General features: G+C 35.7%; 1 protein-coding gene across 1 annotated transcript; it reads left to right on the top strand.

Annotated features, from left to right (window-relative positions):
• The first annotated feature begins 48,383 nt into the window (after positions 1 to 48,383).
• Positions 48,384 to 70,701, top strand: LOC145692005 (uncharacterized). Its single transcript, XM_081767304.1, has 5 exons — positions 48,384 to 48,469; positions 61,380 to 61,451; positions 63,974 to 64,169; positions 67,872 to 67,979; positions 70,392 to 70,701. Exons 2-5 carry the CDS (start codon positions 61,402 to 61,404, stop codon positions 70,500 to 70,502), a joined length of 465 nt encoding a protein of 154 aa, XP_081623430.1. The 5' UTR covers positions 48,384 to 48,469; positions 61,380 to 61,401; the 3' UTR covers positions 70,503 to 70,701.
• The last annotated feature ends 1,388 nt before the right edge of the window (positions 70,702 to 72,089 follow it).

Here is a 72,089-nt window from a genome sequence, read left to right as displayed (position 1 = left end):
CGCGCCTACCCTACTCATTTAAAATTATAGCAGAATGCAGTTTCGTGGCGACAATGTGTGACAATAATCCATTTTGGTCTCGTGTTATAAAACACAAAAGAGGACACAGGAACAGCAGTAAGCTCGTTTATATAAGGATTTAAGAAAATAAACATTTCCAACTTAGAGTCAGTGCGTTATTTACCAACCAATTGTAGCGTTAACACTGTGGAAATTATGCGACGACAGTAAGTTAGCAGACGATCTTGCTGATCACGTCTCTCGCTGCCGAAGCACGTGTGAGCCGCGGAGTAATACATTTCGCTTTGTTTACGTCTACTTTGTTCTAAGGCTGGAAAGAGTTTTTTTTTTTTTTTTTTTTTTTTTTTTAAAGTGGCATAAGTCACTACTTTCGAGTCAGTGACGAATAATTGCTCATTGTACAAAATTCTGTTTCAAACATTTAGATCCAAGAGACTAGATATACATATTCACTTATACTGAGATAATGTTACAAATAATATTTTCTATAATAATTATATTTTTTTCTTAACATTTCAGTTGTGTTCTGCAGAATTTTGTGCCTTACAGTGTTTGAAATGAAGACAATGAAATGCTTGGCATTACAAGAATTAACGATTCTATATTTCATTGTCCTGATCACGAGGTCGTGTTTTGCTTCAGAAACTGAACACAAGCTAACTTTGCGAGAGTCAAGTAAAACAGTCAGTATAGAATATCTTTCAACGTCAGTGTTACAGAGATATTTTCAAGATGAACCTCAGGTGAATGTGATCGCCTATTGTAAAGATCGTGATACATTAAATACCATTCTTCAAGACGTCTCTGAAAAAATGTGTCTGCCTGTTACAATTGCTTACAATCAACAGTCTGTTAATGATAGAGGTACAATCATTGCCAGCAAGACCATTAAGATACTACCGAGAGGATCAGCATATCTAATTTTTCTAGAGCAAGTAACTACAATTAATACTATATTCAATGACTTCGTGAACTGGAATACCAGAGGCAAATTCTTAATTGCAATAATTAATGAAACTTCAGGAGGTAAATCTTTGCAGAATCTATTCCAATTACTTTGGGAAAAGCGTATTCTAAATGTAGAGGTAATTATCAAAAACAATTGCTCGGAAAGAGTTGGCACCAGAAAAGGTGCTTGTGTGCATGTGATAACGTATAACCCTTTCAGTAATCCTCAAAATGCATATTTTGCAGGCGACCAGCCGAAAGTGGAAATTATCAACAGGAACAACATAGCACTTCTGAATAATTTATATATTGACAAGACAAAAAATGTACAAAGGTATCCGCTTTTAATAACAACAATGGATGGACGGAATAGATATACAGTAATTATGAACGAAGACGGAACAGTTAATGCAACTTCTGACATGTTAGGAGCAATTGTTCGGAGTATGAATTTCACTCCTGTTGTTGTGAAACATGATTTGGGAAAAATATATCAAAACTTTAAACACCAAAATCAATCAGTATTGACCGATATAACTCAAATTAATGAAATTGCCAACTCATATGCAGACATATTTTCCTTTCCCTGTACATTTATAAATAATCGTGTGAATTTTGTGGACTTTTGCGTGGTATACGTTTTCTATGCATTTTCCTGGCTTTCTCCATCTTTATCTCCTTATCCGCAATGGCAAGTAGATTCGTATACAGTTATCGACATTCATGAATATTCATGAGTGTGTACTTTTCTGACATGGTAGCACTTGGTAATGAACGTTTTAAAAAATGGATACACCCTTTTACCCCGCATACTAATGACACATAATGTATGCAGGTGCGGCCGGAGGTAACATGACACATAATAAATTGGTTTCCGGTCAAAAGAAATGTTAATTGGACAAGCAGAATACAGAAAAGACCTTTTCGGAAATAAAATATGCAGATCAGACACGTAGAACAAGGTAATTCATTAATATGCAGCACATGTAACGCGACAGCTGCTGGAGAATATGCTAGAAATTTTTTGATCGTTGGTATGAGTGAAAGAAAGAACTGGAAACTTCGAGATCTTTTTTCTAAGCTTATTATTGTTGGAATAGGGGAAAGAACACACTCGAAACTTCTGGAAAGATTGAAGGGTATAAAAAATACTGATGCATTTGCATGATGTGTACATTTAGAAAGAATACAGCAGGAACATCAAGTGTTAAGTTTGCGAAGAAGATATTTTACTACTAGGAGAGACTGGAAGATTGGTAAGTAATAACGTTGTAGTTTTCTTGTATTATACTTGTTTACTTTTATATGGGAAAGGGACATATTGTAATTGTTTGGAGTATAAGGGGGACGGAACTGTTTGGTTTTATCGGGAATCGATTTCAGATTTTTCGGCATTGAAAATGATATGACTCGGTGTACTTTTATGGAATTATAACGTGACTAAGATATAGTATATTGTAATATGGAGGGTACAGGGAATCAACATTAGTGATTGCACCGGGACTCGAATTAGTATTCTCCCACGTGGAGAACCGTACGCTAATTTTTATGCTTGAAGTGTGAACTTGTTACTTATACATAGCTATGAATTGTGTATGACATAACAGGTATATATATAAATTATATTGTACAGAAAGTTAGCAGAATGCGCTTCCCGGGAATCGAACCAGAGCTTTTCCACGTGAAAAGCCGTACGACAAACATTTTGTTTAGCAGATGTTGTTAGTTATATGTAGCTACGAATTGTGTAAGACATATAATTGGTAGTTATAAAGTATATGGGAAATTATATTGAGCAGGGAGCCATGATACTGCCGGAACTTGAACCAGGGTTGTCCCACGTGGAGAACCGCACGCTTGCTTGCACTGTAGACTTTTCTGTTATAAATGGTATATTTTACAATCTTATATTGGATAGGTAGTTAACAGAATCTGCACCGGGAATCGAACCATGGCTATCTTACATGCAAAGCCAATATGGTTGAGAACGTTGGTGTTACGTTGAATATCATATTTTTTTGTAACTTGAAAAGTCGTAATACGGTAACTAATTACAGTTTTTTTCTTTTGTTTTAGGTGCTGAAGCATATAAGTGATAGGAGCGAGAAAAAGCAGAGAGCACGAAAGGCGTGGATTTGAATTGGATTATCACTTAAACAGGGATAAACTAATATTCGGTAAGTATTATTATTATTATTATTATTATTATTATTATTATTATTGTAAACTTTTGTGTTTTATTTCATAAACGCTAGTGTAACAATGAGGATATATGGCGACAGAACGTTTAACGTTATCGCAGATTGAACTTAGGGTTTTTCATGTTGAAAGCTAATGCAATAAAAAGAGACCCGAGATTGTTTGAACATATTACCCAGGACGAAATGCAGTAGTGAAGTTGAAAGGGAAACTTTATACGTATATTTTGTAATTGGAAGTCGTAATACATCAAATAACTAATTCTTAATTTCTTTTATTGTTTTAGCTGGTGAAGGAAATAAAAAATCTTAATAGAAACACTGGAGAACAAACCTTATTTTCCTGAATTGTTTGCTGTTGAAATATAGCGGTGTTTTAGTGAAAAGGAGTTATAGATTGGTTTTAAAACATGGATTCAATGAAACCGTTAGATCTTAGTACAAGAGGTGAAAGTGATTTTACAGAATCATCATCTTTGCAGGGGACAGAGGTTTTATCCCAACCGGTGGTGATTTCGCACTTTCCGCCACTGGAAACAGAAGTTATTCCGGCCAACTTGGATGTATTACCGGGAACAGAATTTTCATCCCAACCGGTGGTGAGCCCACAATCTCCGCCACTGGAAACAGAAGTTTTCCCGTTACTTGATGTTTAAAACGAAATAGAATATCCCCCTACACCTTCACCAACAGTGAGTAATTCCCCGGTGGAGAATTGGGAGTTGGAAGAATTTTTGAAGTTACCATGTGACTGTACTGTGGAACATACATCATTGGATTGTATAAAAGAGTGTATAATATATTGGAAACCAGATGATATTTGTATTTGTATTGCATGCGGTTTTTTGGAAGGTGGACAATTAAAGCATGATTGTTTGATGTTGGATACGGAATGTCTTGAACGGAAAGCTATAGAAACCATAACAAAAGTTGAAGTTCGTAAAGAATTATTATCAATTTACAGAAAAAAGCATGGACATTTGTTTTTGATTACATGGAACTTTATTGAACGTTTCCGAGATCTTGTGTGTGACTTTGAATACAGGCCCACTCTATTAAAAATTTTACTAGAAAAAGATTTTGGGAAATATACTGATATGGTGTAAAAAATGTACAAGAAGAATGTACGAAAGTACGTTAAAAGTAACCTTAGTGTGAGTAAAAGATTTTTATATTGAATTAGAGTGTAGAATATATTACCAATAACAATAAGACAAATATATATTTTTGCATTTATGTATTTTATTATAATAGAACATACATCGTGATGTTATATTAACGAATTGTTTCTTGGAAAAGATTTATTTTGTATTGCCTTGAAACATATTATTAAACAGACAATTCGAATCAGACAATTCGAATAAAATATTATTGATTGTAATATACGACGGAGAATGCATAGAACACTTTATTAAATGTAAGGAAAAAAATGTGTTTTACACATGCGCAGAAGCTTTTATTGTAGGTATATAAATAGATGTATCACACTTGAAAAATTATTGTATTTGATTTGTTTTGCTGAAGAGCAGAAAAATGACTACCATGGAGACTGTTTATGTTTCACCTAGAGAAAAAGAAATTCAGCGTGAAAACGAAAAACCTATACTGTTAATTCACCCGTCTGACCCCGATTTGCCAGATGAATTACGTGATAAAGTGAGAATCATATATCCATCACAAGAAATAGAAGAAGTGTATTATTTTAGACGCTATAATAGATATAATGATGAAATACTCCCGGAAAGTGATGATGACAATGTTTCATATATTAACTGTTTTGAAGTGGAAGCTAACGAGTGCGACTGTACTAGTGAAACTATTAGTGATACATGTGTTATACAATTATTTAATGAGTACACACCAAATTCAGCACTATTATGTGAAGCATGTTTTGAACACAATGAAAATGAAAAAGATCACAACTGTTTGCTGCAGTATGATTATGAATTATTACAAAAGGTGTGGACGATCTTAATTAAACGTGAAATGAGAGAGAGAATCTATAAACTTTATTTAAAGAAGCATTTTAAAGGTTGTAACATTAAGAACACCTATACTTTGGAGAAAAAATTTAATTTGGTATATGAATACATTACAGAGTGTGATTGTTATATCAAAGAAATAGTAGAAATGTTTTTAGAGAAAGATAAACAATTATTTAATTTTGTAAATGAACACTGAGACACTGTAGCATATGCATTTGATTGTGTATGAATCATATTTATCCTCATATATATATATATATATATATATATATATATATATATATATATATTAGGGCTAAATACTTTGATGTAAGTTGAGAAATTACAAAGGGTTACAGAGAATTGAACTGTTAACTATATTATTTTATAAATGGATCAATTTGTAGTATTGTAATATTAAGAATTTAATAGATTACAAACATTGGACTGACACATGTAAATAATAGTTAGAGCTAAAATACTGAATTACTGGCAACTGAATTGTCAGTGAGAGTAATGTATTGTTTTCTTTAAAAGATATAAATAAACTGATATTAGAAAAAATAATCTTAGTTGTTTTGTATACAATATGAAGAAACTAGTGTTGAAGAAGCAATGCATTAGAAGAAAAAATAATGGTTTTCGAAGAATATGGTAGGAAACTGAAAGTATTTAATACTTTATTTTAGATTTTTACAGACATTACCAACGTAAGTGAATGATGACCTGTTGTCCATTAAACAGGAGGCACTGACTTTGATACCTTGTGTTTATGAAGACTTCAAAACCTTTCTTTAAGCATTTACTTTAAATGAAAACAACATATAATTTTGTATACAAAACGGATTGAATTAATGGTGTACACACGCGAGGGATTTTTTGGACGCGGACCACATTTAAAACGCTATATAACCCAACAAACATTTCAATACTTTTTAAGAGAAATATGATTGCAGTAGGAGAGAAATCCGTGATATACTGTAGAAAAGTCGATGTTATAGTACCCATGTACTCTTTATGTCTTATAAAAAAAAGTTAGTGTACTCTTTTGCTGAGAATATAGATGACAATATTGTAAAATTACATGTCGTTTTATTGCAACTAGAATAACGTTACTTCAATAATGCTTAAACGCAGTGACTATTAGTGCAGAATTCACCCTTCAACAAATTTCAGGATGTGCAGACCCTTACTTGGTATATGCTTTAAAAAGAATAAACATTATACGGTAACCTCTTGAAACTTGTAGACCCACAGTGAAGTATAGTCGGATATGGGGGGAGGGCACGGTGACTCAGTGGTAGAAGAGATTTTGATGTTTGTGATTTAAAACCGACCAAATGAACTTTGTGGCGGACAACATCTTTTTTTCCTGGTACTTCCATTTCCTATATTTATTTATTGGCTTAATTAGCTTATTCGATCTTTCTCTCTTGCAATAGAATCATTACAAGGCTATGATCATACCTTATAATTAGTATTAAATAATCCTTATTGAAGGTTTAATTTACTTCACGATTTCTTTGGAAACAATAAAAAAAAAATTACTTGAGATGGATTGTTTCTCAGGGAGGAAATGTCAGAATCATGAGAAAACTTGCTTACATGCTGTGTGCCAAACATAATAAACCTTTGGCGGGCTAAGATCGAGCCATGGACCCATCACGCGCCAGAGGTGAACGATTTGAAGGCGATGAAGAATATTTTATAATACCACAGTAGTATCAATAATTGTTTGAGATTCTTACTATACTATGTGATACAGGTTACACGAATTTTATTTTGTTCTTTTGAACTAATGTTTAAGAGGACCAGAAGGATAGATTTCAAGAACTACCTATGGTTCACGGATTATAGTTTTAATTTTACAGCTTTATACACATGCATTCAAAATTTTAGTGCCATTAGATGGTTGTATAAGACTCTTCTTGGAATAAGGGGGCGCGGTGACTCAGTGGTAGAGCGTTTACCTCTGATGCTTGGGAGTCCCGGGTTCGATCCCAGCTTCCGCCAAGTGAACTTTGTTGGGGACAAACACCGTGCTCGTGGGTTTTTCGGGGTTCTCCCGTTTCCTCACACTTTCTTCATTCCACCATTTCACTTATCTCTCATTATCACCGTCTCCTTTACCCTAACCGGCATAATCGTGAGACGCAAAACTTAAAGATTTCATTTCATTTCATTTTCTTCTTGGAATAAATGTTTTCGCTGGAACCTTTTTTAAATTTAATGTGAAACTTTAAACATAATGAAGAAAATAAGAACATGCTGAGGTGAAATAAACTTGAAAACTCACACCGTGCAAAAGAATTAAGGAAAACAGCTTCTATTTTCAAGCTGAAACTATCCGTGGTTGAGATTGACCACCAAATATATCGATTATTTTTGTCAGATGATGAGTTTGTATGCTTATGCCAGTAGCTAAAACTGGAAAAGTGAACCAGGTAATGTTTGTAAAATGGTATTCCATGGTTCAATCTCAGAACATGTGCAATTGTGATGGACAAAAATTCCATGGGTAGTGGTGCTGGTGAACAACAACAACTTCACGAAACATCTGTTGGTATTAAAATTAACTATACATGAACTTTCAAAAGACGAAATGTTTCTTTATCTGGACTCTTAATACGTATTTGAAATTTTATCAGAACATGCATTCAACTTAAACTATAATAAACGAACGAACTATCTAGTTGCATTATAGGAGGACGATACAGGTGTGGATGAAAAGTTTATGTATTGATTTTTGAACATGAGTTGTGTGCGAGTAATTCAATTTTATTCAACTTTTAATATTAGAGATTATTTTATACGACCATTTAATATTTTATTATTTCTTATACATATTCGCTTTCATCATTTGTCCATTGTAATGTTAGTAGAAAAAATGTTTTATTTAACACCATGAGCACGAAAACCCACAAGAAAAATATTAGACAACATTCATAATTATCACTGTACGGAATACTTCTTTAAATGGAAACAGTTTGATCCATTGGTAGAGTGCACCCATCTGGCACGAGGATCCCTAGTTCAATCCCAAGACCGTGACAATTTGTGATGGACAACACCCTGTAGATATTCTCGGGGTTCTCCATTTCCTACCACTTTCTTCATATTCAACATTTTTACAATCATTAACCATTCAACGTTGCCTACTTGTAAAATGTCTCGAGTAGATGAGTATATAAGACTCATGCCAGAACAAGATGTTTTCTCTTTGCTCTCAAGCCAGAAAAAAAGCAGAAACTCATATCTACATGCCAGAATAAGTGTTTTCGCTTTGCTCTCAAGCCAGAAAAGAAGAAACTCGTATCCACGAAGTGAAATTTCTCGAGTTGCTACTCGCCAAATTTCACAAGTTTTCGTGGATACGAGTTTCTTCTTTTCTGGCTTGAGAGCAAAGCGAAAACACTTATTCTGGCATGTAGATATGAGTTTCTGCTTTTTTTCTGGCTTGAGAGCAAAGAGAAAACATCTTGTTCTGGCATGAGTCTTATATACTCATCTACTCGAGACATTTTACAAGTAGGCAACGTTGAATGGTTAATGATTGTAAAAATGTTGAATATGAAGAAAGTGGTAGGAAATGGAGAACCCCGAGAATATCTACAGGGTGTTGTCCATCACAAATTGTCACGGTCTTGGGATTGAACTAGGGATCCTCGTGCCAGATGGGTGCACTCTACCAATGGATCAAACTGTTTCCATTTAAAGAAGTATTCCGTACAGTGATAATTATGAATGTTGTCTAATATTTTTCTTGTGGGTTTTCGTGCTCATGGTGTTAAATAAAACATTTTTTCTACTAACATTACAATGGACAAATGATGAAAGCGAATATGTATAAGAAATAATAAAATATTAAATGGTCGTATAAAATAATCTCTAATATTAAAAGTTGAATAAAATTGAATTACTCGCACACAACTCATGTTCAAAAATCAATACATAAACTTTTCATCCACACCTGTATCGTCCTCCTATAATGCAACTAGATAGTTCGTTCGTTTATTATAGTTTAAGTTGAATGCATGTTCTGATAAAATTTCAAATACGTATTAAGAGTCCAGATAAAGAAACATTTCGTCTTTTGAAAGTTCATGTATAGTTAATTTTAATACCAACAGATGTTTCGTGAAGTTGTTGTTGTTCACCAGCACCACTACCCATGGAATTTTTGTCCATCACAATTGCACATGTTCTGAGATTGAACCATGGAATACCATTTTACAAACATTACCTGGTTCACTTTTCCAGTTTTAGCTACTGGCATAAGCATACAAACTCATCATCTGACAAAAATAATCGATATATTTGGTGGTCAATCTCAACCACGGATAGTTTCAGCTTGAAAATAGAAGCTGTTTTCCTTAATTCTTTTGCACGGTGTGAGTTTTCAAGTTTATTTCACCTCAGCATGTTCTTATTTTCTTCATTATGTTTAAAGTTTCACATTAAATTTAAAAAAGGTTCCAGCGAAAACATTTATTCCAAGAAGAAAATGAAATGAAATGAAATCTTTAAGTTTTGCGTCTCACGATTATGCCGGTTAGGGTAAAGGAGACGGTGATAATGAGAGATAAGTGAAATGGTGGAATGAAGAAAGTGTGAGGAAACGGGAGAACCCCGAAAAACCCACGAGCACGGTGTTTGTCCCCAACAAAGTTCACTTGGCGGAAGCTGGGATCGAACCCGGGACTCCCAAGCATCAGAGGTAAACGCTCTACCACTGAGTCACCGCGCCCCCTTATTCCAAGAAGAGTCTTATACAACCATCTAATGGCACTAAAATTTTGAATGCATGTGTATAAAGCTGTAAAATTAAAACTATAATCCGTGAACCATAGGTAGTTCTTGAAATCTATCCTTCTGGTCCTCTTAAACATTAGTTCAAAAGAACAAAATAAAATTCGTGTAACCTGTATCACATAGTATAGTAAGAATCTCAAACAATTATTGATACTACTGTGGTATTATAAAATATTCTTCATCGCCTTCAAATCGTTCACCTCTGGCGCGTGATGGGTCCATGGCTCGATCTTAGCCCGCCAAAGGTTTATTATGTTTGGCACACAGCATGTAAGCAAGTTTTCTCATGATTCTGACATTTCCTCCCTGAGAAACAATCCATCTCAAGTAATTTTTTTTTTATTGTTTCCAAAGAAATCGTGAAGTAAATTAAACCTTCAATAAGGATTATTTAATACTAATTATAAGGTATGATCATAGCCTTGTAATGATTCTATTGCAAGAGAGAAAGATCGAATAAGCTAATTAAGCCAATAAATAAATATAGGAAATGGAAGTACCAGGAAAAAAAGATGTTGTCCGCCACAAAGTTCATTTGGTCGGTTTTAAATCACAAACATCAAAATCTCTTCTACCACTGAGTCACCGTGCCCTCCCCCCATATCCGACTATACTTCACTGTGGGTCTACAAGTTTCAAGAGGTTACCGTACAATGTTTATTCTTTTTAAAGCATATACCAAGTAAGGGTCTGCACATCCTGAAATTTGTTGAAGGGTGAATTCTGCACTAATAGTCACTGCGTTTAAGCATTATTGAAGTAACGTTATTCTAGTTGCAATAAAACGACATGTAATTTTACAATATTGTCATCTATATTCTCAGCAAAAGAGTACACTAACTTTTTTTTATAAGACATAAAGAGTACATGGGTACTATAACATCGACTTTTCTACAGTATATCACGGATTTCTCTCCTACTGCAATCATATTTCTCTTAAAAAGTATTGAAATGTTTGTTGGGTTATATAGCGTTTTAAATGTGGTCCGCGTCCAAAAAATCCCTCGCGTGTGTACACCATTAATTCAATCCGTTTTGTATACAAAATTATATGTTGTTTTCATTTAAAGTAAATGCTTAAAGAAAGGTTTTGAAGTCTTCATAAACACAAGGTATCAAAGTCAGTGCCTCCTGTTTAATGGACAACAGGTCATCATTCACTTACGTTGGTAATGTCTGTAAAAATCTAAAATAAAGTATTAAATACTTTCAGTTTCCTACCATATTCTTCGAAAACCATTATTTTTTCTTCTAATGCATTGCTTCTTCAACACTAGTTTCTTCATATTGTATACAAAACAACTAAGATTATTTTTTCTAATATCAGTTTATTTATATCTTTTAAAGAAAACAATACATTACTCTCACTGACAATTCAGTTGCCAGTAATTCAGTATTTTAGCTCTAACTATTATTTACATGTGTCAGTCCAATGTTTGTAATCTATTAAATTCTTAATATTACAATACTACAAATTGATCCATTTATAAAATAATATAGTTAACAGTTCAATTCTCTGTAACCCTTTGTAATTTCTCAACTTACATCAAAGTATTTAGCCCTAATATATATATATATATATATATATATATATATATATATATATATATGAGGATAAATATGATTCATACACAATCAAATGCATATGCTACAGTGTCTCAGTGTTCATTTACAAAATTAAATAATTGTTTATCTTTCTCTAAAAACATTTCTACTATTTCTTTGATATAACAATCACACTCTGTAATGTATTCATATACCAAATTAAATTTTTTCTCCAAAGTATAGGTGTTCTTAATGTTACAACCTTTAAAATGCTTCTTTAAATAAAGTTTATAGATTCTCTCTCTCATTTCACGTTTAATTAAGATCGTCCACACCTTTTGTAATAATTCATAATCATACTGCAGCAAACAGTTGTGATCTTTTTCATTTTCATTGTGTTCAAAACATGCTTCACATAATAGTGCTGAATTTGGTGTGTACTCATTAAATAATTGTATAACACATGTATCACTAATAGTTTCACTAGTACAGTCGCACTCGTTAGCTTCCACTTCAAAACAGTTAATATATGAAACATTGTCATCATCACTTTCCGGGAGTATTTCATCATTATATCTATTATAGCGTCTAAAATAATACACTTCTTCTATTTCTTGTGATGGATATATGATTCTCACTTTATCACGTAATTCATCTGGCAAATCGGGGTCAGACGGGTGAATTAACAGTATAGGTTTTTCGTTTTCACGCTGAATTTCTTTTTCTCTAGGTGAAACATAAACAGTCTCCATGGTAGTCATTTTTCTGCTCTTCAGCAAAACAAATCAAATACAATAATTTTTCAAGTGTGATACATCTATTTATATACCTACAATAAAAGCTTCTGCGCATGTGTAAAACACATTTTTTTCCTTACATTTAATAAAGTGTTCTATGCATTCTCCGTCGTATATTACAATCAATAATATTTTATTCGAATTGTCTGATTCGAATTGTCTGTTTAATAATATGTTTCAAGGCAATACAAAATAAATCTTTTCCAAGAAACAATTCGTTAATATAACATCACGATGTATGTTCTATTATAATAAAATACATAAATGCAAAAATATATATTTGTCTTATTGTTATTGGTAATATATTCTACACTCTAATTCAATATAAAAATCTTTTACTCACACTAAGGTTACTTTTAACGTACTTTCGTACATTCTTCTTGTACATTTTTTACACCATATCAGTATATTTCCCAAAATCTTTTTCTAGTAAAATTTTTAATAGAGTGGGCCTGTATTCAAAGTCACACACAAGATCTCGGAAACGTTCAATAAAGTTCCATGTAATCAAAAACAAATGTCCATGCTTTTTTCTGTAAATTGATAATAATTCTTTACGAACTTCAACTTTTGTTATGGTTTCTATAGCTTTCCGTTCAAGACATTCCGTATCCAACATCAAACAATCATGCTTTAATTGTCCACCTTCCAAAAAACCGCATGCAATACAAATACAAATATCATCTGGTTTCCAATATATTATACACTCTTTTATACAATCCAATGATGTATGTTCCACAGTACAGTCACATGGTAACTTCAAAAATTCTTCCAACTCCCAATTCTCCACCGGGGAATTACTCACTGTTGGTGAAGGTGTAGGGGGATATTCTATTTCGTTTTAAACATCAAGTAACGGGAAAACTTCTGTTTCCAGTGGCGGAGATTGTGGGCTCACCACCGGTTGGGATGAAAATTCTGTTCCCGGTAATACATCCAAGTTGGCCGGAATAACTTCTGTTTCCAGTGGCGGAAAGTGCGAAATCACCACCGGTTGGGATAAAACCTCTGTCCCCTGCAAAGATGATGATTCTGTAAAATCACTTTCACCTCTTGTACTAAGATCTAACGGTTTCATTGAATCCATGTTTTAAAACCAATCTATAACTCCTTTTCACTAAAACACCGCTATATTTCAACAGCAAACAATTCAGGAAAATAAGGTTTGTTCTCCAGTGTTTCTATTAAGATTTTTTATTTCCTTCACCAGCTAAAACAATAAAAGAAATTAAGAATTAGTTATTTGATGTATTACGACTTCCAATTACAAAATATACGTATAAAGTTTCCCTTTCAACTTCACTACTGCATTTCGTCCTGGGTAATATGTTCAAACAATCTCGGGTCTCTTTTTATTGCATTAGCTTTCAACATGAAAAACCCTAAGTTCAATCTGCGATAACGTTAAACGTTCTGTCGCCATATATCCTCATTGTTACACTAGCGTTTATGAAATAAAACACAAAAGTTTACAATAATAATAATAATAATAATAATAATAATAATAATAATACTTACCGAATATTAGTTTATCCCTGTTTAAGTGATAATCCAATTCAAATCCACGCCTTTCGTGCTCTCTGCTTTTTCTCGCTCCTATCACTTATATGCTTCAGCACCTAAAACAAAAGAAAAAAACTGTAATTAGTTACCGTATTACGACTTTTCAAGTTACAAAAAAATATGATATTCAACGTAACACCAACGTTCTCAACCATATTGGCTTTGCATGTAAGATAGCCATGGTTCGATTCCCGGTGCAGATTCTGTTAACTACCTATCCAATATAAGATTGTAAAATATACCATTTATAACAGAAAAGTCTACAGTGCAAGCAAGCGTGCGGTTCTCCACGTGGGACAACCCTGGTTCAAGTTCCGGCAGTATCATGGCTCCCTGCTCAATATAATTTCCCATATACTTTATAACTACCAATTATATGTCTTACACAATTCGTAGCTACATATAACTAACAACATCTGCTAAACAAAATGTTTGTCGTACGGCTTTTCACGTGGAAAAGCTCTGGTTCGATTCCCGGGAAGCGCATTCTGCTAACTTTCTGTACAATATAATTTATATATATACCTGTTATGTCATACACAATTCATAGCTATGTATAAGTAACAAGTTCACACTTCAAGCATAAAAATTAGCGTACGGTTCTCCACGTGGGAGAATACTAATTCGAGTCCCGGTGCAATCACTAATGTTGATTCCCTGTACCCTCCATATTACAATATACTATATCTTAGTCACGTTATAATTCCATAAAAGTACACCGAGTCATATCATTTTCAATGCCGAAAAATCTGAAATCGATTCCCGATAAAACCAAACAGTTCCGTCCCCCTTATACTCCAAACAATTACAATATGTCCCTTTCCCATATAAAAGTAAACAAGTATAATACAAGAAAACTACAACGTTATTACTTACCAATCTTCCAGTCTCTCCTAGTAGTAAAATATCTTCTTCGCAAACTTAACACTTGATGTTCCTGCTGTATTCTTTCTAAATGTACACATCATGCAAATGCATCAGTATTTTTTATACCCTTCAATCTTTCCAGAAGTTTCGAGTGTGTTCTTTCCCCTATTCCAACAATAATAAGCTTAGAAAAAAGATCTCGAAGTTTCCAGTTCTTTCTTTCACTCATACCAACGATCAAAAAATTTCTAGCATATTCTCCAGCAGCTGTCGCGTTACATGTGCTGCATATTAATGAATTACCTTGTTCTACGTGTCTGATCTGCATATTTTATTTCCGAAAAGGTCTTTTCTGTATTCTGCTTGTCCAATTAACATTTCTTTTGACCGGAAACCAATTTATTATGTGTCATGTTACCTCCGGCCGCACCTGCATACATTATGTGTCATTAGTATGCGGGGTAAAAGGGTGTATCCATTTTTTAAAACGTTCATTACCAAGTGCTACCATGTCAGAAAAGTACACACTCATGAATATTCATGAATGTCGATAACTGTATACGAATCTACTATGGCAGTGTTTCTTTCATCCATTTTCCCAAGAAATGTGGATAGCATTCTTTAGTATCTATATCTACCTCTACATCTGTGAGCGAATTGTCCGATATACTGTAGCAAAAAAAGAAAATATACTAGACATGTCGCAGACTGTTTTATACGTTTTGTCCATTTGTTTGGAGATGTCTGTTCGCCAACCTAAATCAAGATATTTGAAATTTATGTTTATATTATCTGTTTTCTGTACCGTTGTGCTAAGTTCGTTGTATCGAAGTTTCCTGTTAAGCTACACAATTACTCCCAAATACTACCCTACTATTGACACACTGCAGGATGTTGCGAACTCTCATCTCAAAATAGATGCCCTCCCAATGCATGTGAAAGTCCTGGAAAGCTACAAAAGTAATTATATGAAGAAAATTCTTCCAAGGATTCGTCACATACGCCATCTGCCAAGTTCTTTGCAGTCACTATCGTTGAATAAAGATCGAATCATTTTTACACTTAAAAGAACAATAGTACACAAACATAATGTTGCTGCTTCGCGAAAAATAGACAAGCATATCCATAGTTCTAAAGAATGCTTCGCAGCGCAGTATGGATCTTATACGGTTCCAAAAACCTCTCCATATCGTCCTCGTTTTGATATAATTATTCAGAGAATGGTGGAAGGTGGTTTTGGGGATAAAGATCACATTAGAAATCCCTCCTCTAAAACTCGGGCAAATTCTTTTAACAGAGAAGAAGAAAAGAAGGTAGTTTTAACCCTTAATCATTTGCAAGCTGCATTTTACCTGCTTGTTGTAGGATTAGTATTTAGTCTGCTAACCTTTGGCGTGGAAATTGTTGTGTTTTATTTTAAGAGATTTTGTTCTCGTAACAAAAAAATACGAATAGATACGGAAGGCTTTTCGAAAACAACTGGTATTAGAATTTTGCGATTGTAACGGTTCCTAGATTGTGTTCATTTCACGAGTTTTACGAGAATGTACAAAACGAAATTATTCAGATGTTAATCATCTACACATCGTCAGCTAAATTCAAAGCATTCTTTTACAGTTACAAGAGCCCACTTCTGGATACGAGTACAGTACCTATAAATTTAACAAGCGTTTTCTACAAGATGTCGAGTATTTTGAAAGTAATTTTTCAATATTTGTGTTGTTGTCCCTCGTATTGTATACCGTTGTAATTTTGTTATACATACACTAGCAGCGTTCACCCCGCTTCGCTGCGGTCACCCCGGAACGCAATAAACTTTGTTACTTAGATAATTTTTACTTTTTCGCTTTCAAGTGATATGATAAAAACCATAGAAGATTGCATTAAATGTTAACATTATATCGCCTGTCATTTATGTTAACCCGCCCCGCTTCGCTGCGGTCACCCCGGAAGTTTTCGCTTTCAAGTGATATGATAAAAACCATAGTAGATTGCAGTAAATGTTAACATTATATCGCCTGTCATTTATGTTAACCCGCCGAGTTACACGGTCATGCGGGTTGCATATAAATACGTTTATTTTTACCTATGATGAGCTAACAAAGGAATGGACACTTGAATGGTCAATTATCTCAAGACACTGGTAATTAAAAATTAAAGTGATATGATAAAAACCATCTAGGGTCCAAATCCTAATAACCCCCCAAAAATAAAAGAAATTGGTTCAGCCGTATTAGCGTGATGAGGTAACAAAGGATTTGTGCGTTCTCTTTTATATAATAGATTATTAGGATGTGTTAGAATTAGGAATTAAATATCTGCGCTGTCGGCATCTATGTCCATTTTAGCCCTTCATGTACGAGGGATGACGTTCCTCGGCGGTCACATTACTCGGGGAATTGGGGAAGCAGAATGGAATGAGAAAGGAAGGGATCGGTCTAGAACCACTATGTGAGTACCAAGCCGGCATTTGCCTCGGTGCGAATAAGGAAAATTCCAATTAGAATGGCTGACCTGAAAAGCTTCTACACTTTTTTACGGCCGAGAGGATTCGAACCCGGGACCTCTCGCATCAAAGACGAGAGTGTTAGCGACTACGTTACACATGGCCACTATTATACAGTAAAATAATGTAATTGGATTTTATGAGCTCTACGTTAATATCAACAATAGTACTTTGTGTGAAGCAGATCTCTTAAAACGTTTGTGAATGGGTGTAACATGTGAAGTACGTAGCGGAAAAATGGATGCGAAGTAACTTTGAAACAAGCAAAAAAAATGTGATGAACAATTAAAGAAAAACGAAGAAAGATTCACAAGTTGAGAAATACAACTTTTCACTTGTTTTATGCACCGATTTTTCCGCATCTCAAACACAAACATAGTTCTGTATTAATTACAAACAATCAGTATCTCATACAGTACTTCATTCTTTAATGACAGAAGTGAAATTTAGTTAATTGTTACACAGTTGTATCTTCTCGTTGAGGAAATTGATTGTTTATGCGACGTCTGCTATCGCTTTCATCGAATTGTAAAAGGATAACTCATTAGCTAAACAAATCATTAAAATTAAAAAAAAAAAAGTTGTATAACAGTCGTTAAGAATTGTTAGTTATATGTCATCGCAAAACAAAGCTTACAACCTGCCATTTTTAGGAGTGAGTCAACAAAGTCAAAACTATACGGTAGTTAAACCGGCAAGTTGCAAAGCCCACATTATAAAAGAGATCAAATTGTTATTGCTGGACTTAATTCAATAGTCCTTTTGTGTATCATCTACTATGTGAATCTGGTATCAAAAGTGTTGAATGATGAAGTGACAGAACTTCAAGAAATCTTTGTTGCTGTTTTGACATAATTGAAAGTCTTTAAATATGTTTTGGCTTTAACATCAAGAGGCGCAGTACTCTTTGAGCCTTATGCAAATTCGTTTGACGTATGATTAGCGTCATACTAAACACCTGATTATTGCAAGAAACAAATGTTTGTCGAACTCTTTAGTATGACACTGATCACGCGTCAGGACGACTCTGCGTAAGGTCCTTTGTGATTAAATATAAGAACGAAAACAAAAAATCTTACCAGATGATCCTAAACTTACTACACGGTTTTTGCTTTTCCCCAAGTGTGAGATATCCGGAGATTTGTAGAATAATCATTTCAATCTACAGTATACATCTGCCGAGAGGCGCACTAAAGAAGTTGAAGCACTGAAGAAGCATATTGAAAGTTAGAACTTTGCTTGATGTTTTTGGAATGTAAAGCACTGCAAATAATCATTCTTGTTTGCAACTCAACTGCATTTTTTTTTCTTAAATTAAAAGGTTTATCGAGAGTAATGCAATTTTTGTCTATATGGCCGGAATAATTCATAATTTCATAATTTACCACTTTGTGGACAGACTTTAAAATATAGGTTTTGGATGACTTTTTCTTTGCGTTTTTCAAAAATTTCCTAGAAAAAAATGTTTAATTATTATTATTATTATTATTATTATTATTATTATTGTAAAGTAATTGTTGAAGACAGTAAAGTTCGTTCTTTTAACAGAAATGTAACTTGCTATTATATTTTGGTCTTATAAACACATCTGGGAATGTGTTTGAACTCTTTGGAATAATAATAATAATAAAAAAAAAACAACATTTTATTAGAATTAATTGTAAAGGATCTAACAAAAAGTTATACAGAAATAATTAATGCGACATATTAGAAAAAGTAAATGTAGCTCTCGTTTACAGTTTATTAGAAAATTCAATATTTGAACATAAAAAAGAAAGGGAAAAATTTGCTGAAACTTAACTTGAACAATTACTTTAGTGTTTATAGCATTACCAGCATGTGTTGTGAAGGTAGCCTAAGAAGGGAATATAACCCTGTACACCAGTAAACTTGTTATTCGCAAGAAATATGAAATTTGTTAGTTACTTATATGATCCTTGGTTTTCAAGAAGAAACATAATATTTTCATACTTGTTTTCCGACGCAACGGGAAAAAAATACAAATTTATAATTTTTGTTAGTTTGCAATAACTTGTACGAGTGTTTTGCCCAAGTACGCAAAGTATGCAATAAAAGAATTTAACAAAACATATCTTGTGTATCTTTGAATCTTTTCACAATAAAATCGTCACTAATTTCAAAATCAGAATTGGAATCCTCGTAAAGAAGTTCCAAAATCTGACCAGAATCTACATTGCACGACTTCACGCCAGTGTTCGTTTTTTTTTTTAAGAAAAAAAAAAGAAAAAATCCCTCAAAGTACTCAAAAATTTCCCTTTACTTATCAAATTTCCCTAATTTATTGAGTATCCAATTCCTATGGCAGAAGTTATGTGATGAGACTAATTTTGCTATATTAAAGGAAGTGTCAATCACATTTCTCTTATTCCTATGCTTTTGCTCCTATTATTTTTACTTTTTGTTTCACTTTTTTAAAACAAAAAATACATAAATACACCCAGCAAAAATAGCTGCAAATTATGCTAGTTTAGCATATGCAACGTTATCATATTGCATAGATAACTCGATGTCGGTAAAAATGATAGGTTGTCTAGTCTGCCATGTTGCTATGGGAAAATAGAAATAATAGGGTCGACGATAGCTTTGTTAATAGCAATAGTGATAAAATCGAATTTGTAAATTTGATTTTTCAGAACTTAGGATGAAACCTTTGTGCTCAAACGGTCATTTCATATGGAAAAACGTGATAATGTATTAATATGGATTCGGTGTCTCAATAATATATTTCATTTCCTTCCTCAACCCTCTGTTCAAATTGGAAGTGGTAGAAATAACCATATTCGGTTCCAACGTTAATTACCATAGAACAAAAAACGATACCAGATAACGAGTTTTTGAATCGATTCAGCTCCCCAACAACAGTTGTATTTCCATCCTTAGGTCTCTATCAAAACCGGAAATGCTATAAATCCACTACCACTATTCAGTTAGCTTTATCCTTCTATTCATCCTCGTGGCTTATATGGTTAGCGTACGTGTCTTCACTGTGGGAGATCCAGATTCGATTTCGGGCAGGAGCTCATATAGTTCGGGTCCCATGTTAATCTGTAAGACCACGTCTTATATAGCCTCGATCCTGAAAGGGACGCTAAGCTCTAATCTAATCCAATCAAACCGGAAGCGTTAAAAATTAGGATTTCCGGTTTTAGCTCTGATTGCCATAGTGAATAAACGATAATTCATAACGAGAAGCAATTTTCAAAGAACTCTCTCTCTCTCTCTCTCTCTCTCTCTCTCTCTCTGTGTGTGTGTGTGTGTGTGTGTGTGTGTGCGTCTGTTATTTGCGATTTTTTCAATTTTGAAACATCCATTTGGTAGAGAATCAAAAATTATCTGAGAAAGTGGTGGAATTTTTTGGGTCACTCTTTCCGAGATATTGGCAAAGTTCCGATTTCGGGAGATTTAAGGAGTCATATCTCGGGAACCGCAAGTCATAAAGAGATCATATTGGTGTTGATCAATATCTAAGAGGATGTTAAACATTTTGGTACCAAATAGGAGCCCAGATTTTGGCCAAAAAATTTGGATTTTGGGAGAATTAAGGAGTCATATCTCGGGAACCGTAAGTCATAGAGAGATGATATTTTGCGAAGTTTTCAATGTTGACCCCTCCATTTTGAGCATGTGTCTTAGTAAAACAACATACCTTAGAACGTTTTAATAGAACTCTTAAACAAAACATACGGAAAAATTTAGTACTCAAGGAAATTATAAACGGATAGATATATTACAAGAATTGTTTAATGAGTATAATAATAAAGTACATAGAACAATTGGTATAAAGCCTGTAGAAGCTAATAAGAAAAATTAATTCTTTTTAAGTTCGTTCTGGTAATGCTCTTGAAGCATTCTCAGCCGGCTTAAATATTAATTAGGTACCACGAGAAAAGGAACCATCTACGACTTGAGTCTTCTTTTGCAACCACAAGTAGGAGAAAACTTCTACAACTTCCGGTTCCAATATTTATTTCATTGAGCGAAAATTAGCGTTCATTCAGCGATCTATTAAGAGAACTTTTTTTTATGGATTGATGATCCGAAGAATAGGCTCCAATGTCAATTCTTATTTTCCTACTGAAACCGGAAGTACTAAATACACCAGTACTAAAGATAACTTCTGGTTGCAGTGTTAATTTTTATATAGTTCTAATTGTAAGAGATAGGAAGGAACTTTATGATATGGATTCAGCTTCCGAAGAACACATTTCCATCTTATCTTATCTTATCTTATTCCCTTATCGCAACTGGAAGATAATACATCTGCTACTTCTGTTTTTAGTATTGACCTTGCATACTTTTAGAAGTTTTACATTGTGAATAGAAGCGTATTGGTTCATCAATCAGAAAATACGTACTTTCCTGTTGCTACGAATGATTTTTCAAGTCATGATGCACTGTCAATATGCTGCAAGTTAGTGCATTTTGTCCTTCATAAAGTTAGTTAATACAGTCAATGGACAGAAAGCAAACACGCAATCGTACAACGACTTCTTATATGTTTGTTTCTGATTTTGAAATTCCTCTTTACACATTTTATGTAAATGTTGACTGTCAAGTACTGCGTCATAACTTTATTATGCAGATCTCATATACAAGTAAAAGGACAGCTAGTATTCAAAATAGCAACTAGAAGGGGGCTTTGGGGATCAGGGCTTCAAAATTAACTCGGTTTCTCCTTCTCTCTTGGCAAACTAGAATCTTCTTTGTAATTCATATGGCAACACTCGCCAAACAATTTTCTACACAAATACTGTATATGTGCAGTAATCGTGTATAACACGAAAACAGACAGCTAGTTTTATTTAATTAAGTTTCTATTATCAGAAAAAAAAAATCGTGTTGTTATAATTCGGAGTTCCAACCTAACTTAATCTACTAGCTATCAAACCTAACCCCACTACGGACATGTTCGATAAATATTCATGCAGGTTATTATAATTAGACTGTGTGGCTTTCAGATCCTGGAATGGGAGAACGGTGGCTCAGTGGTTCAGCGCTTACCTCTGGTATGTGGAGTCCCTAGTTCGATCTCCGGCCAAGTAAGTTTGTGGTTGTCAACATCATGTCTGTAGGTCTTCTCGGGTACTTCCGTTTCCTCCCACAATCTCATTCCACCAAATCTTCCATCATTATTCGCTTTGCTTTCTCAGAGCTCCCTCGTAGTTAACCAGTTAACGTGTGCACCTTTGGCATGGGAGACCCGGGTTTGATTCCCGACGGTAGCTCATGTGGTTCGGATTTCACGTTAAGCTGTAGGTCCACGTCTCATATAGCCTTGCTTCTGAGACGGACGCTAAATTGAAAATCAAATCAAATCATATCATATCAAAACTTACGTCAATCATCGTCTCTCTTAACTTAAAGTGCATAATTGTGGGACATTAAAGCGAAAGATTTCGGATCCTGGAGAACCAAAAAGAAAAATTCGGTGAAACTTTGCTCCGGAATACGAACGCTGGTTTAGAATCCGAATAACCAGCACGTTGTTCATATGTGTGTTTGTGCGTACGTTTCTCCACCACTCGGTTCACTCATACCCGTTGTTGTTGAGTGGATTTTGAGTTTAACGCCCCTTTCAGCAGCGAAGCTATATGAGACAGGACCTACTGATTAACATGGAATCCGAACCACATGAGCTACCGCCGGGAATCGAACCCGCGTCTCCCACGTCAAAAGATCGTACGCTAATCGCTTAACCACGAAGGAGCTCCCTTTGTTGTTGAAAGCTGTAGTAAAAGCATCTCGTGTGGTATTCACTGTTAATTTTATGCTTTCGTAGTTATATATAATGTAAAAAGAATCACATATATCAGGTTGTGTAAACCGTATTGAGTTGCTGGAGGTTGAAATTGAGAATACATTGATTGCTATTTGAAAATGACATTATCAAACCCTGAATGCACCATTTTGTTCGATATTTCCGCCAATATCATAATTCCGTCGCTATAACTTTCTAGTTTTTTTTTTTTTTTAAAGTGCCTTTCGAAACTAATTTAACATCATTGAAAGAATTCTAGAGAGACTCAAACAAATCGTATCTAACAGTGCCAGGTTCAGGTTATAGGGTGGATACATTTAAAAACCCAACGAAATTCTTTTAATTTCTGACGTGTCGTTAAAGATGTATGCGGTCTGATGTTGTAAGTATGGTGTACGATACCCATTCTGTTGACCAGTTCCAGCAGTTTCTTTTGAACTGTTTGGTGCAATTGCTCTAATTGTCGACAGTACAGGTCCGAACCTATCGTTCTATTCGGCGGCAGTAGCTTGTGATGCACGTTACTCTATCAATCGCATCAAACGCACACCATAGCCTTCCTGGACGTAAGTGTGGGCTTTGCACAGACTGTGGATCACCTCCATACTTGGATCACGATCTTTTTAGCACATTGTTGTAATTTGTTATCTACTTTTCATAGCTTGTGAGCAAGTGCTTGAGAAATGGCTAGGGTTCGGTACATGAGTGAGTGCAAGAGAGAGATGAACATCTACAAGATGATGATGATACATAATTATTTTAGGGTCGGGGTGGCTCTGTGGTAGAGTGTTCATTTTTGGTGCATGGGGTCCTTGGTTTGATCGCAACTCGTGTCAAGTGAGCTTTGTGGTGGACAAACACTGTGTGAGTGGGTTTTCTCGGGGCTCTCACATTTCCGCCCACTTTCTTCATTCCACTATTTCATTCATTTCTCATCATCACCGTCTCCTTTAGCCTAGCCAGCATAATCGTGGGACATAAAACTTGACGATTTTACTTAATTATTTAGTGGGGTTGCGTTAGCTCTTTGGTAGAGCAGTCACTCTGATGTGTGAAATCCTTGATTCGATTTCAGGTCATACTAAGTGGATTTTCTAGTGGAAAAACACCGTATATGTGAGTTTTCTCGGGGGGCTCCAGTTTCCTCCCATTTCTACAATATCATTGTCTTCCTTAGCCTCGGACCATAATTGTGGGATATTCTATTAAAAAAAAAAGATACTCACTTAATGGATAATCAACATGAAAAGTTAAATTATTTGAAGCTACAACAGTAATAGCGTCAATTTATTGCTTTCTCTTTGCAGATTAGAAGTTATTGTTATTAAAATATTATATAATATTTAATCAACAAATAGTCAGCTTCTTAACTCAAATACGAGTTATCGTATAATCAAAGCTTAAGTGCTTTCTGTGTATACAGGGTGTTTCAAAACAACACCGACAACGTTTGGGAGGTGATTCCTGACACCAAGATAAGACAAACAACCTGGGTGCACAAATGCTTCCTTTCGGAGTTATAGGCTGCAGAAAACATGAAATTTAAAGGTACATAGCTCCAATACTATGGGACCTACCGTAGTCGCGTCAAGACTTCACTTAGGAACTCTTGTGTGCCCTATCCAAATATCCAAGTTTCAGAATCCTGCGGTGCTTCCGCAACAATTTTGACAGAGGTAGTTGGTGAGTACTTCAGATTTTATACCCGTAACTCCCTTTATAAAAATTGTTGCGGAAGTACCTCAGGATTCTGAAACTTGGATGTTTGGATAGGGCACACAATAGTTCCTAAGTGAAGTCTTGACGCGACTACGGTAGGTCCCATAGTATTGGAGCTATGTACCTTTAAATTTCATGTTTTCGGCAGCCTATAACTCCGAAAGGAAGCATTTGTGCACCCAGGTTGGTCTATACTTTTTGTCTTATCTTGTTAGGAATCACGTCCCAAACGTTGTCGGTGTTGTTTTGAAACACCCTGTATATTTGTTTAAACCCACGAATTATTATTACTAACCAGAAGAAATAGATATAAACATATACTAAGCAGAGGAGAGCTAAACTTTCTGGATGGATGTTCCGGAAAGAGTTTACAATGGCACACGCGAGAACCTTTTATCACGAAACGAGTGATTTTCACACGAATAGCCTGCATTCACGCCTGCAAAATAAAATTAAGAAACGATGGAAGTCAATGTCCGTGTTACGGACAGGTTGGCGGTCAAACACCTCGCTCTACACCTGTTTCCTGCAACATGTTTAAATTGTTTTTTCTTTCTTTCTTTATTACTATACCAAACATAGCCAACAAAACTTATGGAAGACAAATGTACCGGCCAAGAAAAGCTTGTTGCTGAAGTTTAAAAAAAAGTTTCATTTTGAGATTAAATTTCTGTTTGAACATAAGAGAGATTTTTTATTAGTGGGTTTGGGATGAGAAGTCCGCTCATTTCCGCTTTATGATTATAAAATATTATCTTCGATGCTCACTGTGGATCATCTTTATAGGCCTATTCTCTCTTTTTTCGGAGGGATGGGGGTTAAAAGAGATCCTAAACCAAAGTAAACTCCTTTACAATATAAGCCACATAATATAACTGCGGAGACGGAATTTAATTATGTAATGCGTGGTCAGCATATTAATACACACTGCAATCATCTTTTGCTTTTTAGACGGAAGTATACTGCCCCTTGCTCCAAATGCATTCCCAACGTCATGTCTGGTGTAAAAGTGCCAATTATCTCGTTGATTCTTCCTTTGAATGTTCGTTTTAGAGATCAATAAAGCAGACGTCAAGAAACCATTCCTTGTCCCTCAAGAAGCTTCGACACTGGCAATTTTTCCCCCACCAAGAATCGAACCCAAGACTATGCAGACCAAAGGCACCCGCGCTATACGTTCAGCTACACGAAACCATGGAGGGAGAAGGACTGTCCTCAGCATAACTATCATAACTAACTCGATAGCTTACGGAATCCGTAGGTTTAATAACTCATTCACAAAAGCTCTCCATTAACTTCTCTTCTTAACCAACTGGATCCAGTTTCTAACTTGTATTTGATTTCTGCGAGATTCGTCTTGATACTCTGCCCCCCCCCCTTATTTGTACTTAGGTCTCCCTAATGACTTTTTCCGGATTCGGTTTCCAGTTAAAAGTTTGACAGAGTTCCTACTTTCTTCCATGCTGGCATTGAACCTCCGGGTTCCATAGGCCATAGAGTTAGTTTTATCTTCTCGTGACGATAATACACAAGACACTTGTAGTACTAAAGACGGAAACTACTAGTAATAAAACAAAATAAACCCACTAAAATAAAATAAAATAAAATAAATGTAAGGAAGTATTGATGAAATTTTTGAAGTTCCTTGTCACAAATAGTTGTGTCTGTAAATGATCATTCGTTTTCACAACCTAGGTTACAGCTCATGCTTGTGCAAACATGTACGTAAGGAAGAAGAAGAAAAAAGAAGACTTTTGCAACGAGTCCACAAAAATGTATAGCCATTAGGTAGTTTTGTGGCCAGTTTTATGAACAAGTCATCTATTAAACTACACACAGGCATGCAAAGTGTTATTACACAAGGAACAGAAGCAGCCACAGAAAGAAAGATTTAAAAAAAAAAGCAAGAAAAGAAGTTTGAAGAGGAATTAAATAAGCAAAACGAAAAAAGGTAAAAAGAAAAAAAAAGCTTTCTTTCTGATCAGGCAGACGTCAAGAGTCAAACGAGTTCTTTATCACCGTGACTCCTGTTGTTGGAATCATCAGTTATTTATGAGGTGAACAAACTTCATGTTAGTTGCAGGTTTACAAGGAAGAAATACGAAAAATAAAGACGAGCCAGATTTCAGTTTCTTTCTCTTCTTAAGATAATTTCAGCAAAAGCTACATTTGATCCGGTATTAGAGCTGATTTTCAAAGAAAAGGAAAAAAAAAAGAAAGAAAAAAATAGATTTTATTTTAAAAATTGGTTTGAGACCAATTTTCAAATCTTACCACTACCTTTGTCTAACGTCGCTTTCAAGCAATTCCAAAACATTCCAGTAAAAGCAGAAAGAGTAACAGACAAGATCTGAGGGTACGATGACGCAATGGTGCTGCGCTCTCTTCTGGTGTGAAGGATACTTAGGTCGACCGCATAGGCCGTTTGTGTGGAAAATATCATGATCCTGAATTTGCTCTCGTTTTCTTATTTCCTTTCACATTCACATACTACCAATTCTTTTAAAATCATGTACTTTCACTCGCCCCCTTTAGGCTACAGTGAATAAATGTGAGACATGAAGATTTTATTTAATGTCAACAAAGATTTCGTGTCCAAACTTCAGTTAAAAAAAAAAAAGCACAATTAACTTACTTGCAGGAGTCCATCTTACCAGGAGTCCATTTGCAGGAGTCTACATGGTAAGATACACGTTATAGATATACGTAGATAGTTATCAAAATTCTGAATGTTATTAGGGATTAACGAAAAAAAAAAAGTGTGCAAATGCTAGGCATACGTATACCAATTTATTTATTTATAATAGTCCTCTATAGAAACGAACTCCATTTACAGAGTAACATATGTATAGTCATATAATTACATATAAAATACATTTAAATTAAATATGTCTGTATATTGAAAGAAAGAGAAAAGATTATACATGTAAAGAAGGAAAAATACAAGTTAAATAATAAAAACAAAATTAAAATATTAGTAGTATAAATATTTTTTTAAAAAAAAAATGAAAAATGAGAAAAATGATAAATAGTCTCCAGTATAGGTTCAAAATTCACTTCTTACTCAATTGTTATTCCATACTATTTCTGAGAACACGTGAATATATAGAGATAGGGTAACAGAAGTCAAGATCCAGATCTGATGAAATCAACAGATTGAAATTTTTACAAGCTCTAACTATGAATGACTCCTGGTGGATTGTAATGTGAGATCTTGTTATGTTAAACACTAAATTTTTAAGCAATGATCGTTTTGATATATTGAAATTAATATATTGGAGTAAATTACAATTATCTGTCACTGAGTTCACTGTTTTGTACAAATGTATTTGTTGAATAAACAAACGTCTCCTGTCAGGAGAGTCCATATCAAATATAAGTATAACAGAAGAGTAAGAGATCTTATTTTTGGTTGGTGATATATGATACAGTTTAAAATAAAGATGTTTCAAAAATTTTAATTGGACTCGTTCTGTGTTATTTGGTTGTAGTTTATGAATAAGATCCCAAAGAATACAACAGTATTCCAACTTACTCCTACGAGATATTTTAAAGCTTGGATATTATATAGGTCTATTGCATTCCTTATTAAAATCCCTTGGGCCCTGTACGACTCTGCAATAATTTTATTATGTGACATTTAACTGTAAACTTATGATCTAGCAACACACCTAAGTAATTAACAGAACATACTCTTTTTAACTTTTCACTATTAATCTTACGCTCAAAAGATGGGCAATTAATTTTATTTGAAAACCTTATAACATTACATTTTTTAAATATTAAAATATAATTTGTTCCTGATACACCATTGCATACGACTATTAATATCACTTTGTAGTTCATGCAGATCATTATTCACTTTCATAGCTTTAAATATTTTCATGTCATCGGGATATAATAAATAATTACTATATTTTACAACACTTGGTAAATAATTAATGAATAATGAAAATGGCAATGGACCCAAATTTTAACCTTGTGGTATACCATAAATAGCTATTAGCTACGTAAATACGAGATTATACAAAATTGTAATTGACAAAATATGTTCTACCTCATAAATAAGAAATCATAATATTTATCAAACAGATTTAAAATGTCAAAGCCAAAAGCTTATTTGTTAGAACCATATGATTTAATTTATCAAATGCTTTTTGAAAATCCATATAAATTACATCAACGTTATATCCATCATTCATAGTACGCTGAGCATCCTGGATTTAAAAAAAAAAATGCTGAAAAGGTAAAATATAGGATTTGACATGCGAGAAAATTCTATTAAATAAAATATGTTCGAAAATTTTTGAAGGAACTGAAATTAGGGAAATAGATCTATAATTTTTAATATTCTTAGAGCTTCCCGTGTTATTTTGCTTAGCTTCCATTTATCCGCAAGCGATTGAGTTTTCAAAATTAAATTAAATATCAAATATAGTGAAACTAATAAAGTTTCAGCACAGCCTTTAAACAAATAGGTGGGAAGTTTATTTGGACTATTAATTCTGCTGGGTTTTAATTGCTTTACTGATTGCTTAATTTCAGTTTTAGAAACATGTGTTATTGATAAGCTATAGCTTATAACTGATTCATAATTTTCATCTAAAGTATACATAAGTAGGCTGGGATCATAAACACTGCCAAAATACTGCAATTTCTTGAGGTGAATTAGTAAATCATTCATATATTGCATTGCAGAAAAAAAATAAATTTCTTTTTCTTTCACTATTCAATAAATTTCATATTTTGTGGGTCGTATTTGATTGTTTCTTCAAAAGATTTAGCATAGTTATTATAAGCAGTTTTTATCAGTTTTTTTTCAATTTCTACGAAGTTCATTGTATTGTACGTCATGATAATTTGAAGTTTTTCTGCGTCTCCTATGATACTCTTTTCTTTTTTAGAACATGAATTATTTGAGCATCAAAACAGGATGGAAATTTTCTTCTATTTCTATTAATAGACTTTAGTGAGTAGAACAAAATTATATGCATCGTTGTAAATGCTTATGCGTAGTTTTTGAGAAAACACAGAATGAAACTAATTATTTTGTAATTAGTTTCTTTCTTCTGATTAGTAACTCAATAAAGTAAGACTAATACTAAGGTATATTCTCATACAGGACCGGATTTAATATTTTGTCGTTCCCTAGGCCGAAAGGTGTTTGCCGCCCCTCAACCGAAATACAAAATGTTATTACAACAAAAATAACTCTTCTAAAGACAGAAAAAAGAAATATAACGGGAAACGTAATTTATGAATGATTGAAGTTGCGATTATAATAAGGATGAAGAACATAAGTATTTTCGTCAAGACGCTTATGCAACTCGTAATTCTTAAATGTTTTGAAGATTGCAAATTAAGTTAGCGTTGCCCAAAAACGTAAATTTAAGAATGAATTGGAAACGGATCACCACTGTTAAAACCGCCGTTATCCGTTAAATGTTAAAGTATTGTCTCCATTAAAAGTTCAGCCGAGATAATTGCTCTAGTTATCTATTGCAAAAAACACAATTCAAAAATTTGCTTAACGGATGGGACATAGATAGCCACAGTTAAAGTGGCCGTTATCTGTTAAGATGTTAACGGATTGCCCCCATGAATGAACTCGGCTGAGATAATCGCTCTAGCTATCTATTGCAACAAACACAATTCAAAAATTCGTTTTTGTTCAAGAGTTATCGTGTGAAGTAACGGAAGAACGGACTACTACGGAGTACAATCTTATAAACCCCACTGCGAGATTCTATTTTTAAATAATAAACTTAAACGAACGACCCTTCGACTTCCTGCTTGGATCCACCTATTGAAATACTTCTTAAATATAGCAACACAGTAATAGCTGATGAGAGGCACAATCATGGGCGGAGATAGAAATTGTCTGCTGGGGGGGTGGCAGACCCTTTGGTCGATCTCGGAGGTTTTGGTATGTGACCATCTTTAGGGATGCGCACGAATCGAGTCGAGTCGAGATTTAAGCCTGTCTCGACTCGTCTCGAGAAAATGTTGTCTCGACTCGAAAATATGTTGCTGTCTCGACTCGTGTCTCGACTCGACAGTCTCTGTCTCGACTCGACTCGAATTAGAGTCGAGACAAAATATACGAGTTAAAATATACACACACATCAGCCAGACCATTATGACTACCTACCTAATTGTTAGTATGTCCACCTTTTGGCACGAATAACAACGGCAACGTGTCTTGGCATGGTCGCAATGTTCCTCGGTGGGTCACTGGAGAGAGTTGGCACCACATATGCACACACAAGTCACCTAATTCCCGTAAATTCCGGGGAGGGGGTGATACGCCCTCACGTCACGTTCAATCACATCCCAGATGTGAACGATTGGTTTCAGATCCGGAGAGTTTGGGGGCCAGCACATCACTTGGAACTCGCTCCTGTGTTCCTCGAACCACTCCATTACACTCCTGGCCTTGTGACATGGTGCATTATCTTGTCAAAAAATGCCACTACAGATGGAAAACAAGGCCAGACATGGGTTAAACAGATTAAAATCATGTGTACCTCCAGACATGGGCGGCCGAAGAAAATTTTCTAGGGTGTATCTTCAATGTTTGCTATATTAGTCTGGCATTTAATGTACATGGTTTGTCATATTACGTATACATTTTCGTGAGTCAGGGAGGTTCACTCTTATCAAACACGGAGATTTTGAAGGAGCAGATCTACTGTACAAAATATAATAAAAACATCTCTTTCGGATTTCAATCATCCCGCAGTCCAACCCCGAGACGGAAACATAAGAGATAAGCTTTTTGTTTTTAAACAAGATAACGTGCCTAGCAAAGGCTTTACATTGTGAAGATTATATTAGTGAAAATTAAACAAATATAATTTTACAACTTAATATACATATTACTAAATGTTGAGCTCCCCGTTGCTATGTGGTTAGCGTATGCGCCTTTCTCGAGCGAGGTTTGATTCATGGTAGGAGCTCATGTGTTTCAAATCCGACGTTAAACTGTAGGTTTACGTCTTGTAGAGCTTTGCTCCTGAAAACGACGCTAAACTATAATCTAATTTAATATTACTAAATATTAAAAAATAATGACTTATCAAGGTGATGTCAATTTGGCAGTCATCAAATCCATTTTATACTTTCACTTAATCCAGTGGATATTAATATAACAATTACAAGACACACGCGCATATAAATACTCAGAAACAAGCACATACACACGTACTCATACACAAAATATGAACACTTCAAATCTATCTACATGTGGTAGACTGCGCTGCATCAAGCACTGTTATCTTCGTCATCATCTTCTCATATATCTGCATTATTTGATTCATCCACAGATTTGTTATTTGTACGCATCATTCATTTTAGCATTTTCGGGAGGGTTCAGGGTTCTTTCTTCATTTAAAGAGTCGGTTCTCTGTATTGGAAAGAGAATCAGGGGAGGAAGGGGGAATTTATACTTTATGAATGGATAACATTTTAAGAAATATATACAAAACATGCCGCTTCCGACGCAGCACTGAAGTATTTCTTTTACCCCCTCCCCTCTCAAGTTGTAAAGTGAGTAGGGACAGAAACATCCCAGATAACCTCACATTCAGGGTTCAGTTGACAATAATAAAACTATGGGTGAGTAAACATCTTGTGCAGAGTCACGTTTTGCTTATTTTTGAACATTTCTGTGAATTGAACAACACAACAGCGGAAATACTAACTGGTTTTATTTCTCCAACCATCGCTTCAACTAATGGATAATTCCCAACGGTCAGAAAACCATCTAAATTTTCGTTTTTTTTCTGTTCTCCAGAGGGAAGAATGAGATTTTGCCAAGATGCTAAAGTCAAGATGCTAGATGCTAAATGGGAGTGAATTATGCTAGATCTAGGACCAAGATGCTAGATATGGCGTCACTGGCGGGCTTCGATATCTACAGAAGTTTCTGCGAAAGCATACAAAGAAACAACAGCATAATAGTTTCGATAACATCTGTGTAGTCCTTCAGTAGGCTACACATCCGGTAAGAAGCTCAATCCTAATTGTAAAATTGGTAGGAGGAAAATGTAGTTTGGACTGCATCCGTGGCCAAAACAAAAGATTTGTAGCCGGCTTGTATAGATAATTGAATTCAAATTTTCAAGTATCCATTTACTGAATGCCCATATCGTGTATGCATTCATTTGCATGCAATATTTAATAAGTAAATAAATTACACACAATTAATTATGTCAGTAATAAACGGTGTTTATTGGACAAAAAAAAACTCTCCAAACAATGAAGATTAATCTTAGACTGGAGAAATGGTTATCCTTCGTTTTCATTGTCATTTGGCCATGAAACAAACGCCTGACAGATATACAAACCCCTATATACAAATATGAGATGTTGTAATATGTAACTCGTAGGGAATGATGCTTTACTTTTTCAAAAATTTCAGTACTTCTAGTGAAATGAAATCTTTAGCTTTACGTCCCACAGATATGCCGGTTAGGCTAAAGGGGACGGTGATTATGAGAAATGAATGAAATGGTGGAATGAAGAAAGTGGGAGGAAACGGGAGAACCCCGAGAAAACCCACGAGCACGGTGTTTGTCCATCACAAAGTCCACATGGCGCGATCTGGGATCGAACCAGGGACCCCAAGCACCGGAGGTGAACGCTCTATCACTGAGCCACCGCGCTCCCACAATACTTCTAGTATACTCCTAAAAATGTAATAAAGAACTAATGGCCATGTTTTTTTAATATTCAATTAGAACTGGACAATTTACACAAAATTTGGAATCGACAAATGAAAACGGCACGTTACTAGCACTTGTGGGTTCGAGATTTCATTGTTGAAACGATTGAAGATAAACATATAAACTTTTCTGTGAGGAGAAATATATACTTGTACGCGTAAATCTAGTATTTTAATATATAGATAATAATTGGAATAGTTTTATTTTCGAGTTCTATTTTTTTAATATTGAAATTTTTGAACTTACATTTTTCACGTGTTTGAAGAAAAAGAGATATCATTATTAGTAAAATTAAACTAATACAAACATTTTTATTTTTTTCAATTTTTCCGGAAAATCGAAAAAAAAGTTTTTTTTAAAAAAAAAACAGGTTCAAAATTTCCGGAAATTTGACAACACTAGTTCAGACACACTTGTACTTTGCCCAGCATTAAACTCTGATCTTAGTTCCGACGCAGTTCGCTGCCTGTTCTGTTTTACCAGTCTGCCCAGCCTACGACGTCCGACATCTGTAATGAGGTGGGGGGGCGCCCAACCCCTCGACATTTGGACTTCTTTACCCCTTGGTTACGCCACTTGTTGAAGACAATCACCACAGCACTCCTCGAACACCTGACCAGTCCTACAGTTTCCGAAATTCTCGTGCCGAGTGTTTCTGAGTGAGTACTTTCTTCAAAATAATATTAAAAATTATAGAAAGATTTTCGAGACATTCGAGTCGAGTCGAGATTTTTACCAGCTGTCTCGACTCGACTCGAGTCTCGACTCGAAAATTCGAGTCGAGAAATACGTTTGTCTCGACTCGTCTCGAAATTTACAAAGTGTGTCTCGACTCGAATCTAGACTCGAGTCGAGTCGAGATTCGAGACATGTCTCGACTCGTGCGCATCCCTAGTCATCTTATAGGTAGCGTTTTTATTTTTTTTCTTAAAAAGTTTGGGGGCAATGCTTCCCCCCATAACTCCGTCCATGGGCACAGTACATTTAATCTCCTTGTGTTCCTTATTCGAAACTTTTAATCGTATTTAGCTGCTCAGAAACAAAGTCAATGTCTGAAATATTTCTCAATTTTCACATCATACATGATCATTTACAAGCCGATGATAAATTCTTGGTAACAAGTGTGAATGACAGCATATCAACATTAAAATCAATTCTACTCGACTCTAGATTATGATGGACTAAAAAGCACACGTAAGAAAGTATTAACTGCGCGTGTCTCAAACAGTTACGGTACTGTTGGAAGGTCTTTGAACACAATTAATAGAATAACGACACCACTAAGGTGGATCACTAGATGTTCTCGGTACTATGCTACACAGTGCATGAATAGTGTGGCGTTGCCAGGTAGTGTCGAGTGTTTGCTGGTGCCAGATAATTAAGTAATCATACAATTCTGCTTGGATACTTACTGGAGAAATTAGTTTTCGACCCTTACCACAATTTACAGCTAAGTTCCGCTTCTCGAAGTGCAACGCTAGAATTCAGGAATTAAACGTACAAATTTAGCAACAACGCATAATGACGTTCTGCGCAAGTTTCTTCTCAAAATCTATTTCCTTAAATGTAAATTAATAATTAAATAAAATGTTAAACATAACACGAAAAACGGTCAAATAGTATATCTATTTCTTAATAAGGTCGTTTTACACATTCAAATAAACATTTCATAAAATTGAGCATTTCTAGTAAGATCTAACAGCAACTGCCATCTTATGTGATCATTGTAAAACGAATCAATTTTTTTCTTTTATTTGTTACCTTTTTCGATATCAGAAGACACAACCAAATGAATTAGTGTCTTGTATTATAGCTGAAACATAACTTTATCTTATAGTAGAATATTTATAACGTTTCATTGCGCAGTAGTTAAGGGAATGAGTTAAAATATGTACTGACTTCCGGGTGGTGATCCACTTTAAAGAAATCGACTCGAAGACTCATCATTGGGCTACTGCATAAGGAGTTTTATTGAAGGAGAAAATGTCCCATGTGAAGAATTTTTAATTCCAAGGAGATATATTTTCGGAGATATATATATACAGGGTTGTCCATTTATCTAGAATCGACCCTTGTAACTTTTAAATCAAGAGGTACGAAACACTGAAATTGTATCCTATGAAAATATCTATAGAGGAGATAGTTTGACACAGTATGCAATATCACTAGATTAACAGTGTTGCCAACTGAACATAAAATTGTATTTTTTCAAACGACACTACGTCAGGTTTTATATATATCTAATCTACATATTAAACGAACACCCATAATATAACACTTATTATTCAGTGTTACGAACTAACAACGCTACAGCATCAGGAACAAATTTCGGAGGTCTCTACAACAGTAGCAACGCAAGTGAGACGAGTGTGGTAGTGCATAATATCCAAAATATTGGTCATGATATGAAGTATTTAGAATAAATGGAAACAAAGTTCCAAGGGGTTGAAAATTTCACTTCTCCAAAAGGTTTCATTTTGAAAACTGCTTAGATACTAACATTTGTATGATGTACCCTCTTATACTTAACTCTTTAGATATAAAACAGAGATATTACGATTATACATTTGAATATTAGAAGTGTAAGGAAAAGTTTAGATGAATTTTTAGTATTAATACAAAGTAATCTATATCTGTGGGGTCTCTGGTTCAGTCCCAATGTCCTGACAAGTGGACTTTGTGGTGAACAAACACAGAGTGTGTGGGTGTTTTCGGGGTTCTCTCGTTTCCTCTCACTTTTTTTTTTTTCATTATACCATTTTATTATTATCATCACCGCCTTCCTCAGCCTTGGTATATAATCGTAGAATGTTTAACTTACATATGAGACCTATCCAGAAAGTGACTCACTGGATAGACTGTTTTTGGAATAGTTAACTCCAGAAACTGTTTCGGAATAAAAACAAGACATGGCGTGGGAGACCCGATTTTGATTCCCGGTGGGAGTTCTTGTGGTTTGGATTCCACGTTAGGCCCACGTTTCATATCACCTCGCTGCTGAAAGGGGCGCTAGACTGAATGCAAATAAAAACAATCTAAAAGGAAGACAAGTGAAAGCAGACATTTTTATAATTTACATTTCGAAGCGACACTCGTATAGGGCTAATACTTTCGACATAGTCAATGTTATTATAGCGATGAACAAGCTTACAAAGTCCATAGTAATAAAAATTAACCGCTTTTAACTTCAACATTCCAGCACAACAGTCTGAAAATCTGTGTCGTTATCAAAGTGCTGCGTTGCTAGTCAGGTCTTCATGTCTGGTTGCCACTTGGTGAAAAAAGGCTATATGGCGATGGTCGAAAACCTCCTAATGAAAGGCCTGTAAGAGTTCCTGTCACAATGCTGAATTATCCACTTCGGTCTTCCTCGTGAATGTTTTTGCGGCCATCTTAAAATATGAGGCAGTAACGCCTCACTACATTATCACTCACTACATCTTTACCATAAACTTCACACAGTTGTTGATTAATGTTTACAGGTTTAGTGTTTTTCGCCAACAAAAATCCGTATGACCGACCTCATTTCATATCTGGCGGGATTTCCAATCGGTGCACTCATATTAAAGATGTATTATGAACAGAGCTGAAGCAACATAATCTTCACACTCCCACAGCTGGATGCGCATTGCGCACTGAACATGCTGAAATACCTGCACAAAATGGCGGGGCGGCGCTCGCTCCGCACGTAACAGCATCCCGCCGAAACGTCACTTTCTGGATAGTCTACGTATAGGTTCGTTTTGACTGATAGGGCGGTGGCTCAATGGTAGAGTGTTCACCTTCGGTGCTTGGGGTCCCTGGTTCTATCCCAGCTCGCGCCGTGTGGACTTTGTGGTGGACAAGCACCGTGTTCGTGGGTTTTCTCGGGGTTCTCCCACTTTCTTCATTCCACCATTTCATTCAGTACTCATCATCACCGTCTTCTTTAGCCTAACCGGCTAACTCTTGACATTAACATACTTGGATATCGTTGTTACTTACACACAGATATTTGACACTTGTGGATGGAATTATGGTATTTGTAAATTAGCAAACTGACATTGACAAGGTAGCGGAATTAAATGTTGTTGACGCCACTAGAATATGCTTACATTTAAACAATTTAGAATGTTGTAATGTAACAGCTAACTATCACACTATGCGCTTCAGACAGAAAAGCATTTTTATAATAAATGTATTTTAAAGGCTCTTTTTAAGATAATAATTCAAGATGATAATTTAAGAGAGGACTTCAAATCTGTTTTGTGGATGGAGTTGTCAGTAAGAGCTTGCTAACCATTGAGAGAAACATGAAGTAAAATCAAACAAAATTGTACTTTAAAATACAAACATCGTAAGTGTGAGAACATGATAACATTTAATGGAAATAAAATGTCCCGCAGGTGACCTTTCAATCAGCACGATTTCTACAGTTCCAATGAGCATCAACCCTGGGAAAAGGGGTTCTCACGTGTACATAAATACACTATTATTTATGTTTCATGTATGATTCTTCTTTAACACGGTTGTCTGTTTATAATATTTTAAAATATACTAGCTGAACCTGCGCTCTCTACGCAGCGCATCATTCACATATGACCATGAATTTCCTTATCATTCCTCACAACATCTCTACATGTCTTTACGTACACAAGTAAAGGACGTCTTGATGAAAATCGGCAAGGGGTATCATAAAGGGGAGATTTCGATTATTTTTTCAATATATCGCACCGTTTGCAAGATTTGAGCCTACTTCCGGTTGGAGTTTTTAATTCATGTATGATCAGCAGACTCCGGATTCTTAGGTTCGAACCTATTTTATTCCTGTACAGTAAATGCAAAAAATTCGTGTTTTCTTTACATTTCAAGTTGCTATAAGTAGAACTATATTAGTTTTATAGGACCTAAAATGTCCTAATTATTGGGGGGTTAGGACCTAAAAAATCCTAAATTAGCTTTTAGAACCTATAACGTCCTGAATGATTCTTTATAGTTATTTTTAACTTGAAAAATACTTTCAAACACGTAGTCAATCGTCAACGACATAATTTCATCTGTAAAGAAGGTTTTCTTGAAAGCTCCTAACAGAGTGGCTACCTTCAAGGATATGCTTCCAAACACACCACAGCCCGTTGTGTCCCGTTGGGGAACGTGGCTCTCAGCAGCACTGTACTATGCAGATAATTTTGAAAGCATTGTTCAGGTCATCGATTCCCTCGACGAGATTGAAGCCGCTTCAATCACGTCTGCAAAAAAAAAGCACTGAAGTCACAGTTTGTTGTACAACAACTAAGTTACATTAAAGCCAACTTTTCTCATCTGCCTCAAGCCATCACTGAATTGGAAAAGAAGTCCATTGCAATATCAGAAGCTCTTCAAATTCTTCAAGAAGTGAAAGGGAAAAAAGTACCTGGGGAAGTTGGAACAAAAATTGAGGACAAGTTGGAGGCGGTTTTGAAACGCAATCCTGATTTGACCCAGATACAATTAGTGGGCAAAATTCTTCGTGAAGACAATGTCCAAGAAAATTTGCTATGGAATCCCGAGGAATTAGCCAGTATGAAATATGTGCCTCTTACATCGTGTGATGTGGAACGCAGTTTTTCTGCATTCAAGAGAATTTTGTCAGACGACAGGAAAAAAGTTCACAACAGAAAATCTTGTCAAATATTTTATTGTTCAGTGCCATTACAGAGAGTGAAGTGACCAGTTTTTACGCTATAGAAAACATGAAAAGTGCCGGAAAAACAGTATCTGAACATTGGTATTTCCTCAGTGTATCGTTAGAAAAGTGAAGTGGTATTTGTGGTGTTGTATAAAATTTCAATTATAAGAAAACTGATAAAAACTACTACTACTACTATAGTACGACAGGCCATACATATGTTAAACTATATTTCAGCTATCTAAAAAAGTCCAAGGTAAGAAGCGTTTTATTATTTTTATTACGCAGAAGACTGGTTAGCATAAAGCTTACTAACTTAAGGTTACCATTTAAGTATGAAATAGCTAACAAAGTGCTTAAAGTGTAGTAATATTCCGTTTTCAGTAATACAACGCTAAAAATCCTAAACCGTGTTTTTAAAAAACCTATAAAATCCTAAAATGCACTTTTTAAAATCCTAATTTGAATTTTTTGGGACCTAAAAATCCGAAGCCTAATGATCAGTGTTTTCTTTCTTCTTGCATGCAGCACGTAATAAGCAAATACATTCCATACACAATTAATTATAATGTTAGTGATATATGGTGTTCATTGGACAAAACACTCCAAACAATAAAGATTCATCTTAGACTGGAGAAATTGTTATCCTTCGTTTTTCATTATCATTTGGCCATGAAACAAACGCCGGAGAGATGTACAAACTTCATATACAAATATATAACTCGTTGGATATGATGCTTTACTTTTTAAAATGTCAATATTTCCAGTGTATCCCTACAAAATGTAATAAAGAAATAAAGACCACTTTTAATTATTCAATTAGAACTGAACAATTTACACAAAATTTGCAATCGATCAGTGAAAACGCCATCTTTTCTAGAGCTTGTGGTTTCCGACATATCATTGTTAAAAGAATTTGCCACAAACATATAGGCATCCACAAACATATACGTTTTTCATGAACACAAACACATATACCTAGCATTTTGATATATACACATCAAAATTATGATATTGAAATGCTATATGTTATGTAACTATAAAATTTACATGTATTTTCTTCTTCTTCTTCTTGTAAGTACCTAGATAAATAAATAAGAAATGGCAAAAAGGTATGAATATAATCATTAACTGTATGAATATTCTGACAAAATTGCATTCAAGATCGATATAGCTTTGTAATCTTTCTTTTTCTTTTCTTTCTTTTTAATTTCTTTTCTTTCCTTTCTTTTTCTTTAAGTAAAGCATTTGAAATAAGATTCAACATAGTGACTATGATAAACATGTTCCCATTATGTAGCTCCCAACATCCATCTTACCAAGAGACTTTTCTTGATTTTCACTTCTTCTTATTATTTTTTTTTTTTCAAACCAGAATATGATTTGTGCTAGTTTTTACTTCTTTCCTAATCAGAACGCAGAAATTGCAAAACCACAATTACAGGATTAAATTTTCAGTATAAATGTTATCACATTTCTTAAACGAAAAGGATATTTTCTCAGTAACAAATTTTATCAGTATTTTCTCAGTAATTTTATTTGCTTATGTCTAGTTCTTGACAAGTTGTCCTGTTCTTCAGTGCTATCGGTAGAGCTCGTGTGAAGTTTTACTTATAGATACCCTGGTTTGGGTACAAAACCTCGCGGACCAAAACCTCGCCTGGCCAAAACCTCGCGGCCCAAAACCTCGCCGCCCAAAACGTCGCGGGGCCAAAATCTCGCGGGCCAAAATCTTGCCGGGCCAAAACCTCACCTTGCCAAAACCTCGTCTTCCAAAACCTCGCGCCCCAAAATTTCGCCATACCCAAAATCTCGCCTGACCAAAACCTCGTTGTAATGATCTCGTGACACAGAATCTCGCCTGGTCTAAATTAAGCGAGACGTAGTGTCGCCTGGGAGGAAATGTCGTCAGGATAAAACCTCTTCACGACGATTTCTTCAATGTAGAATGTTCAATATATTACTATATGTATATATTTAGTAATAACACATAATTACATTAAAATAATGACAAGAAAAATTCTAATGCATGCTTTGGAAATATATATATATATATATATATATATATATATATATATATATATATATATATATATATATATATATATATATATATATATATATATATATATATATAAATTAAATGATTATGTTTGTTACATTATACCTCTTGAGCCATCCTACCGATCTCAAACAAATTTTCAACATAGATGAGGTTAGAGCTTAGGATGTCTTTTATAATTTCACTTTGTCCGCACAACAAAAGGGAGGGGGAGGGGGATATATATACATACAGAGCCGTAGCTAGAGATTTCGGCGCCCGGGGCAAAGTAGAATTCGGCGCCCCTACTCTCACCACACCAAGCTCTTCCTTTTTTTCTTTTTACTTAATAAGAAAAGCAGCAGATATTGTTATCTGAATTTTTATTAAGCTGCCCACGAGGTTTTGGCGGTGAGGCTTTGGTCACGCGATGTTTTTGGTGGCGCGGTTTTGGCCCGGCGAGATTTTGTCCCGCGAGGTTTTGGCCACGCGAGATTTTGGGCGGCGAGGTTTTGGCCACGGGAGGTTTTGACCGGTGAGATTTTGGGCGGCGATGTTTCGGCCGCGAGATTTTGTCATTATCCCAGATACCCTATTTATAAACTGAGTTTCATCAAAATAATGCTCTGACAGATACCTGTCCCTTGAAAGTCGACTCTGGGATAGTAATGTGAATTTTAAAAACAAAAAGTGTCAGTTAAATTTTGAAGCAACTTTAGTATTTTTCTCTTTCTTTGTAAAATTATGAATACAATTTCAAATTAGATGTCATCCTAACAGCAGCAAGATCTCAGGATTTGCAAAACAGATTTAAGTATGGATACTTTGGCCAGGTCTTATGAAAGTATGTATTTCATGTAATCACGTGTTTGTGCATAAACATTTTTCTGGGAACGACACATTTTGAAACGGATTTACCTAACAGTTGCATGTTTGCATCTGAAATGTTTTGGAATGTATTTGTTTAAAACGTAGTATACTGGATGTCCTGTTATCTTTTAGCTTATGAAAAAAAAAAAATCATATTTAAACTTTTCAACTTTGAGCTACAAAATATTTGTTGAAAATAGTCCACAACTAAAGCACTTCGTGCCTCAGTTTATGCGTAAGTTAATATCTAAACACTGGGATATATTAATTATTAGTTGGGGCTTAATGCGACGTATTAGTATCAATTAGGCGTATTACATGCCCTCATGTCATGATATCATATTATGTTGCCACTCTGTGTAAAACCTGCAAACTCCCTCCTTGGACAGTGGAAAAATAATTCTATAGACGTCTTCAATATTTTCATTTCGCTTCTTTTTTAAAGTCCCATGATTATACGTAGATGGTAAGGGAGACAGTAATAATGAAATAATTGGATGATAATGATGGAATAAAGAAAGTGGGAGGAAACAGTGCTATCCCAAGAAAACCCACGCATACGGCGACTATAATATTATGAAAAATAGTTTGGTCCAAAGATGAGACATGTTTTTATAGCAATCGATAGGTCTTACCCAGGAATGTAATGGGGCGTATACGGCGTATACCCACTTAAATTTGTTTTAGTCCAGCGTATACTTAAATTTACGAAAGAAAGAGCGTATATTGGGGTGCGTATACGCCAAGTAGTCTTGCGTATAGTATACTTTTGAAAACGATCGAACGTATACATACCAAAAATTCTAGCATTACACCACTGGTCTTACCAAGCTGAACACAATGATATACCTGAGTGTAAAAAAAGAGTCATGCGTAGCTTTCGAGAAAATGAAGAAAGCCAATCAATTTGTAAACCTGAAAATTTATGCTGTACGAGAACCATGTCACTTACTGAGCTGAAAGTGATACCGAAATATAGTTTCATTAAGCTCTTCGTTATCATACTGACACGAGGAAAACACATAATATGGTCTATGAGATATAGCCTAAAATTGTCATTAACTCTTATTTTTTTTTTTTTTTTTAATCTCTTTAACTAAAATATTATCCAAATGTAAGACATGTATGAGTTAAAAGATCATGTCAAGCTGAATAAAATAACATTATTATTATTAAGTATTCTGCCTTTCGGCAGGTCCTGGGACTAATGAGGATTTTTTTCTTCAATTTTAGATTTTGGCCTGGAAATGTTTCTTCCACTTTTGTCGATCTTCAGCTTCCTCTTTTAACTCCCAATATTTTCTCCTATATTTCAAATCATCTATCAGCTGTGTTCTTCTTCTTCCTATTCCTCGCTTCCCTTCCATCTTTCCTTCTATGGCGATGTGAAGAAGACAATTTCTTCGCAAGATGTGCCCAATCCAATTGACCTTTCTACGAAGGATGGTGGCTAGAAGTGTAATCTTTTCTTCTATCCGTTTTAAAACATCTTCGTTTGTTGCTCTCTCTGTCCATTTTATCTTCTCCATCTTCCTCCAACACCACATTTTGAAGCTCTCCAAATATTTCCTATCTAACTTCCGTAATGTCCAAGTCTCTGAACCATTCAGTCCAATGCTCCATATATAGCACTTGACCAACTTCTTCCTAAGTCAATATTGAGTCTGCTAGTTAAGAGTGATCTTTTCTTGTTGAATGCTTCTTTAGCTATGGCAATTCTTAACCTGATCTCTTTGGTGCTGTAAGCGTCTCTCCTCAAAATACTTCCCAGATACTTGAAATTATCGACCTCTTCAAGTTCTCTTTGTTCTACTTTGATCCGTAAGGGCGTGTTTCCGCGGGATATTCTCATGACTTTTGACTCTTCGATGTTAATTTCCATTCCATACAGTTTTCCAGTGTCAACTATTTTGTCAATCATCTCCTGTAGTCCTCCTTCGGTTTTAGCTATTATAACCGTATCATCTGCATACTTGATCTTGTTAATGATCTGCCCTCCAATCTTGAAATCTCCAATTCCCATTAATGTCTCCTTCATTAAACATTCTCTGTAAATGTTGAATAATTGGGGCGACAAACTACATCCTTGTCTGACTTCTCTTCCAATCCCCACACTATTGGTTTCTCCTTCATTCAAGCGCAGCTTCATTCGTTGTCCTATGTACAGGTTTTGAATGAATCGTCGATCTCTCCAGTTGACTCCGATTTCTTTAAGTATTTTCAAAAGTTTCGTCCAATTGACTCGGTCGAAAGCTTTTCGCCAATCGATGAAGCACAAACACAACTCTTCCTTTACATCAAGAATTCTTTCTCATATAATTCTCATCAATCCAATAGCATCTCTGGTGCCTTTTCCTTTCCGGAATCTAAATCGATTTTCTTCTAACCTCTCATCTATCTTACTTTCCAGCCGCCTATTCAGTATACATGCAATGATCTTTCCAGTATGGGAAATCAGGCTAATGGTTCTGTGATCGCTGCACTTCTTTGCTTGGTTTTTCTTGGGTAATGCAATCATTGTAACATCAAGAAAATCCTTTGACCATTCTCCACTCAGGTAGATATTGTTAATAAGTGAAGTCAGCACTTTCATTGCATTGTCTCCTAATTCCTTGAGCAAATCTACTGATATGTCGTCGTCTCCAGTGACCATTCTCCTTCGCATGTCTTTGATTGCTTGTATTACTTCACTTTTGAATATACTGGGTCCTTTTTCATCATCATCCACCTCTTCCTCTGCTTCGATCGCAATATCTTTGGGGCGGTTCTTCTGATCATACAGATCTTTCATGTATTCCTCCCAAATTCTAAGGATTCTTTGATGGTCAGTAGTTACATTACCTTCTTGATCTTGAATGCCGAATGTTCGTATACTTTTGTTAGCTTTCCCTCCTAATTCTTGTGCTTTCTGGTACATCAGATCATATCTGCCGCGCCGAAGGTAAATTCTTATGTGCAATTTTCGAAAAAATTGAAGAAAACGAACTTCAGTGACGCGAAAAAGCATGTCGCTCGTTTCAATATTAATGACAGTTTCTATTTTGCTGAAAGAAATTTTTCGTTATTAAACTTAGCGTAACAGCCCTTTTTGTGTCCCTGAGCCGCTCCCAACGGCATCTGTTAGCGACCGGCTGAACTATGCCCAGCCTACTGAAGGAACACATGGCCAGCGCTGTGAGTCTCCCTGTCTCAAACAGGCGTATCAGGATATTTCTAGACCTACAGGCCGTCATATCTTTTATTCACGTGACTCCCCGGTTTGTCTCATGACGCTGGGTGGACGACGAAAATTGGAATGCACCGGCCGGGAATCACACTTAAGTCCAACGCTCTAACTACTAGAAACACAGGGTCCCCTAATTCTTATTTAACGCATTTTATATTTTATTTTATAACTGCTAACTAGCAGATTGCTGTTTGTCGTTTCCTAAAGATGACGAATACTTTTTACATCTTTACGCACATTCTATTTATAACTAGTGAAATGAAAAAGCAAGACGCATTAGGAGCATTCTAAGTCCTCGAAGATGATGTATTGAGGCATAAAAGAAAAAGATGTACTCTATATGCTACTGCTCTTACAAGAAACCCCTTGAGTGCGAGGTCGGAAGTGCAATCTCTAGTAAGGCTCATTTGACGGTGTAGTGTAAAAATGATGACAGAAAAACTATTAGCTGCTAATGACTCACCATGTGCATCAGGAGGGCGACAGAAAATAAGTATTATTTGTCCGAGAGGTGCAGAGATCAACCTTCTATGGGATATATGTGTTACACTCCACAAAATGGACATCGTCGACATTCACGAAATGTTCAAAACAAACGATTAACTTGCACCATGAACACCGAATGAAAAATAACGCGCTACAGTTTTCACAAATGTTCTCACCATCAAGATCGAAGGCGAACTTCTTGGGAGGTACAAACCAAGCTCAAATATGTATCCACTTTTAAAGAATGCATATAGAATCATATTGGTGTAACGCATGCCATTACATTCCATCAGTTCTCACCTCCCCAATATATCAATATGATTCTATAGTGCATTCTTTAAAAGTGGATAACCTCAACACCTGAAAATATTAGTTCTCTCACTGGCAATAAGGGACCAAGCACACCAAAATCATGCGCGTTAATAATTATGCCAAGCATAAGCTGTGCATTAAAAAAAAAAAAAAAAAAAAAAAAAAAACCTCAAAGAAAATTTATACACACTAAAACTTCCATTTTAACGCTTTCTATTTTCACCCATAGATATTGAATCACGAAACGTATGTTAAGAACTAAAGTTGAAAAAGGTGAAGAATGCACCAGATAAATAGTTTGTTGAAATCTTATGTAGTGTTAAATGTAGAACTTCTGAAAAGTTTTTATTAAAAAAAAAAAAAAAACCACGAGTGTACAATATTTTTTGCAATATATCATTTTAAAAAAAGTCGTAACATCGGATTTACACACGGAACGTGCTGCATATAAGCAGAATCGTTTCCAGTATCACTGTACTTAAGGGAGGGCTTGAACCGGGTTAGCCCAACGATCTACGCCACTAATGATAGCTATGCTCCCATCGAGAAATGATGTACGCATTTGTAAAATCAAGCAACGATACCCGCATCATGCAGGGATGATACCAAACTATGTTAATTTTTCATTGGTATTCAGGTAAATCCCTGATCTCCGTCTATTGACAAGGTTAAGGAATATGCTGTCTTCACCACTAAAATCCTCAAATTCAGCTACGTTAAGGATGGTCGTTGAAAATACTTTTTGACTCGAACACATCACACACTACCACTTGCATATTACTTACTTTCTAGGGCAGCGTTTCCCAACAGCTGTGCCGCGGCACACTGGTGTGCCGCGAATGGGCCGCTGGTGTCCCGCGAGGAAATCGAAACAAATTATTAATTCTATAGGAACCAAATTCTAAGATATAGGGGAAATGTATATTTGTATTTCACATTACTATGAACCTCTACTAAACTATAAATCTACAATTTTAAGTTTCATACTGCTTTACTTTTCTGTACATTTTTAATGCTGAAAAACGTATTTATCATTGTCATGACCATTATTGCTTCTTTATTGTTGCAGACTATTTCGTAACTTGAAATTTTAACATATCATTCAATAAATTCAACAAAGCAAACATGCATACAAATTACCTACCTTTGTGTTTTAAAAGTATAGGAGATTTGTTTATTTGTTCCTTATTTACTGATCTTCCCTTTTAGTGAAAGGTTAGATACAGTTTTCAAAAGAGAAAGTGGATTTTTAAAAACCCGAGTTTTATATTTCACTGCAGTTGTTTTCTATTTTAAAATTAGAATGAAAAATAAGCATAATGATTTACCACGGGGCAAAATCAGTGATCGAGCTTTTTGCTCTGTAAGGAGGAGATCAGTAATCACATAAAAATACCACGGTATTTTATATTTACAAATAATAATAGTAATAATTATATATATATATATATATATATATATATATATATATATATATATATATATATATATATATATATATATATATATATATATATATATATATATATATATATATATATATATATATATATATATGGGTGTGCCGCGAGAATTCAAGTTACACCTGTAGTGTGCCGCAACTTGAAAAAGGTTGGGAAACGCTGTTCTAGGGCAACTGATCTAATATTTTGAAACATCAGCTTATATTGAATTTTGATGTGCGTAAATTTTGCTGTCATGAAATACTTCTTAATAAATCTTTCATTATAATTTATTCAGAAAAATGAAATTGAAAGATACGTGAACGGAAAGCACGACATCCATCATTCTACTCTCTTGATTTTTATTGCACTCAATGTCTGTGTAAATAATTTCAAATGCATTCACTTCACGTTCCGTTACATTTTTTCTAAAGTTCATCTTCCACTCGCGTGTTTCCCTAACTTTTGCTCCGAGCATTAGAATTTACATACGAAAAACCAGATTCATATTTATATATATATAAAAAAATGCATGCATCCAAAACATTTATTTACTGTAGATTAGACAGATGATATTTCGAAAGTGTGCATTAGAACACTTTATCTTCCAGTGACAGTAATAATATCAAATAAGTAATTTTGTTAATTTTCTGAAAAAAATTTTTTTTTTTTTTAACATTTTAAACTACTAATACGAAGTAAAAATACAATGTACTTGAGATGGCCAAGGGATAAGTTAAGCCCATAAACATTCCTGTTTCGAGTTTTCGCAACTTGACTATTCAAAGACCTCTTCTCTTATTTTTGTTTTTCCTTTTTTCTTAGTTGCTCCTTTAAGAAAAAAAAATGAAAGACTGGTTTCCTCTGGATTCTTCGTCTCTGATTGGCTAAGTAATTACCATGTTTTGGTTAACAGAGGATATAAATGTGTTGGTTAAACTTAAGCATCGAATCATCTCGTGCCTTCAAGCAAGTCAACACTTTTGACGTCTTGAAACAGGTAAAAATGATTTTGTTTCATTCTTAGCTTCTTTATGTACGTATTCCCATGTCATAGCAGATAAATAATTTTTGCAGGTATTTTTAATTAAATACAATTGGCTACTTCTAACAGATTTTAGAGCAAACTTTTAGTTGCAAGGTAATAAGATGTAGGCAAGTAATGTGAGGAATTTTTTTTTTCTAGTATTAATGGAATAAGATAAATGTATTACTTTAAATGCTTAATGTGTTGAATACTTGAATGATTTACTTTAGTGGCGGTTCTTGAGGGAAATACCACCGGTAAAAATTTAACTTTTATTGGTACAAACTAGGGGAAGAAGGGTTACCTAATGTACGTTGTATATAGCTTTCTGAAATCATATGAAGATTTGTGGTAATTTTATTATTATTATTATTATTATTATTATTATTATTATTATTATTATTATTATTATTATTATTATTATTATTATTATTAATATTAATATTATTATTATTATTTTACCGATGAGACTTCCTTCAAGATCCGATACTGTTTAATACGATCAACACAAAATAACGGCTGACGAATCGCTGAATACTCAGCATGCTTTCTTCTAACGCACATAGTTTCCGATTCGAAACCTTTCAATTTAGTGTCCCATGGTTATTTCTTTTAGGCTAAGAGAGATAGATAATTAAGGCAAGTGAATGATAATGGAAGAATCGGTGGAATGCAAATGTGAAAGGAAACCGGAGTACCTCAAGAAAACTCATGGACACGATGTTGTCCATCACAAAGTTACTTGGCCGGCGATCGATCCAGGGACTCCACACACCAGAGGTAAGCGCTCTACCACTGAACCATCGTGGTCCTGGTTTCCGATTCGATTCTCTGGAAGGTCCCAACCATTGATAGTTTCGTGGATCAGAATTTCTACTAAGAATTTGAAAATTGTTAGTAATCTAAGCCAGGGGCGGATCCAGGAACGACTTCTGGGGGGAGGAGGCGGTGGGTTGCCATACTGCTACTTTTAAGGGCTCCAAACTTTGGGATGGGTTTTATTTATACATATAAAATAAGAAAGTTTCCTCTTCTGGGGGAAGGGGCGGTCACCCCGGTCGCCCCCACCTGGATCCGACCCTGATCTAAGCGTTCCGTTTAGAATAGGTGAACTTAAAAGGAGTTGTGCTGTGTCCGTAGATTGAGGGACATTTGGCAGCAAAATTTAGCAAATAGGGGGAAAGGAGGGGATTTTAAACTCTAAATGATGAAATTAAGGGAAATAGTTGGGTTGAGTATAGATAAAAAAATAAAAAATAAATAAAAATAACCCTGCTTTCCTTCTACTCTGTATTGAGTATAATCGATAAATTTAAATTGTCTTCAACTTTCTTCCAAGTCTTCCTTTTCTAAGATCTTGGCAAATGAGTCCCGTGTTATTATTCTGGACAGGGATAACCGTATCAAGGGAGGAGACATATCACAGGTCAAAAGCGGATCTCTTGCTCAAGCTTATTTCTCTCTTCGAATCAAGAAATATTCAAGTAGAGCACTGGCGGCGTAAGGGCGGGGCGGCGTAAGGCCACCGCCCCGGGCCCCACTTTGTGGGGGCCCCCGGACGGTAGGTAAAAAATAATTACTAACGGAACTTGTTAGCGTGAGGTACAAGGGCCGTCAAGGTTTATAATTCACAGCTTCCCTAAAAGTAAAAGTAAATATTGATTAATTGTCAATCAATATTACACCAAATAACAGATGAAACAACAAAAACATCTGTCTAATAAAACTAATCAGTGCCGGATTTCCGTATAAGCTGGCCTCACTCTCTTGAGGACCTGCAAAGAAATTTAAAGGAAAAGCTGAATGTAGGTGAAAAAATAATACAAACGTTTCACTCTCTTGGGGGCCCCAAAAATAATTAAAGAAAAAATCTGACTGTAGGAGAAAAATGAGTAAAATCAGTTTCACTCCGTTGGGGCCCTAAAGAAATTCAAAGGAAAAAAGTGTATGGATTAAAATATGAATAAAATAAAAAAAATCACTCTATTCAATTACTTCAGAGTAATTTAAAGGAAAAATCTGTGTGTAGATTAAAATATAGTAAAAGAAAAGTCGAAGTATAGGGGAGAGGGGGGGGGCATTGATACACGGGGTACATTTGTACGAGGTAGATATTTTTCCACTGTGAAGAGGTAAATGGACAGCTGTTTGGTGTTGGCAACATTGGTGAAAAACGAACATTGTGAGACACAGTTGTTGGATGGACGCAGCGTTCTTTTCTCTGTGCAGGAAAAAACTTGATTTCTTACAGCAAAAGTAGGTTTTCACTTATGTCTTTGTAAGCTTATATTTGTAATAAGCACTGAATTTTTGAAAACTTATGTATGTCGCATGAAAGTGTAATTCTTTACAAATAATTTCATTTATGTTAAATTGCCCTGCGTGGAGTAATTTTTCAGTTATAGGAATTAATGATCCTGAAGTTCAGTTGGGACACATTAGTACACATGCATGTGGGGTGGATTGGTACGGACCAACGTGCCCCCACTGCTCTGTACCAATCTACCCCTTCCATTTGTAACTATAAGGGTAGACTACTCTTTGTGCATTTCTCACGTATCACAGTTTTCATTGTGATTAACATCAAGTAGAAAAGTTACTAATAATAGGCCTATAGGCTATCTCATGTGTGATCCCTTGACTTCCATAATCAAGGCATAAAAATAAATTAACCAAAATAATATGGAAAACTTTCCTTTGATTATATTTGCGACTTTCCGGAACAGTAGGTATAGCCGATAGCTACACAAACTTTCGAATGGAAAATTGTTTAACCATTTAGGAGCCATGATAGTAAAATTGTGAAGATTCTTTGCCATACTCTCCGGACATTGCACCATCCGATTATCACCTGTTCTACCGCGATGGAATCCATGGTCTTCCAGAGCGTTGGCAGAAGGTCGTCGATGCTGATGGGGCTATTTTTGATCTTCCACGTACGTCTTAGGTGACATATCGATGTTCGAAGGTTGTGGGTAAAAAAACGACAGCTTCGCCTGCTTTGGAGACAGTTAGTACCGCTCGAACCAAAAGTATAATATATTTTCCAGTTAGTAGTTGAGGTATGAATGATTTCAAAATTTTGTAAACTGTAGATAGTCCTTGGATTATTTACTTCTATTTTTCCTTATAGAGACAGACCCTCATTTATAGTACATTTTTGCCTTTGTAAATAGCTTGCGGAACTTGTAGATTTTGATGAGAACGCAAGCAAGCATTGGACTATTATTATTATTTATTATTATTTATTATTATTATTATTATTATTATTATTATTATTATTATTATTATTATTATTATTATTATTATTATTATTATTATTGTAACAGGTTGAACTAGATCTGTTGAATTACTAGATTCTTACAAATCTTCACATTCTTTTAATGAAACGTTGCATTTTTGCTGCTGTAGGTCCTTAACCTTTAAGAGATCCGGTGTTTTTGGGCTATTTTTTAGACTTTCAGTCAATCAGCTACTGCATCGCCACTATTTATCCCCGCATGCTCATACCATATACCAGGAGCGGGAAAAATGATGCCAAAGGGAAAATTTCGGAGGGAAAATTTCTCGCACTTTGGGCCCCCCTGGAGCGACCCTGTGTGAACGTAGCCATCTAAAAAAAATCTGATAAATAGTACTTTGTATACTGAATGTGTGTGCCAAATTTCAAGTTTCTATCTTGAATACCAAGGGCGGGAGAAATTTTATCAGGAATTCCCACCATGCCCCAAATTACCGTAAAGCACCATGATCTAAGGTAAAAAATTTCCTGAGACATCCCTAATTACCCTAGGGTCACGTTTCGCCCATCATTCTCTTCAGAATAGAACTGCCTTTCAGGCGGTATGGCACACGTGTCTCCATCATGTATCTAAGGTGGGAAAATGAGGAAAAAGGGAATTTTTTGGGTCTAAATATCCTTTTTTCAACTTTTAGACCTTCTGGACCCCCTGTTTTAACGCAGAGATCTGAAAAAAATCTGGTAAATACTACTCGGTGGGCTGAATGTTTATGCACAATTCCAATTTTCCAGGTGCAAAAGTAAGCCCACCAAAAAAATATACCGACAATGTCCCATATTCCCGTATACAAAGGGAAATTTTTAAACATTCCCTGAGACATCCCTAATTACCCCAGGGTCATGTTTCGCCCATCATTCTCTTCAGAATAGAACTGCCTTTCAGGCGGTACCATTCACTTGTCCCCATTATGTATCTAAGGCGGGAAAATCCCGTGAATGGGATTTTTTGGTAAAAATTTCCCTTTTTCAACGTTTAGCCCCTCTGTACCCCCCTGTTTTAACGCAGAAATCTGAAAAAGAAATCTGGTAAATACTACTCGGTAGACTGAATGTTTGTGCACAATTTCAATCTTCTAGGTGCAAAAATAAGCCAGCACAAAAATAGTACCGAAAATGTCCAAAATTCCCCTATACAGAAGTATATTTTGATAAAAATTCCCTGACACTTCCCTAATTACCCTAGGGCCATGTGTCGCACATCATTCTCTTCAGAATAGAACTGCCTTTCAGGCGGTACCATTCACTTGTCTCCATCATGTATTTAAGGCGGGAAAATGAGGAAAAACGGGATCTTTGGGTAAAAATATCCCTTTTTCAACTTTTTGACCCTCTGGATCCTCCCCCCCTGTTTTAACGCAGAAATCTGAAGAAAAAATCTGGTAAATACTACTCGGTGGCCTGCATGTTTGTGCAAAATTTCAATCTTCTACGTGCAAAAATAAGCCCGCCAAAAATACTTTACATAAACCCCCCCAAAAAGTATTACACGAAAATATAAATTTTAGACTTATGACGTCATCACCTCCTATGTCTCGACACAGGAAGGTGTGAAACCATCCGTAGTGTCTTCTGCAATGCCTCTGGACTTGAAAAAAAAAAAAAAAAGAACGAAAAAGCTCAAATAGGAGAGTTATAACGCAATGTACCATGAAACACCCCGTATGCTACAAATTGTACAATAGGATCCGTTAAATCTATTGTTGAAATACTCATGGAAAAATAAAACAAAAAATTACATTATCTCTATTATTAAAAAGTCTGTGTGATATTTCGCTTTGCTCGTACCAATCTTCCTGGGGGGGGGGAAGATTAATACAGATTGCTACATGGGGAAGATTGGTACATGGGGAAGATTGGTACAGATTGCAGACCTTTCGTAAAACGTAATTCACCACAGTTTAAGTAAGAAAAAAATCATGTTTCTCAAGCTGATGGTATGTTCTAAAATCTCGGGCAAGTAAAAATCGTACCAATGTCCCCCTCCCCTCTCCCCTATTGTGTTGTCTACATTCTGCTAGCTTGCTTCCTGAAATATTATTATTTATTTATCAGTTCAAGGGAGGGGCACAAAGAAGTGATGAACGTACATAAAGCTTTATAAAGATAACCAAGAAAGTTATGTCGCTTTTTGTGGACGTCTGTGTTCAAATAGCCCTTATACTGAGAGTTGAATGTGAATGAAGATAAGGCGAAGATCAGTTTTTTGTGTGGGGTATATCCAACATACTACCTGGTTGTGGCAGTTTAGTTACACCGTCAACTTGCGTAATAACAGTGTGAACATGGGACCTCCACAGAGCGTCGTAAGGGCGTATATGCTGTACGAGTTCAAACAGGAGTCAAACGCCGCTGCAATGAGACGGAAGACATGCCAAGCCTTTGGTGAGGGTGTCATGACTACGTGGACAGAACAAGTTTAAGGACGGTGACGAAACACTCGAAGACGCACCACGTGCCGGAAGATCAACACATGTACAAAATGAAGATCTTCAGGCAGCAATTGAGGCGAACAGTGGCCAGGCATGTGAGGAACTGGGACAACAATTCAGTGTGAGTAGAGAAACCATTCGGCAGCACCTCCATCAACTTGGGAAGCACTACAAGTTGAGTCGATAGATGCCACATGATTTGATTCTGGGCCAGAAGGCAACGCGAGCAGACACCTGTGTTTCTTTGCTGTCTCGTGTGAGGAAAGAGACATTTCAGGATAGGATGTTGACGTGTGATTAGAAGTGGGTCCTGTACGAAGCTCCACGGCGCCGTCGTCATTGGTTAGCATTCCATGAACCGGTTCAAAAACAGCCGAAACCAGCACAGTAGCGTCTTCTCTGGATGTGCAAGTCTTGTGTTAACGCCCAACGAAAAATGAAGAAAGGAGAATTTTAATTTAATTAAACGGATCGTCAGAACTTGGGATTTTTTATTTTCAACGAGACAGAATCATCTGTTGAAGTGCAAAAGAAGAGGGAAATGCTGTGCGGTCTCCGTCATGTTTTGAGGAGGCAACTCTGCGAGTAAGTCGTTGGCAACGCTATGGCTGAAGTTTCACTGTTTTAGAAGACTCCTATTATCCATCCGCTTCGTGTCCCTCACTTCGTGCTTGTGTGATCCAAGGCGTTGGTTAGGAAATCAACGTCTTGAGTTTTCTGCTTCTTTCAAGCGTTGCCAACTCTGTAGATTTATTTGTGGATGTACAGATATTTTATAGCAATACGGAAAACATTTTTGGGGGGCAGAGGGGCTATGATCTACGCACTTTTTTATTGCTAAACATATCATTTAATTCAAAAGTTAATGGTGCAATCGAGTTCTTCCTAAAATACGTGTAAGGAGTACGGTGAAAAGAAACATCATTTTTTTCTCGATCCAAGTTGTGTTGGAAGTGTCAGTTGATGCAAAAAAAGAAGAAAAGAAAGAAAGAAAGAAAAAAGTCTGGACGTTAAGCTACAAAACGGTTTTCCATTCTGCCTTTTTATTTCCCTAATTTTCATTTACTTTGTCGTTAGGGGGTCACCCTCAAGACTTACGGTTTCGGGCCTCTATTACTGTTTCTAAAGCAGTAATCCAGAGGTTGCTACGCAAAGAAAGACGACTTGGGCTGAAATTCACGCAATTGTAAATAAACAATTGCTTGTTTTTGATTTGAGGGTATATTTACTTATACTATAATTATTATAATTAAATGTATTCCTTACGTAATAACATCCTCCTTGATTGCTCTTTATAATTCCCAGACTAAATTGTTAGAAATAAATTGCTATTTTTAGGCTGCCGTAAATAGGACATTATGCGGTGACGATCATGGTTCCTTACTTTCGAAAATTGCGAGCACTTCCAGGTACAGACTATATTCAGGAAATCGATGGGTGGGCAAAGTATAGTCACTATTAAATACTCGTATGCTGAATACGAATGCCACTAAAATAGTTATGCGTAAATTGAGGTAAATTTATCACAATATTTTTGATCAGTAAAACAATATGGGTGGGCATATCTTTGCTCCTGGGAAGAGGGAGTTTCCCCTCTAGTATCGCCTATGGTTGGGAGGGTTAATATATTTTTCCTTTCTTGCCAATGCCCTAACATCCACGTCAGGAGACGCAACTGAACCAGCACTGCACCAGAAGAAGGTCCTCCTGTGTGTTTGATAGACTGTTCGCTTTATCGTGCATCGGGAAATGCTATCAGCTGGTCAAAGCATCAATACAAGTGTGTACTGTCAGCAGTTGAGCAGTGTTTAAGAAAAACTCAAAACTCTGGAGCCAGCACTTCTGAATCGCAAAGGTTTTCTCCTTGTTACAGACAACGCTAAGCTCTACGTGGCTAGAATAACCCAGGACACCATTCTACGCCTTGGATGGAAAACAGTATTTCATCCGCCACACTCCCCGCACATTGGATCGTCCTATTATAACTTGTTCCATTCCTTAGACAATCATCTTAGAGGACGCAGTTCAAATTCCTAGTAGAGGTGCAAAATGCACTTGATACCTTCTTCGCTGCACGGCCCACCAAGTTCTACCGCGATAGAATCAATTGCCTTTTAGAACGTTGACAGAAGGTCATCGATGCTGATGGGGATTATTTTTTATTTTCCAGGCACGTCTTAGGTGACATATCGATGTTCAGTGTGGTTGGTGAAAAAGTCACAGAACTTTCTTGGTTACCTTTATATTAGGGTACTAGTATTCTGTTCCTAACTAAAAGCTCTTTGGTGCAGACGCTATAGTTGCTGATTCGCTTGTTTTTCTTCTGTCTTTTTTCTTTTGTCCTTTACAAGTCGAATTTTCAGCAAGCGAAACTCTTTTGCTTAGCTCTTTTTTTTTTTTTTTCTCCTGACATACAAATTTACACTTCAGCCCACAAATTTAGAGTGAATAAGATGTTCAATAAAAAAAACAAGTGTTCAAATGTTCAAAAGAAAAAAATGTGAATTATGTTATATTGCTTCCTTCTATATTTAGATAGAAATAAAATCGAACTATTTTCTTACTTTGCCAACTTCGTGCAGCAGCTAAATGATGAGAGCGAGGAAAGGTTAAAAGCATGTTTGTTGCTCTGATTTGGCTTTGTTCTAACCGAATGATCTGGATGTCATAGAATTGTTTATATATTATCCTTTCATTAAGGTGTGCTTAGAATCCTAAAGAACAACTTGACTTTTCCCTACAAGTCATAGTGAAATATGTATTTTCAAAGGGGCTTGAAGCTTACAAAAGTTTGGCAACCGCTCTTCAGATTTTGATAACACTACCCGTATCTGTCGCATCATTTGAAAGGTCTTTCAGCAAAATGAAGCTGATAAGATCATACTTGCGCTCCACTACGAGTCAAGAAAGACACCAATCTGGACATTCTTTCTATCGATAATGGAATAGCATCTACTTTGAATTTTGATAATATAGTTGATACTTTCGCAGCTACTAAAGCAAGGAAGGTAGCATTCTGAATGCTGGCGGAACACAGACTAATAAGGTAGTAAAACTATTGCCGAAAGTAGTTTCATGTTTCAACTTAAGACAATAAAAATACAAAAGTACCAAAAGAATAATAAAAAGCCGCCAAGATCTGTCAATTGACTGGTGATGGGTAGTAATGAAAAGTAGGATGGTACACAACCCATAGTAGAATTCTGTGCTCACATTTTTAATCTATGGTGTAGCCCTATCACATTCAGGATTTTTTGTTACAGTATATTCTAATACTAAGTGTGTTAGTGAGTGGTAATGGAAACAGTCATAGGTGGCAGAATATAAATATGACTGAATTATTAAATACAAAGGAATGGAATCATAAAACAAGTGTGAAATCTGGAAACAGGAGAGAAAGATTCTAATACTTAACTATTTATTGACATTTCGGCAAAAGCAGTGGCACTAAATAAATCGTATATTATCACTGGGCAGAAACCTAGTAAAAGATAAATGAAGACACGCAGGAAAGAAATCTATTCTAGCCATTATTTACTAGTTCGGTAAAAAAAAAAAAGTGTTTAAGTATCATGTATTATCACTGGAGAGAAAACGAATGTTAAAGTGAATGGGGCTAATTGTATGAGAACTTATCATATGAGAAATTGCACAGGACAAACACCAAAGGCGAGAACCAAACAAGAAAATGCTATAGAAAACTGAGAACATACATTTAGAAATCGCATCGGTTATATTATTATTTGCATATTTTTCAATATCAGCTCATTGTTACATTTTGTACGTAAATTTGTATCTAAATGTCTTATTAGGAGCATTACTTAAACTATTCTATCTAATTACAGTACGCTTTTAACCTAGAATAGTATAACTTAGGTGTCGGATAAATTCTGGATTCTTTGTTGTTGTTATGTTTTGTTTGTTCTTAAGATTATGCCATTTCTGTCACGGGTTGTAGTTTACGTTACACCTGTATCCCTAATCCTTTTTCTGTCATGCCCCTTGTTTAAAAATGAATATATATATATATATATATATGAGATATATGAATGTCTCTCCCATTTATTTAACATATTCCAAATTAAAATGGTTCAAACACACACACACCAACGGAAAAGGGGGAGGAGGAGTAAACAGAAAGAATAAGTATGCAATTGGATGTCAAAAATAGCAATGCATAAATCATGATTGTTCGAGAAGGGGCCCCGATCTACTTCACTGGCCCCGGGCCCCAGTTTGCCTTACGCCGCCACTGAAGTAGAGTATAGTGTCATAAGCAAAGGTGCCGACTTTGATCTTCCCTTACTTACGCTCACGATCTCACTCCGATATCACGTTCACTCAACTTCACGTTCACTTCATTTCGACACCGCGCTCACATCATTGTTTGACATCACATTTACTCGACCTCACACTCACGACATCACGCGTACTCAATCCTACGCTCATATAATCCCTTCGATATCGTATCGAACTCACTTGACATTACACTCACAACATCCTTTCTACAGTGCACTCAGTCGACCTCACGCTCACAACATAATTTCGACAATACCATTTGGACATCACCGTTAATTCATTTGGACATCACGCTTGCTTAATCTCAAGTTTTATTTCATGAGAATGAGGTCGAAGTTTCAAACTCATGAGAGCCAACCTCATGAGTTCGTGTATCATTGGTCATCCCAACAAAAAATTCTGGGTTCGCGCCTGGATCACTATCATGCATCTGTCAGTGCCTAGGAAGCATAGGAAACATTTCAACCTTATAATCCAGTTCCCGAAAAGAACGTTGGCTTCTCATAATTACTAATGAACCCAGATTTATTAGCCTCTCAATCTTTTGTTATTGTTATTATTATTATTATTTTAAAATAGTTCTATACTTATCTGAATCAGAGGGCGGTTATTATTTTTCCAGACGGTTGTTGTGGCTGTTATTTACGTTGAGAAATGAGTCTTCTTAGTAAAGCATTCTCAGAAAATTCTCTCTAACACTGAATATTTTATGTTGAGTAAGCGTAGGCGAAACGGAAATAGGCATAACGGGAATATGCGTTCCACCTCGAAGATGAAAAAAAAAACTGTAGTTAGGCGAAACGGGAATGGTTGAATGGGAAGATACGTGTATCCTTAATTTCACCTGTTGAATATCGAGATTATATCTTAATCATATACACCTTTCCTTGTTTCGTTACTAGTAATAATATTTCCAGCGTGAAGTGAACTTCTGGAACACTACAAATATGTTAATTAGTATTGTATGTGACAGAGTGACATTTTCCCATCTTTTTATGTAATACAAGCAATGGCGGAACTTGAGGGGTCACATTGGTAAAAGAAATTAAATTATATACTGTATTTTATGGACTATAAGGCGCATCTTAATTTTTAAGCATTTAAAAAAAAATGCCGTAAATATTTTTACAATTTTAATTATTAGATTGCAAATTTGGTGGGAAATGATGTTTCGTCGTAAATGGTTTGGTGCTGCTATCAGTTTTCGAGCGTGATGTCATGGATTGTCGACTAACAGATCGATTGGTTAGTTCCGTCGTCGCATGTTAGAGGGGCTACGGTTCTCCTTGTTTCCAGATTTTCGCAGTTTACGGTCTGTATATTTTAGTCTGTGTTTCTGGGTTTGTGATGGCGGGTTGGAAGGGAGACAGTGTTAGCAATCTTACGAATCACCGCAACTCATGTTCATCGCATCGGTGCACTGGTGCTGCCAGTTGAATCCAATGTTGCCAGATAGAGATAGGTTTCCTAAGGCATCGAATACATGGCAATTTATAAGACTAACGGGACTTTTAAATCAAACACTGGGCATTTTAATGTTAATTTCAAGTGTAAGATGCACCTGAATTTTGGAGGCAATTTTTCGAAGAAAAAAGTTAGTCTTATAGTCCGTAAAATACGGTGGCTACAAGCTAAAGGCAAAAAGTTTCATATAACTTTAGAAAAACTTTATACAACAATTATTACATTAGGCAAGGTCTCTTCCCTTAGTTTAATTTTACCGCCACAGAGTACAAGCGAATTTCAAATGAAGGATTTGGAAAGGGGTAGATTCTCAACATATAAAACTGTGTGGTCCTGCATTTCACAATATTGTTTCTTCACTTGCTGTAAGTATCCACCGTTGCCAGGACTTAATTCGTTCCCCATACCTATTCCATTTCCGAATATTTATTTTTTTAACCGTTATGCACGAGTAAGTCCACATAACCATTAGGAAATGTCGGTTGCGTACGTGACAGGTGTCCTTAGAAACAGCGATAAATATCCATATACAATTGGACTTCGATAACTCGAATCTCGTGAACTCGAATTCCTGGTAACTCGAATTTTTTTCACATTCCTTTTAACTCTTTATAACGCGCAAAGTTAAAATAACCTCTATAAGTCGAATGCTTAAAAATTACAACTTCGATAAGTCGAATTTTAAGGGTTTCATAATCATATATTTAAAAACTTCGGTAACTCGAACTTTCGTATCTGCGAACCTCTACAAATCGAAGTTTACCTCTATAAGTCGAATTTCTTGTAATGTGTGTGACCTCAATAATTGGATGCTATTACTCTTTATGCTTTTACGTAATTGTCATTGTTGCAAGTTCTATCGTTGTGGCTAATGGGTACAGTAATTGTGTTTTACTTATGTCTAGTATTTTATTTTTACTTGTCATCTTATTTAATTAAAGGACTTTCTCAACTTCGAGTTATAAAGATTGAATGAATAAAACTTTGAGTTATAGGTTATATAGTCACTTTTCATTAGAAACGCGGAACCTTGATATCTCGAATTTTGGTTGTAGCCATCTTAATAAATCAAATCTTGATTACTCGAAAAACTCGATAACTCAAATTTTTATCTATTCCTTTAAGCTTCGAGGTATCGATGTTCCATTGTACGGTATTTTGACTCTCCGAAAATCAGAAAAAAAAAAATGGTTTTGTATGCGGTGTGCGACAACCTTGTGACAGATAGACCCCCTCACACACACACACACACAGAGAAAGAGACATTATTTTATTATTATTAAAGATAGATTATATGTATCTTTTGAGTAAAAATTTGCTTTGGGTAAGGTATTAAGTTAAAATGGATAAATTTTATTCCCTTTTGACACCTTCCGTGGTTTGCTTTCAGGAACAAATATACGGAGTCAACCATGAAGTGCGTCTACGCATTTGTACTTATCAGTATTGTAGCCTATTCAAGGTAAGATACGTTAAGATTACGATATGAGTGTTAACTAATTAATATTGAAATCAGAAAATTTCAATTTGTGTGTAACAATATTGCTAGGAACAAGAAGACATACTAACAGTTATATCCACATAATCAAAACATCTCTACATATACATGAAAAACAGCCCTTCGTGGAGGAAAATAGGTAAGTTGTGATCTTTATGCCTGCTGAAAATTTCGATAACACTCCTCCAATTATGGAATTCTAGACAAACTACTGAGGTTATATTATCTAGGCATTAATCAGCAATGAAAATATTGCCTTTGGCTTTGGTAAAAGCAAATTCATACAATTGTTTGGTCCTGTCATCTATTATATGAGTTAAGAACTTAACAGTTATCTCTTGCCATCGGTTGCACAAATTAAGAATTTGAAAATAATTATTATGCACTAATCTTTGAAGCAGTGAGAAGGAAGAAAATTCGTATATTACCTAGGTATATATCAGGGGAGGCTGCTATCATAGGTTGTATGGTTGTGCAAGCCCTTATTATTATTATTATTATTATTATTATTATTATTATTATTATTATTATTATTATTATTATTATTATTATTATTATTATTATTATTAAGGCAGATCTGAAGGTAAAAACTGATGGGGACAGCTAGAACCCAGACTATGATAGGTATATCATGAGCCAACTATAACCTTTATATAAATAATAGCTTAAATTACTTTTATCACTCAAAAAAATTGGGGAGGCAGCCTCCCGCCCTGAGCTAGATCCACCACTGTTTTTTAACCTCAAAGAATGATTTACAAGTATTACAGTAGGATTTGAGTAAAAATAAAACTTCGCTTTTAAGTGCATCATACTATTGATGCATCTTCCAAAAATACATATTAAAAAACTGAAAGAAAAAGACCCATTTACATTAACAAGAGAAAGGATTTTATATCTGCATAGGTCCTTATCATTCGTATTGTCGACAAGTGGTTGCAGTCATTTGAACACCCCTGACAATCTCCTTCCTTAAAAGCTGCTAATTTTTCAGCTTAGCAGCACTTGACGCTTTTTTTTTTTTTTTTTTTTTGGACTGGTGGCAAAGTGACGGAGGAGTGGGAAGAAAGAAGAGAGTGAATAGTTTCTCTTCACGCAAAACACTCTTTGCAAACAAACAAACAAACAAACAAACAAACAAACAAAAAAAAAAACTGGTGGTGGTGCATAGGCCACAACTGCTATAGAGTTGTTTTCACGATGTTCTGAATCTATTTTAAATCTTCCTATAAGAAGTTAAGTAACATGTATTGTTTTATTTTACTGCAAGTACGCCTTGAGCATACGTGATTATTAAAATATATTTTATACTTTACTATATGGAGTGTTTACCAAGTTGGAAACTGAGATTTGGCTTAGAAATAACCTTTAAATTTACGTTGAGAAGTAATTGTTCAATATATTTGAAACTGAGTAACAACTGGTATACCTAGGTAGTAATAAATATAGCAATGTTATAATAATAATATTGCGAACTTAAATTAATAACTAGAGAAGAAGATGTTCTCTTGCTCGTGTTTTCTAAAAATTGAAGTAATATGCAGGAGCAGGGAAAGTATGGACCGTCGCTATATGAACCTTCTTCCAATCACGTAACACTATAGTCTAAACTAGAAGCTAGCTCGCCTGTGGTTGGCTGCTTATGACCATTTCCTTGCGAACACTTGATTGTTGCGATGTCTAGTAAACAAAACCGTACTGCGTACCTGTAATTAAGAATTGTAATACACCACTAATTTATTGCACTACAGCACTTTTTCCAAAACAGTTCGGGTAACAAGTCGATGAGGCGAAGTTGACAGCAACGGATAGCTCTCCTAAATTTCATGACAAATTTCAGGCTAACTTTTCTAATATTGGGATGGTACATCGCATTAAACGAGTATTTATTTATTTATTTACTTTTAAAGAGCAAAATTCATGAACATTTTAAGAATATACGTATATGGAAGCTGAATATTTCTATGTATATTTATTTATCCCCTATACAATCCACAGCGTTGAACCGTTTCAAACGAATTTTAGAACTTAGTACTTACCTCGACAGCCGAGTTTGTTAATGGACACAATCCATTGAAACAGGTGTATAATTGTAGAATGCAAGAAGTTAGGTGGCAGCAAACATCCTCCAGTGGTTGACAGCTACCGGCCGAAATTGAAACTAGCCAAGCACAACTCGCCACAATGTAGAAGCTAACAGGAACCGTCTTTATTGTGCAGTATGCATCTCTATTCAGTTGAAAGTTAAAGTCTAAATTAGTTTCTGCCTATGATGGATATTTGTATACCATAACATACACATACCCAAGAATACAAATAAATGTTTCAATGGTTTCCGTACAATAACAAGTACCTATATTCTCTGTGGAGCGAATTTTTCAACGCGCTGTATAATGAATTATGTTATTTCATATTTGAGATGTGCAGTATACATTTGACAATAATCCCGTTGAAGCCGAGATTTGTAATGCTATTTCTCTTTCCAGAGCTGACCATCACGAAAAGAGCGTCGAAGAGGAAGAAGCCACTACACAAAGTCAACCGCCGCCACAATGCACTTGTGCTGGATTCTTTGACAAAGACATAAATGAAGGTAAATTCACGTACAATTTGCCACCTACTGATCTTGAAAACTGCGGCGACGAAGAAAGGGTCAAGTGTGCCAAAAAATGCGAAGCTCTGGTAAGTTATTTTCTTTTTCTAAACAGAAATCCATATACTACTTAATGTATAATCCTTTCTTTGTTTGGGGACGCGGTGGCTCAGTGGTAGAGCGTTCACCTCTGGTGCTTGGGGTCCCTGGTTCGATCCCAGCCCCCGCCAAATGAACTTTGTGGTGGACAAATACCGTGTGCGTGGGTTTTCTCGGTGTTCTCCCGTTTCCTCCCACTTTCTTCATTCCACCATTACATTCATTACTCATAATCACCGTCTCCTTTAGCCTAACCGGCATAACCGCGGGACGTAAAACTCAAAGATTTCATTTTTTCCTTTTTTTGTTTGTCTCTGATCAACTACTGTGTCTGATCAAAATAGCATACTGGAACATTGTACAGGGTAATACAAAAATATGTGTTCACAAAATAACAGACAATGTAATTATTTTTTCTACATTTTTATTCACAACGAAATTATAATAAACTTTTGTTTCTTGATAATTTTAATGTTCCTTTCGTAATGGTAGTCCGAAGACGCTCAAATACTAAAATTGAAACGGCTCAGAAAATAAGAAATCAAAGCCTATGGGTATGATATGGGAGATGGGACAGGATATGTGAGCATTTCGAAGGCCATTTTAGAAGCCACCATATGGATTCTCAAGTGGGAACCATAGAGAGTGATATCATTGGTTTGGTAGCACGTGCTCTCCGAGTTGTCTATTTTTCATTGTCCATATCTTGGGATCGACTGGATGGATCACCTCCATTCATGGGCGCCCGAAGGGAGCAGTGGTGCTTGTTTGACGAAATTGTATACTTAATATAGGAAACCACGTAAATTAAATACCAGAAGTAAAATAGCAACCATGGAGATGGGCCCCCTAGAAAAGTTTCTTCGGGCGCCCCTGCCGCCATTAATAAACTCGATTCATAACTTAAGCTCCTTCGTGGTTAAGCGGTTAGCGTACGCGCCTTTGGGGTAGGGACCTGTGTTCGATTCCCGGTGGAAGCTTAAGTAGCTCGGATTCCTGATTAATCAGTAGGTCCCTTCTCATATAGCCTCACTGCTGAAAGGGACGTTAAACTCAAAATCAACTCCACTCAACTCGATTCCTAACTTTTGACCCTCGTACATCCTGGTCACAATTGATGGCGATTCTTGAGATGTTGTGTCTCCCGGACGGACACACGGACAGACAGATAAATATACAGTAGAAAGGAGTTGTTGAAAAACCAAACTCAAAAAAGAAATAAAAGAAAGTGTTAGAAGAGCAACCCCTACACGCGAAAGTGTGTACTAGTGCAATAGTGGTTCTTATCTATACCTAAGCTAAAATTGCTACAAGATTTCAGACTGATTAGATTCTTTGTTATGTGCTGTACAACGATAGATAAATAAATTTATTAGTTTTGTTTTGGACATGTTATACAGTTTACATCAACGGGAAAAGACAGAAAAGAAAAGATTAAATTTTATGTTATATTGTCACAGAAAAACTTGAGACTCAAAAAGAAACAATGTCATTAGCAGTGGCAGAGCTAGAAGATAAAAACTGGAGGTGCCAGTCAGAACATAGCTTAAATTAATTTTGTCACTCAAAAAACTGGGGGGTCTAGCCCCCGGCCCCAGGCTAGATCCGCCTCTGATCATTAGTTTATTAAAGAGAATCTTAAGTGATGTTATCGGTGCTAGAATAAGGTATATGTTGTCATGGTCAAGTGAATGTCTATACACGTTGGTTTCTTAAACTAGAATTAGTAAACAGCTGTAGAATTTAAACACTTAAACTCTTAATGCAGATGAGTGAAGTCTATCACTAAACAAACAAACAAACAAAAAAAGTTCAACTGTTCTGAAACATAAGGGCGTAACTTTTTTTTCGTTTCCTGATAAAATTGAAAAATGGATTTAGCAGATTTTGCTTCTATACCCTTGAATTATTACACTTGCACTATAAGCTTCTAAGTAGTTTTTTTTTTTTTTTTTTTTTGTACCTTCTCAAACTTTACGAATTTTCGTCCTACTCCTCCCTGAAAGTTATATAAATTCGCATTCAATGGCGAATTGAAGGGTATGAAGCAATAGTTCAATGACTTTTAAAAAATCGAAAAGAAAGACTAGAAAGTACACAGGAACACTTAAGGTATACATAGGTTTCTACGGATTACAAGTGAAATTTACACATATTGCGTACAGTGGCTCTTCCAGTCCGCTTTCAATGATTCATCACGGGAAAAATATTGCATTGAAGCTGGATAACAGTAAAAGTTTGTGTGAAGCGATATCGGCAGAAGTAAAAATAAAATTAGAAACACCTTTAGACTCTTAATATTTTATTCCTTCCTGTGAACAACTCAGTCGATTTTCTTTGGTTGACGGAGTAACGTTTTCTTTATAAATTCATTATTCTTAATACATTATACTTTTACACTGACCAGCCAGAATATTATTACCACCTACCTAATATTTGGTATATCCACCTTTCACTCGCAAGACAGCAGCAATACGGTTTGGCATTGGAAGCAATGGGATCTTGGCAGTTGGTTGGAGGCATGACTTACCGCACCTGGACAAGTTACTTAATTCCTCTAAATTTGTGGAAGGGTTCGATGAGCTCGGAGTAATGTAATGTTCAACGATATCTCGAAGGTGCTCAGTTGGATTAAGATAGAGACCATTGCAGCTATTGAAATTCACTACAGTGCTCCTCAAACCACTGCAGCACAACTTTTGCATTGTGACAAGGAGGTCTTGTCATGCTGAAACATGCCATTCGTAACTGGAAATATAGCCTTCATGAATATATGTATTGATCAACAATGGCCGGCCGATAACTAAGAGCCGTCATGGTGTCCATCACACACACTGTCAGACCTATGGATAAAGTGAAGTTTCCCCACATCATAAGGGAGCCACCACCAGTCTGTCATCATTCTACTGTGCTCATCTCGAGCAGCTGTTCCCCTGGAAGATGACGCATTCTGACCCGACCATAGCTGTGATGAAGGCAGTATCATTATTCATCGGATCATGCAACGTTGTGGTTTTGTTCTGTTGTCCAACGACGGGGGGCACGTACCCATTCTACGCGTTATCCTTGATGTCATGTGGTTAATATGGGTACACACGTGGAACGTTGGCTGTGGAAGCCCATATCTAATAGCGTATGGCGAATTGTGTGCTCAGACACACTCATGCTTTATCCACTCTCAAAGTCAGTTAAAGTCGCTGTAAATTGTGCCATAGTTTGCGCCCTATCTTGTTGTACTAACTTCGACAGTCTAGGACGCCCACATCTTTAATGAGATGTGGTCACCCAGTGTTTTGTGGTTTGGTGCTGATTTTACAATCATTTCCCTATCTTTGGGAGATACTAATCACGGCTGTCACAAATACTCGTCAAGTCGCACTGTTTTCGAGATGCTCGTTCCCAGTCATCTTACCATTACAACTTGGCCTTTATCAAACTGATATATCCGCTTCCTTCTCCATTCACGCATACATGCATCACACTGACTGATCGAGTGAGATCCCTGTCACCGTCTGATGAGCAGTCATGCTGTTCCCCGTGCCTCTGAAGTCAGACAAACGACTTCGTTCAAAAACTAGAGAATAAACATAATGTTTTGGCTTACCAGTGTATTTCTGTTAAAGTTAATAATTAACTGTTCAATTTTGTCGTAGATTTCTGCCAATTTGAATCATTTTAATTATTCTTTGCAGTTTGTGAAATTGACAAACAATGGAGATTTAACCAAGATTACATCTAAAGGAATCCCCGTCTCCCAGTTGGCTTGCAGAAATTACAACGGAGATATCGATGATGCAACGGTAGGTATAACACCGATATTTAAAGAAAAGAAGTGTAAAGGGTGAATGGGAAGTGTTAAATTGAGGTGGTTCAATATGTAGGAGAAGGAATAGACACAACAGTTACCCAATCTCAATCATATGGACACTGTTTTTAGTATGTGTTACTCTTAGGAGTATCTCTAAGTATGCCACTGTTAAGTATATTATTTCGACGTAGTTCCAGAACCTATTGAACTGATTGTATATGTCTCATCTGTGGACAATATTAGAGTTAACAAAAGGTTTAAGATTTAATCATATTTTGAAGCTATGTACCACTAACCATACGATATACTGTCATCTTGATAATGTCATTATGAAAATCTTGATTAGTGTTTCCTTCAATATCAATTTTGTCTCAATATGTGGCTTGGTTCTCGTACACTACAATTTTTAGATTTACTAAAAAAGACTGTTTTTTTTAGATTTTCTCGTAAACTACGCATGATGATTTATACTTACCCGTATCAGTTTGTTCAGCTGAATGAAATCAGTCGATTAGTATATCTCATCTTCCTAATATTTTACCCTTACGATTCTTTTCTAAGCTCCACCTCCCCAACTTTTTTTAAACTTAGTGAATTACATAAAAACAATGAAGAATATAAAAAATATAGGAAGTAAGTCAGAAAGTATCAACAAAATGCTATTAAATAAAATAGTTACTGTTTCCAAACCTTTTCTTAAAGACCAGAAATTTGGGTGCCTCATCTCTGCTCTGGTACACGAAGTTTTTCTTCATACACACGTTGACATTGAAAATTCATTGGGTTTACTTTTATTTAATTCTTACATGACATACCGTTCCCCTGCCATGTCGCGACAGTGCCGCCTTGATTAGACAAACCACCCCAGTCGTGGCTCGTCGGTTGCGATCCTTTGGATTTTTTTTCGGAGCACACGAAAAGGCATGAAGTTGACCAGCGTTTTCCTCCTTGCAATCCATCTTGGGAAATGGTGTAGAATTTCCCTTGACCGACACAAAAATTTTCCTTTTCTCATCAAATTTCCCCAAGTTTGTTGAAGTGTCCAATTCCTATGACTGAAGAGATGTGACAAAATTAATTTAGCTACATTAAATAAAGTCTCAACCACATTGTATTTTATTCATTTGTTTTTTCTTCTCTTTTGTTACTTTTTACTTCATTTTTTTCAACAAAATACATACAAATACACCCACTCATTAATGGGTGCAAATTAGGCTACTTTGAACAGACATACATACATACATACATACACACACACACACACACATATATATATATATATATATATATATATATATATATATATATATATATATATATATATATATATATATATATATATATATATATATAGACGAACTATTGCTATTCAATGGGTTTATTTCCGAAGAATAAAGTATATGTATTGCTCCATCAGGTAGCACAAGAATTTTCTCTGGATTTTTCACGTTTTGTCGAAAAATGTCTTTTTCCCTGTTTGCTAAATTTGCCTGTGACATTTCCCTAGATTAGGGAAATTTCCCTTAAACTACAAACACTGTTGCCACCTTGAAGACAAGCCAGCCTGGTCGTGGCTAATCGGCTGCGATCCTTCGGCTATCTTCCGAGCATACGAAGCGAAACGAAGTTGATGGGCATGTTCTTCCTTAAAACCCATGTAAAAGAATGGTGTAGAAAGCAGGTTGAGCAACAGCGGCATAACTAGGCACGGTATGTGTGAATGGTCGCAACCATGGCACGGACGGAGCATAGTGTTGTCAACTGCTCGGTTTACGGCTCAGTCACTACCGAATCGAACCGAGAAGTGAGTCGAGCCAACAGCTCACCCAACCGAGTCGGCTCGAGCAATCGGCTCAGCTGAGCCGAACCGAGTCGATGGCTCATTCCAACCAAACCGGCTCGAGCCAATGGTTCATCTGAGCTGAGACGAACCAAGCTGTTGGCTCAACCCAACCGAATCGTCTCGAGCCGATAGCTCACCTGAAACGAGTTGAACCAATGGCTCATTTCAATCGAGCCGGCTCGAGCTGTTGGCTTAGTGGAACCGAGACGAGCCAGAACTCGAGCTGAGCCAGTGACTCAGGGCTCAAACAGAGCCGGTTGACATCACTAACGGAGCATGAGAGAACAGCATGGGCACGGCATCCTATTTGTGAATTAACCTTAATAGAGTTTTGTACATATTATTTGGCTCACTTTTTACATTTTTATATTCTTTGTCATTTACTAAAACTTAAAAAAAAAAAAAAAGTGTGATTGATCTTAGGAAAGGACCTTAAACGTTTGTTAATCATCAAACGTTAATAATATCGTAGTATTATAAATAATTTCGATACAATCGTTATAAACAGCTCAAAGTTACTTTTTGGTTAACTCATAAATTGCATGACTTGTTTTCTTGCAGCCTGGCGGCTACTACAAAGCTTGTGATGGTGACTGGACATGGCTGAGAAACTGTAATGGCACCGTCTGTTGTAGAGGGGATAAAGAAGTACCCTGCCAACCGAAGCAATGAAAGGGATCAGCGTGATATCTCATTACTTTTTATTACATCTACTCACGATGGCATTATTTTACAACGAAAAATCTAAAGTTCTATTTAGATAAATTAACATAAAACTATCTGTGGAAACAAAAGATACGAAAAACAAACAAAAAATGTTTAATTGCGATATTGTTGTATTATTGTCGTTTTTCAATAAAACTAAAACATTGTTTAATATCGTTTTTTTAAATTTTTATTTTATTAATTATTCTAAGGTTATTGTAGTTAATAATTTGTTGTGATAATCGTTTCCCGATTTGCCAAACAAATTCATACTTCATTGACTCTATAGCTATCTTTATTGTAAGTGTACAATAAGAATTAGTGAATTTTGTTTTGCGAAAATTTCAGGGCGATCCCCCCCTCAGAAGAGGGATTTTTTAAAATATATATATATAAATATAAAACCCACTCCAGAGTATGAAGCTCTTTAAAAGTAGCTCTAAGTAGCAGTATTACAACCCCCCCCCAGAAGTCTGTCCTGGATCTGCCCCTGAACTACGCAAATGGCGGGGCCGCGGTGGCTCAGTGGTAGAGCGTTCACCTCTGGTGCATGAGGTCCTTGGTTCAATCCTAGATCGCGCCCAGTGGACAAACGCTACATACGTGAGTTTTCTCGGAATTCTCCCATTTCATCACACTTTTTTCATTCTATTTCCTTCATTTCTAATCATCACCGTCTCCTTTAACCTAGCCGGCATACTGTAGGACGTAAAACTTAAAGATTTCATTTCACTACACAAGAGGCGAAGTAATAGGTATTTTGAAATATAGGCACTGCCTTTGTAATTTCCTTACATTATACACTACGAACCAACATATGAGCGCTATGAACTTATCATACAAACATTAGTACGCAAAACAACAAAAAAAAAAAAAAAAAGTTTTTGTGTATCTTACGAAGTTCTTCCTCTTTTTTTTCTTTCTCCCCATAAGGTCATAATGCATAAGGTTTAACACTGGGGTCTAGGCTTTATCTAATAACATAGAGAGAGGCAGCGGTAATTGCTTTTCCTGGGTGATGACAAGAATTCAAATTTGGGTCTCTTAGAAAAATATGAAGTTAGGCCCTTCTCGAAAATATAAAATTTGGGCTCCCTAGAATTTAAACCTTAATAAACTTCTTTGTTACTAGTTTAGCGCTCATTGACCCTAGTTCAGGGCGTAAAATTTCGAAGTCAGACACACTCGTCAATTTAAAAATGATGGTCGCCAGTATCTCTCACGCACAAATTATGAGTCCTCCCTCCCCCACCCGTCTTTGGTTTGACAAAGAAAGAGATTTCATGTCCGTTGTGAAGATTTCACATTCCGTGATTTTCTCACTCAGTGACAATTATTTTCGTGGGAAACAGAAACTGTGCAACCCTGTGAGTTTATGCAGAAACCATTCCTACTGAACACTGGTCGCCTGCTTTAAATTTTCAAAAAGATACTTGCCAATGCCGACCTGGAGACCGGAAATGTTGCGCCCTGCCCTAGTTAACGTTTTATTTAATATATGAGAATGTTTGGAGTAAGAATAAGAATAATAGTTTAGCGCCAGAAGTGTTTTAA

This window comes from Thermobia domestica, chromosome 8, assembly GCF_964235325.1.
Source record: "Thermobia domestica chromosome 8, izTheDome1.hap1.1, whole genome shotgun sequence".
Taxonomy (NCBI): domain Eukaryota; kingdom Metazoa; phylum Arthropoda; class Insecta; order Zygentoma; family Lepismatidae; genus Thermobia; species Thermobia domestica.
The sequence above is the reverse complement of the archived record's forward strand: the minus strand, read 5'-3'. Positions and strand labels throughout refer to the sequence as shown.

What these genes read in the sequence shown, in the direction of transcription:
- LOC145692005 (XM_081767304.1), top strand. Translation starts at nt 61,402, where the DNA reads ATGAAGTGCGTCTACGCATTTGTACTTATCAGTATTGTAGCCTATTCA. An exon ending in CCAAAAAATGCGAAGCTCTG is followed by an intron (nt 64,170 to 67,871) that starts GTAAGTTATTTT and finishes TATTCTTTGCAG; the next exon opens with TTTGTGAAATTGACAAACAA. An exon ending in GAGATATCGATGATGCAACG is followed by an intron (nt 67,980 to 70,391) that starts GTAGGTATAACA and finishes GTTTTCTTGCAG; the next exon opens with CCTGGCGGCTACTACAAAGC.